Genomic DNA, 72,089 nt, shown 5'->3' on the forward strand with positions numbered 1-72,089 from the left:
TAATAATATAGTATATTTAATATTATATGTTCAGCTAATTTTGCTAAGGTATCTAACATATTGATATATATACATATGGTATATACCGTATATATATAAAGCAAACTGAAAGTTTGGAAATCTTTTATTATGAATATGGGAGATAGGGGTAGTATTGACCCGATTTTGTCTATTTATTACATTACTACATATTATTAAGAGAAACAGATGCTCCCTGAGTTTTATTAACTCACATACCATCACCATGCTTGAACATTCTGATGTAAGTTATATGGGGGCTAGGGTAAGTTTTTACCCGATTTTAGGCAAAAGGCTGCACCATTATTAGCAAAATACGCTCACTTAATTCTATTAAGATAACTCACATTTTGGAAGATATACGCCGGAAGTTTGAAAATATTTCCATTAGGTATATGGGAGCTAAGGAAGTATAGACGCGATTCCACCCATTTTTCACATATTTCAATTATATATCTCACACATTGACCGATATTTACAGCAAAAAGTCAGCCATAGGTTTTGAGGTCCACATTTCCGGTATTTGGAGAATTGAATAGTTTTGTTCCGATTTTGACTATTTTTAGACTCGAGGTGGAATATCTTTGAGGCATTATTTGTGCAATGTTTTACCCTGATATGTTCATTGGAAAGTATAAAAATCAGATGAATTTTGAAATTGTGTTACATGGAAGTATGCGGAGTTGTTGACCTATTTCGCCCATTTTCCCACCGTGACATGTGACCGTCAGGGTAATGTTACCTACGGAGCTTGGTTAGAATTGGTCAAGTAGGTACGGATATATGTGATTTCTCATAAATGTGGGCGGTGTTACGCCAATTTAGACAATTTAAAACGCCGCGGCTTATAAAGCTCTCTCGTGCTATCCGGGATGTAAAATTGAGTAGTGGGGACACGCCCATTTTTTCAAAATATTCAGCCCACATATGCCTCTCACCTCTGCAATCCCTTGTACTAAATTACAATTTTGTTACTTGATTTGCGGCTTAGTTATGGCATTTTATAAGTTTTCGATTAATGACATTTTGTGTTGGTGGAAATGGACCGATTCCATCCATCTCTTGGCTGCCAAGGAACACGTGTACGAAGTTTTTTTAAGATATCATAATTTTTACTCAATTTATCGCTTGGACGGCCGGACAGACAGTCACTCGGATTTTAACTCGTTTTGTCATCCTGCTCATGTATATACCATATAACTCCATTTTTACCTCGATTAGTTTTAGGTTATATATACAACAGTTAGGTGAACAAAACCTTTGTATTCCGTAGCAACATGTTTCAATAATATAAAAATATCGTTCGTTTACAGAATGTGAATGAACCGAATTTATCACTGAGTTTCCATTTAAGAGCACATATAGACGATTGAGCAACTATCTGTCTTTTTGAGCAAACGAAATCACAGCGAATTCGCTCTTTTCTTAGACTTTTAGTTACTGTATTTTTAAAGTTCCCGTAATATTATTTTTAAACTGAATCTGAGAATTTTAAATAGCCGAACCCGTGAAATCCAATCTACAAACAACAACCTTTTAAACAGACATGGTAGAATATCGAAGGTTCCATGTTAGAATAAAGGAACACAGAAATACAGTGGAAGTGAATGAAAAGCCTTCGGGAAACTGATGAGAAGAGCGGCCCCGTAAAAATATATGCTAGTGACAAGATGTTTTCACTTACTTTATATATAATATACACACGCTAGGTATAATCTTTATTATAATGAATCGATTAGTATTCTTTCCTTTTTATTGACTTAATGTTTTAGGGAACATTTCGGTGAAAAAAAATTTTATCATCTAAAAAAAAACTGAATTTGCATAATAAGAATTTGCGCTACTCTGTGAATCCCATCAACTTTAACAAAGCTTTGCTGAATATAACTCTTTGGGTACAATGCGCTCCTCCAAACCACGGTTAAGCTCAAGATGACAACGGTAATGCAATCAGCTGAACAAATAATCCAAGTATCTAGTTCAAAAAGTCAGTTCTTAAATTTGTGTTACCTAATTTTTTTCTCATTTTTAAGCAGCTAATTATCTTCGTCTTTAAATGTACTCAACTCTCTCTTTCTTAAATTTTTAACTTCTACTTTAACCAAATACTGCAGCCCTTTTATTAATCCTCTTGCGAATTCAATTCATGGAAACGAAAGCCAATAACAAAATGTACTAAAAACAACAAAATGCGCCAGCAACAACTCATTCACAAAGCTTTCACCGTTTAACCACCTGTTGCGTTGGCCATTTCGCAGCGACACAGTTGGCGGTTGCTGCGCCACGAGCTCTTAATAATTTAGTTGCCGTTTCAGTTATTCAAAAACTCATCCATCGCTGCAAAGCCACAAGCAACCTGCTGAGTGTCATCGAAATTATTTCGGTATGTACGAGTTGGTATTTTCGAAAATTTCATAAATGTAATTTGGCTCGCTGTCCTCTCTCACTTCAGCTACATCGCACATGATTGCTGGTTTGAAATTTATTTCATTGAAATTTTTCGAGTGTATGCGTATGTATGTAGGTGTATATGTTATTTTTATGTGGGCTTAGAATTTTAAATTTTTCCAGATACATGAGGTGTCAAACATTTCATACATAAATGCGTCGAAAATTTGACGATAATTATTATGTGATTCCACCGTTCCACCGTTAGATCAAACAAAGCGACTATTTGGTGTGAATCGAGTCATTATATTGTAATTACATTACTAAAAATATAAGAATATATTTTTTTTATCAACTGAAGCAGCCAAGAAATTGGCTGTTTCTCTGGGTTTACTATTTCAAAATAAATTTTTCCAGTAAACCCTACCTCTCTTTAGTTTACATAAGTATAGAGCGGTGATTTAATATTAGGTCTTACAACCAAATTTTAGAGATTTGTTCCCTAAACGAAGATTATACTTAGATGAGTATGAAACTGCTTATATCTCCATTGTCATGAGAAGTAAAAAACCAAGTGACTGCATCCGTAGGTTTGCAAAAGCAAGACAGTCAAGAATGAAGTACTGACACGATTCCAACTTTTACCAACCTATTGCAACTTTCACAGTGTGTTAGGTTAGGTTAGACTCTATTAATGATCACCGAAATGAAGATCCCACTAAAGAACGGCTAAAGGCAATTTCTATGTGAAACCAGAAAACTACTCAACTTAATTTCCATCTTACTCCAAACAACTGGAAACCGTAAGAAATTTAATTTTGCTGCGAGGAACTGTAATAATCATTACATCTAGAAAGAGTCGAACTATGCGAGGCGCTAAATGAGCTTCTTGCAATTTACCTCGTGCTGGAATTACCTTGCGACTGCGCCAAAATGTGAAATCCCAGGAATTTCAGTCGTGCTCGCTGGGATTATGTGAAGCCCAACCATAGAATAGTAGATTGCAAGGCACAAGGGAGCTCCCTGTCGCCTTTAAGTCTGGTAATGGATGTACAGAGTTCGCGACAATATACCTTTCTAACCACATTCCATTGAGTTCCCAAACATTAGCGAAGAAATTTACTGCCTCATACTTTTACAGCCGGTTCATTCTACCTCATATTCCTCGTGGTACGACAGCAGAGGACAATCGATCAGGCGCTAATTGGGCGATGTAATGATAATGAATGATGTTGAGACTTAGAGTTATTAGCACTCACTTTTCTTGATTTGATCAGTAAATCAAGCAATTATATTATTCTCATATGTTTTTTCAACTTACTTTTTGGTAACTTTTAAACAGGAAGAATTTTTAAAGAAATTTGCAGGAAAGAAGAAAATGAGGGAAATTCAGGAATCGTTACTATAACGATGTGAACCAAGGTGAACATCTACCCTTACTATTGTTTCTTATATGTAAATCTTAAGCGGTTAAGAATAACAAGTAAGGAAGGGCTAAGTTCGAGTGTAACAGAACATTTTATACTCTCGCAAGGTAAAGTGATATACCGGATTTAGTATATATTTTAATTTATAGCAGGAAGTATTGCATTCATTATTTACAATCACAGGCAAAAAGATACACTATTATTAGAATGAGATACTTTCGGAATTTCATTTAAGATTTCTTGCATATTAACCGAGTTGCGTTATAAAGTTAACCGGAAGTTTGAAAATATTTACGTTAGATATTTGGGGGCTAAGGGAAGTAATGACCCTATTATACCCATTTTTGGCACAAAGGGATGTTGTTATCACAAACTTATTTGCTGAATTTCAATACTAGAACTCATAAACTGATCGATATGTTGGGTAATAAACCAGCCACATGCACTGGGCGATAGATTCAATACCTTGAGGACACAATTTGTGCAAAGTTTTTAAGTGAAATAATCGTGAGAACTTTAAAAGTTTGTAATATGGGAGGAACTTGTTGCAAGGGTAAAAAAATCACTAACATTAATGGAAGAGCTAATAAACAACATTATCAGATGCCCAATGGGAAATCGTAATAGAAATCTTCAGACTTAATTTTTTTTAAATCACACTTCAGCTACCGTAATTAGAAGTCTAGAGACTATTTGCCCCATCCATCATCCAGTGTTCAAAAGTTTTTTCTCCTTACCACCCGCACCTTCCTCGTTGGTAAAATCGTAGAGAAAAAACAACCAGCATTAGACCCGAGACATGGCAGTGCAAGTAATGCAGCCAAAGTGCGCATGGGTATCAGAGTGTTTAGTCTAGTCATCTAGATACGCAGCTTCTCCATGTGTGGTAGCAACTTTCGCAGCCATACCTCAGCGCAGTTCAATTCGTGTCTCTAGTTTTACTTTCATTAGGGAAGCCTTAAAATTATTAAACCAGCATTGCCTGCAACAGATGAAAAATGAGCCAACCAGCATACTATATACATATTAAACATAACAACATACAATAAAAATCAAAAGCAAATAAAGAAAACACAAGCAAATTATAATTGAAGGAAGAGCCTTCCTTACAAACTCGTCATGCCTGTCACCAACACATTATCCTTTTATAATATTTTATTTTCTTCTCAAATTTCGTTTTCCGCTTTTAAGTTAAGCGCTTCCTTCTTGTTTCGCCATTTTTCTTGGCTCCTCTTGCAAGAGCGGTTCTTTTGATGCGTAGCATAATTTTTATGCTTTCCTTTCGCTTTCTTTCGAGTGTGGCACGGTATTTTGTTGTTTTTTTTTATTGTTAATTTATGCTAAGGGTTTCATGTCAAGTTATGTTGTGTTGAGGGTTCTTTGCGATTTTCCACTATTTTTATGCAACAGCACTTAAATAAGTTTATCCTGCTCTCATACGTCCACGCAACATATGTAGACGTTGTTGCTTAAAAGCCTTGCACTTGTTTGTTTATAGTATTTCGAGAACGAAAGTTGTAAATATTAAGCGTGGTCGATGGTTTATCTTTAATGAAAAAATGCTACTATATAAAGTTCTGAGGTATAGCCCTGGCAAATGGCCCCCAAAAATAAGTTCACTTGCATTTTAGCCCCTTTTAGAGCTTAGAGCTCTTCTTTGATGGTTTGTAGACCCACTGCAATTGTTGACTCCGGTCTTATCGACTTAGTGGCAGCCGAATATGTACCCAGTTGGCCAAACGTCTCGGTGCCTTTTACGCCCTTGTATCCGTAGGTCCATATGAGACAAGATTGCTCGTTAAAAAAATACATCGAAAAAAATTAGACGTCAATGAAGCTGTAATCGTGGCGTCTGAGGTTTAATTTGAAGAAAACGATCAACCATTTCAACAGTTGGTCGGAACATCGCTATTAATAGTCAATCTAGTTTTTTCGAAACGGTATGTTTTTTTAAAGCAGATACAAGCATTTTAGTGCCTTGAAATCGGCAGTCTCCTGTAAATCGTCGGTTTTTCTGATTCCATACCCCCCTTATATATTTATAAACACACCATATATTTCGAGCTACCTTTAATATATATATGGATATGTATACTATGTTTACAGATATACTTATGCATACAAAAACACAAAATTTTTTTAATCTCTCCACATTGTTGTGCGCTACGCGGTGCCACCGTTAGTGACACAATTCCTTGCCACAACTAATAATGACGTACTTACAGCTGCATAATCGCAAGCATATGCACACATATATAAATATTTATATACATATGGATGTGTGCATGCATATCCGTTCGTGTACTTATTCGGTTGTTAACGCTTTTTTTGCGCTTTCGCCATTTTGCGCGTTCGTGCGGAAGCTGCCAAGTTTTTGCCGCCTTCACGCGCTGCTGTTGTTCCCCCCACTCACAAGCACACACACACATACACATTAACAAATGTAAACGCGCACACCGCCAACCGCTTGTTGGCACATGCACTCAATCGACATGAGCAGCCGTAAAGCAGCGCGTGAAGAACCGTTGATGTAAATCGACAAGTCTCAACGCTGTGGCAAGATTGTTATGCCGAAGATAGTGCAATGCCAGTCAGCAGTCAAGAAAATTAAAAGTCTTACATTTCTGGCCATAATCGTAAACTATGCCTCACACTCTTCTTCTTCAAGCACTTCTACTTGGCACACGCTGCAGCTCGCTGTTCGGCCATATAAATTGCTGCACTCCATCAACGCTGATAATTTTTCGCTGATTGCTGCTCCACAGTTCTACATCGCCACATTTGTATGTGTGCGATCTAACTGTGTGTTTTAGTGTGTTTAAACGACAAACCGCCATTATGTGAGTGTAGTGCAACAAGCCAGCAAGCAGCTCCATTTATCTGCTTCCCGGTTTCTAAGTTATTCATAATGCTGCCGCTGCCTTTAGCGGCACGTCATTGCCAGCCAAACTTTATGCTGTTAGCAATCTTTGTACTTTCATTTCATCTTGATTTTCTGCCGTTTAACTGTCATTTCGTGATGGCAGTAATTTTCACTGCTGCAATTTCACAAGCGCAATTCTCGCTTATTAGATATTCCAGTGCATTTCGAATGGCTATATTGTAGTTTATAGTGAAATTTTAGGTTTCATAAACATAACGAGTTATGATTCTTTGAGTGAGCGCCATAAAGTGCGGTGCTTGTGAGACGTATTCCGATTTGAGTCGTAAGTGATGTAGCTGTTGTGTTTGTTTTGTTTATGTAGTAAATGTGGCCAAATATCGCTTGGAAAAACGGTCCAGACTTTTAGATTAATGATTCTCGTATGTCAACTTTTGTTGTATGTAAAGAATATTATTGCTAAATGAATTTTGTGCTGCATAAAAACATTTGCCGTTTTTGTAAATGAAATTATTCATCATCAAAGAAAGTGTGATTATTTTATAGGAACAGTTAACATAGGAATGTACAATATATATTCATTTATACCATCAGAAAGTAGAGATTTGAACAAACATAAATCTTGCTGGCTTTTTAAAAAATTCGTATATTTTAACGTGAGAATTTTTTATTGAAAGTTCGTTTTTTTTCAATTTTATATCGAAAAAAGTTTTATTCCATAATATTTTAAGGAAAATACAGTCTTTTTGAGTAAATTTCGTGAGAGAAAGTTTTTTATAAAAGATATAAAAACGTTGGTTTTGAAGTTTTTTTTTCTATAGGACGTAGTTTTGCCGGAAATCGGGCTAAGCCGTTTTAACACCTAAACATTCAATCACGCCCTTTCCTTTCTCTTCCCGACCTTGGAACGCCCGTTAATAATTTTTCATTTAATTTTTGTTATTTTGTTTCGTTTCCAATGCGTTTCAACCTGCTATGAATTTTTTTAATTTTTTATTACCATTTTCAAAGTTTATTGGCTTTTAACTCGAATAACAAAAAAACTAAAATATATTTGGTCTCCTTGTCAGAACAACCTTGTACCATAATTCTTTATAACATTACCATTTCTCCTCAAATCATATATAATTAACAATTATATCTTCGACTTTTGTTGCTTCTTTTATGCTTGGAATCTAGTACTTTGATTTACTAGACCCTCGGTGTTCCTATTCATCAACTGGATGATGGCGTAGCGATTGGACCTCATTGTCGATGACCTAGATACCAAGATAGAGACTACTACAGTACTTAAGAACAAGCAGAGAAATACTTGTATAGCTTTCTCCACATAAGGTAACCAGCAGTGCGATCTTGAAGTATGCAGCGGCAATATGGTCGCCTGGAACTAGTCAATCGCTATTGAAAAAGCTATAAACATGCCAACATACCACACTTTAGTAAGGCCTGTCTGTTTTTAGTTAGGAAGCATATCGACCTCCCGTACCAACAGTGTTCCTTGTAATGTACTAGATTAAACTTATTCAGACTGAACCCAGACAAACCCAATACATACATACATGATACTAATCACTTCTACTGCCCAATAAAACCAAATCACCTAATACAAAAAAATTCCTTTATCTGGCGAATCTGCTGCCAATGAAGTTTATGGTTATGATAATGAAAAAAACGAAGCAACCTAGAACTTATGTGAATTTAAGTTATCATGTGACAGTGTTTATGATAACATTACCTTTTAGACCACAGGCATACGAGTATATTGTGCTAAATTTGAATACAGGAGATTAATCACAACCAAATCACACAACCATGTTCATTTGTTGATCTTAGCTAACAAAGTCAATCCTCTCATTTTTACTTGTTAACCGTACCTACTAAAAATATACACTTGTTGTTTGCTAAGATTTAGATTTTTTTCAGGGATGATATCATATCAGGAAACTTTTTTCGTTTGTGTGCATCGGTATTGTTGACATCGTCCATTTGACCTATTGTCATCGATAATGCCAGGTACGGATCAATAGATTAAGAAACTGTGTAAAACGCTCTGGAGACCAATGTTCTAGATCAGATTTTATTAGCTTTATGTATTCTAAAATTTAGACTTAAGAGAATTCTGATCTCCCCGAGTGATTTGTCAGTTTTTGTCAATATTATCGTGCATGTTTTATGATACATTTCGTATTACTGAAAAAACACAGAGAAAGTCGAATTAGAACCCTGAATTTATTTAAATATGGATCAAGTATGTGTACTCATGACAAAATTTTAATAATACTGTTACAATGTTTCCTGTGTGCTGAAGTCATATGATATCATCTATTTTAGGGATGAATATCTTTTTTCTATTGACCTGAAATAATTGGAGAATTAAATTGCAGCTAGCAAAGACCCGCATCAGGTTGTGGAGCTGTTTGTAAACTTGACTTTTACTTTGGTTCCAATAATGATAGAGCCCAGATTACAACAAGCTATATTATATAGGAATAAAGTTTTTTTCTCGTTCTTGCATGACGTCATATGCTAACTTATTTTCTTGTCAAACACACTCTAACCGGTACCGAAAACGAGTTGTCGTAGCACCTATTTTTTCAATATTGACATGTGTTATAAAATCGGGCGGCAGATAGCAAGACATATTGGTTCCTCTCTTAAGGGTCTAGTCTAGAAATAAAAACTAAAAACTATACTTTTTCAAATTTTAACTACTTAAGAATATGTATACAAGAGCATGTTTCGAAATTCAAATTATTTTTGTGAGATGTAGGTATACGGTGATATAGGTATACGCAAAACTTTAAACGCGTTTTTCTCGTAACTGCCTTTTCAAAACGATACCCTTGGATTTTCAGGTTCTACTGAACCGATTTACCTGAAATTTTTAAAGAGTCTTCTTTGTAGACTTGTCTATGACGAGAATTATCCATATACTCAAATTTTAACTATTTTTAAAAATTCGAAACAGTTAAAAAACTGGTACAAAAATTGTTTCTTTTTCAGTCAGTTTGTGAAATTTTTTTCCAACTTTTCCGTAGAACCAAACATTGCGACATTATTATAGATTAATATTTATTATTTCCTTTTTTTTTTTTTGGTTTCAGATGGCTACTAGAGTTGGAATCGTGAATATGGTAACGTGCAAAATATTTGAGTACTCCCCCCATAATTATCTTATTACAATAATTTTTAACTTTTATTGTTTTTTGATTTTTTCCTGTATTCTAGACTAGAGTACCTCATTAATTAAATGGTTCTGTTAAAGTGAATTCCACCAAATTTGGTTAGTAAGATTATCCTGACATTAATATATCACAGTGCGAAAATGGGCGAAAGCCCATACACCTACTTCCCGCACCAATGAATGTATAGGATTAAAACTTGGCACGAATAGTGCCTTTGAGATGCGCCACTTTATTATATTCAAGCCCCCAGGTACCGGATATGTGGACCCCAGTTCATACAGCGAACATTTTATCGAAAAGGTCGGTCAATCTGTGATGTATTATATTAATTCGAAGAGAATCCTTTTCTAATAATAATATGTCTGTATGTCAGAAATGGGTTGTATCGAGTCAATAATTTCTGTAGCCCCCTTATACCTAATAGAAATATTTTCGAACTACCGGCTGACTTCATATATCTCATATAGGCAAATAACTAAGATACCTTAACAAAAATTGACTGAACGTATAGTATTGGATATACTATAGTTTAATGCCGAAAATATGTGAAATTGGTCTACAAATTACTCACACTTCCACATATTACATATTGTGACTTACGTTGTTCTAATATAATAATGTTTATTATGCACCTGAAGGTATTTCCGTGGCTTTTCATAATGGACACAATGTAAGAAATATACATTGAAACAAGCAAGCGGTTGAAAAGAAATTGGTGGGTACTCCTAAGAACCTGATTCCTTTCTTTTCAACAGAAAAATATCACGAGAGTGCAGCAATCAACATGTATTGTACTGTATGGCTTATTTGTACTGTATATTCGTATTTAAAAAGATACCAAACTACTGAATATAAAAATAAAGCACATTTGTATCTTATCCCAAAAAGATAATTCAATATATGAGTATATTAAACCAGCATACTTACAATATACATATATCGGGTTTTCCAACATTGTTGATATGATTACTAAGTATCGTTTCGGCCATTTTTAATATGTCATTATCTGTAAATTTTTTCAACCACAACCTTGCGGGTTTTGAGAAAGAATTTCAGCTTGCATCCATATAAATTTGTTCTCACTCAAGAACTTGAGTCATTGGATCACAGTAAATGTCGTGAATTTGCTGATTTTGCCTTGGAACAACTTGACAACGATAACGATTTTTGTAAGAATCCGATGAGGCTCACTTTCATCTGAGTGATGCGGTAAATAAACAAAACTGTCGATTCTAGTGCGAAGAAAATCTACAAATTATTCATGAACAACCATTATATTCATCTAAGGTGACTGCTTGGTGTGGTTTTTGGTCTGGTGGAATCATCGTTGCGTATTTCTTTCGAAATGAAGTTGGTGACACCGTTACTGTCAATAGATAACGGCATAGATCAATGATAACCAACTTTTTTCTGTTGATTCTTCGGATAAGTTAACATCAGGGTTGCATATTTAAAAAAAAAAATTTTTATTCTTTAATTAGGTATGTGGATTAATTTTTTTTTAATCTGGTAAGCGGGATTAAAATTTTCTTTTATATTTATTAATTCCGTATTTGGGATTACATAAAAAAAATATATTTGATTCAAATGTTAATTCAATTATTTTTTTAATGCATTATTTGCAACGCTGGCCCGTAAAAGTTTAAAAAAGTGCGAGCGTTGGAGTAGGTAGTATTTTGGTAAGCTCAAAAGTGGAGGCAACACAAACAACCATTGCTTGGTAAAACTAGCCTTGAGTTCAGCATCGTATCGCCGCTTGGTTAACCTTCCACTGGAAGTTGTATCTGTGAAATACATTGAACAATTTTAAATCAGTAAGCTTTGTGTTTAATAAGAGAAAAAACATACTGTTGAACGACGATCATGAAGGTGGAGAATTGGGGTCAATCATGTTGAAATTTACTTCCTCGAAAATTTATCCTCTTTGTATTTCAATATTTTCGACAGTTCTAAACAAAGAGATGAAAAAGCTTTTTTAAAATCTTATTTATATTAAATAAGCTATTAACAGCAAGACTTACTGCTTCGAACCTTTACAGTTATCCATCTTGTTGGATATTGGTGCGACACTGCCGGACGCTAAGTCGTTGGCACGCTTAGTTTTTTGATAGTTATCTCGAACACTCTTTCATCGTCTTCTACAAATGTCTGCTAAAAATGTCTAACAACACAAAATTATTAAAAACTAAAACATTTCGCGAATGCAATTCAACTTACAGCTTTCATTTAAAACTTTCTCAAACTCCTCCCAAATTTTGTCCTTCTTGTATACGTTCCGGTAATCCTTTAGCGACAAATCATAGATGCACTTATATTTCAGCGCTTCTTTTATAATCTTGATTGTATATGATTATAATTGGATAGTTTGAAATCTATTTATTTATAGAGAAATACACTTAAATTTTGCAACAGAAATTCGTAAATACGTATATTTGCTGCTTATTTCTTCTTGTGCGCGTTTTTCGTTTGCCAAATTGGCGCACCTAATCAAAAAAGCAACCCTGAAGTTTTTGAAGCGATGAAAAAAATAGGAATTAACTTAATTATTTTGACGCCGGAAAAATAGCTGCCGGCATATTCATACATGTCTCTAGATAGCCTGCCATCCGTTGCCTTTCGCAATTGTGTGTACGGCATAAGTATAAAATCAAGCAATAGTTCCTCAACCAGTCTTATGCGTAAATTTTTTTGTTATGCCTCACATTTACCAACAAAAGCTTTTTACATTTCCATCAAAATCCCTTGGTGTTCGCCTTCGATAAGTCAATGGCGATTGGCCTTGGTCAATTCTGCGCACATCAGCTGGAAATTAATGGTGCAACATTTTTTAAATATTTTACTTCGGGCCAGAAGTAATATTTCTGTCGTCTTGCTGCGCTTTATCTTATTTTGCTTTGTGGAACACTACGATTTCTTTTACATTTGAGCGCTCACACTGGTAAGCCCCGTAAGTAAGCGCTTCCGTTTCCTTCCTGTCACGTTTCCTGCCCAGGCACTTTATCTCCAGTGAAATATCTAAGACACGCGTCTCCCTCGCTGCCTAGTTTGTTTACGCCCTTTCCGAAGCGCTCACACGCTGATTGATTTATTGCAATCGATTTCACCGACGACTGCCGCATCGATTTTACTACAAACCTGTAGTTAACCGACCGTTAGGCGATTTCCGCTTTTCTTCTCGTGATTTAGGCAATAGAAATATATTTTAGTAGTTGAAGAAAAAAACAATTTTTTATATAAGCCCAAAAATAGCGCGTAAGAGTAATATAATATATATACAGTGAGCGAGACAGTCGTATGTGGTTATTTCTTCCTACCATGAATTATTTTGACTACTGCAACAAAACGAAGTAACAGTAACAGTTACAATATGAGAGTGTATGTATGTGTGGAAAATTAAGCAAAAATACTTACAAATATTGTCTGACTTGTACACAGATAATCTTAAAGTAACCAGACAACCAGCCGAAGCGCTTTGGCAACATGTCACCGAAAGTCCAATACGTCATTCCTCATTTGTTTTGGTCAAGTGGAAATAACAACAAATAGCAATAAGCAAAATAAATATTAAGATAAGCTCACATACATACATACGTACATACTTGTATTGGGAAATATGCCGCAGCTGCTGGTGGGCGCTATCGGCGCACAAGTCTTAAATATAAGTATATTAATATTGACTTCTTGGTGTCGCCATTAAAAGCACCCTTGTCACCGGCATTTTGTCTACAGTTTCCTCCTGTCGTTATTAATAAGCGTCAATTTGTTGTTCAGGATTATGTTGCGTGCGGGTTCGGGTAGCAGGAATTTTGATAATAATTTTGCATACACACTAATTTGATTATACCTATATTATAATTATAGGGTGCTCATTATTTACTTTCCATTTTTGGGGAACATAGAATGTTTTCTAAAACCAAAATAAACCAAACTTGGACCGGAATAGGTCCCGTAAAGTGGGGCGTTAATAAATCTTCGGTTTCTGCAACAAAAATTCCCTGTTCTCATCGCTTGACGTCAAACCCACACTGACTGGGCTTCCAGAAATAATTATTAAACCATTAATGATCTCAAAGCAAATATTTTTGCCGAATATCTCTGTACCCTCCGAGATGGTTAAACAAGAAAAAACAAGAAAAATGTAAATTTCAGATAGCACCGAAGCTATAATACTTTCACAGGGGTATTTCTTATACTTGTAGCATGAAACGGTATAAAAATGAATTTTTCAGGATTTTTATGCGGTCAGTTTCATACTGTAGCTATATACTGTAGAGGTCCAATCTAAACAATTTGTTCAGGGATTATAGGCAGCGCTACGGACAATAATTAAATTAGGTATATACGGACAGGCAGACGGACGAGCAGACAGCAGGCATCCCAAAATCGACTCGAAACGTCATGCTGATCATTTATGTAGAGTCTACAAACGTAGAAAACTTAATATACCCCTTATAAGTATAAGTATAAGTATAAGTATAAATATAAGTATAAGTATAAGTATAAAAATAAGAAAACTTGTGCGTTCATTGATTTCATAAAATTATATGAGACCTTTAGCTATCACCCTACATATGTCCATGTTTTCCAAGAAAAGTTAATTTAAGAGCACTGGCAATATTACATTATATTGACAACTTTACTTAACTTCCTTGAATAAAAGCAATCAAATCTCAAAATCAGCGTTTAAAATATTATGTACATGCCTTTCGAAGAATAGTATATTAAAAGTTCAAAATTAGACCTTAAAATATTATATATAAAATTTCACTGCCAATTTATACACGAAATCCAAACTTGGAAGATTTTACAAAAAATTGCACTCAACTTTTGCTAAGTGTTCAAAGAACAGTAAACACTAAAAGTTGGAAATCAACTCTCGAAATATTTTACAAAAAAAAATTTTACTGAACTTCTTTGAAGAAAATTTAATTGAAAGTTTGAAATGAACTGTGGAAATATTATATAGAAAATGTTACTAAACTTTTTTAATCTTTTCGAAGAAAATTAAATTGAATGCTTTTAATCAACACTTAAAATATTTTGCAGAGTTTCTCTCTCTTCGAAGAATAGCAAATTTAAAACTTTTGATACATTACTATTAATATCTTAGTATGGTAAAGAACCAAGAGAAAAGAGTTTTAGTTAGTAACCATACCTGTTTCAACTCTTTTTCCATTCCGTCGTACAACTTAATCTAGTTTCCTTATAAAAATAATATTTTATGCGAACTTATAACTATTAATGCAATTCGACTTCTCAAATTTGCTTTTACCAGAATTGAACCCTTTTAAGATTTACATTCAATTATTTTTCAAGTATTTGGAGATTAATATCTGCTCACGCACACTTTATGTTTACCAACGCCACCGCTTCTAGTCAAGTAAACTCCAGCAATCATATCGATTTAAATCAAATTATACAACCAATATCCGTGACAACATTTAACCAGATGACCTGGTTTTGCTCAACCAACCCGGTTTAACCAACTAGTTAGCCAGCAAGCAAACGCTACAAACGACCAACTAATCGAATGAGCGAATGGCAGTGAGTGCGTTAAAAAGTGCCGAAAATACCGAAAAAAGGACGAAGAAGTGCGTATTTCACTTGAATGGCACACAAAAATGTCGTAAACGGTCATAAATGATTTAAAGTGTGAAAACTGTGCACTCGCAGCGGACGTCATAAATGCCTCAGGCGGGCGCTGAAGCCAGCAGAGACACGCTAAAAATGGGTAAGATCTCTCTCTCTCCGAGGTGGCAAGTGCAAATCAACGAACGCACAGATTGGCAGTATTTGCCGTTATTGCTGTCACTACTGCGGCGGCCATTGTTACTGTAGCCGCTGCCACAGTGTGGAAGAAGTTTGCGCGGTCGAAAAATTGGCGGAGTGTTGTCATGTTTGTTGCCTGTTGGCTACGCCCGGCTAGTTGGCTGCTTATGAATGCTGGAAATTTCATTTCATTTCATTTCATTGCTAACCATTTCCGGTGGCAACTTTTGTGGCGGCAAAGTTACCAGTTGCCAGCTGCCTCGGCTAAATGTGGGTAGTTGTAATAACTGGCGTTCGCACTTGGCAGCGGGTCAAGTTTAATGAAATTTTTATTATCGCCAACACTAAACGAGCAACATATATAAATACCCACACGCATGTAAACAATGTACCTTTTTATGTGTGTTTACGTATATAGAAGATGCGTGTGAATAGCAGCTGAGTGTGCTACATTGATTACAGCAAGCAGCCGTAAGTGTAATGTAGTTGTGTGTGATTGTAGCATAAAGTCAGGCGCTTACAAGCAATCACTTAAGTGAATGTCGCGGAGGTGTGCAAATAACTTGTAGGTAATAAAAAAATGCCACGAACACATATTGAGACTGCTTGGCAGGCACACAATTAAATACAAACAAACAAGAACCTTAATACTAGAGTGGTAGTTAATAAAATACAAGAAAAACGTTAGCTTCGAAGCTTCAAAAGTACAAAATATTCCTTACAAGAACTTTAATCGGACAGTTTTTAAGGTAGCTATAGTGACTTGATCTAAAAAATTTCTTCGGAGAGCTTCCTCTTTCGTGAAGATATCTCGCAAATAAAAAATTTTCCATACAAGTACTTGATTCCGATCGTTTGTATGGCAGCTATGTATTTGCTATAGTAGTCGGATATCGGCCGTTTCGACGAGTGAGTAATATTTGGTGAAAAAAGGACGAGTGCAAAATTTCAGATAGATATCTCAAAAACTGAGGGACTAGCTCGCTTATACACAGATAGATGGACGGACAGACGGATCATCACATCACGCTGATCATTTATACATATACTTTATAGGTAATCTCCCGTCACCCGCTTGTTACAAATATCATGGCAAACTTAACATACCCTGTTCAGGGTATAATAAATAAAGAAAGTAAACAAAAAACAAAAAGGAAGGAACGAAAATAATATTATTAAAAGCATTCTCAAATAAAATATAGTATGTGACATAAACTTAACCGAATAGACTAAATTTAATATATTGAGTTGAGTTGTAGACCCAGTTTATTCATGTTGGGCGCTAAACCATTAATTTAACAAGGTTTGTTATAAAAACGGAAATTATTACATGAGAAAGTTTATACTCTGGTTTCACATATTTCCCGCACTAAACTAAATGATATTCGATATCAATAAGAAATCTTATATATTGACCGATATAAGGCCAACCGGAAGGTTCAAAATCTTTTATTAAGTATTTGGGAAATAGGTGTAGTAATGACTCGATTTTATCTATTATTGGCATTACTACATATTATTGACCAAAGAAAATTTTCTCTGAGTTTTATTAAGATACCTCCCATACCATCAACAATATGATATACTTGTATAAAGAGTAAAATCAACCGGATGTTTGAAAATCCTGATATTAGCCATGTTTATGGGGGCCTGGGGAGTTTTCACCCGACTTTATCAATTTCAGGCACAGAGATGAGCCACCGTTAGGAGAAAGACACTCTTTATACATTTTATTAACATAACTAATTGTTTCCTAATTTCAATTCTGAGGTATCTGAGGGTGTGAATAGTTGTGGTCCGATTTTGACAGTGTCCGCTTCTAACTTTCACTTTTGAGTCAAAAACCGTCACAATCGGTAATTTTAATATAAATGTAAAGAGTTTAACCAAAAATAATATTTTCTTGTCCAAAAAAAAAATGTTGACTCGAAATTTACTTTTATTGAGTGTAGATGTTGTACTACAGGCGATGTTAAAAAAAATTTTTTGGACAAAAACAAATTTTTTTTTTTATAATCTACAGATTTTACCCCCAGGCTAAGCAAAAAATTAAAATTTTCGCTACACCCTAATATACATACATATAAATCCATATCTATCTCGATTAGTTTTAGGTAATTTTGTACAATACAAACAACCGTTAGGTGAACAAAACTATTATACTCTGTGGCAACATGTTGCAAGAGAATACAAATTTTTATAAATTTTCTCAGCGTTTAACATTGTTAGAAAGTTGCCAACATTGTCAAGTTCTTACTACAAAACTATTAAATATAAATTTACTACATATTAACAGATTAATAATTTCTTTTGAGTACTTGCCGAACTCGAAAGTTAACGTAATATTAATAGTAAATATAATAGTAATATTAATATGTTAGATGGCAACCACCTATTTTAAAATTTTTGTAAAAATAAACAGTGCAAATTGAATTCACAGTAAGCTTACAAGCAAAAATACGTTTTGCAATGTTGCCACCTTTTGAAATAATATGAATGCAATTAAATGTGTCCAGTAATCGAGTAATTTTGATTTGTGCTGTAGAATATAAATACATTGGAAATCTTTCGTTTATTTAATAGATATTAACACCTCTTCGTACTTCTAATTTTCCATTGGAAAAAAATAATAATATAATACAATATAAATGAAAATTGAAAAAAAGCATCACAAACTACTCAGGAAGAAACTCCACCGAAGACACATATGTGTAGAAACGCTGATACCTCTCGATGATCTTAGATGAAAGAAGTGTGCAATATGGATATTAAACTATAAGAAAGCTTAAGAAAGTTTACAAGTAAAATTCTTTTTTCAGTAAAATTGTCATTTTTTACCAACTTTTAATTTAATGAAAGAACGAAAAACGATTGGTAGCAATGTGGGTATCAAAGTAAACTAAAAGAATAATGGTTATCACCTGTTCACATTCAACTTTCTTTCAAATGTTGCCAACTGTAAAAAATTTATAAGATCTAAACACATTGAAATATCTTCATGAAATTATACAGCTTTAAGCTGAAAAGTTTCAATGCAATAACAGGAACGAATTAATTCAATATAACAAGCGTACTAATTGAAATTTAAGAATTGTAACAATTGAAAGTATTTAAAATGAAAGTAACCACTGCTTTAACTTTTCATTTGAAAAGTGTTGCCATTTGTAAAATTTTTCATAATACCGAGGAACAGTACAATTTTAAAATCTGTGTGAATATACGACAGCTCACAGTTAAAAACATATTTAAAAAGCGTTGCCATCTATTTTAAATTTTTAATTTAAAACAAATGTATGAATCAAATGAATTATTAAGATATTGCCGTGAAACTTAACACACAATATTATAATTTTTTTGGAAAAGTTGCCACATTTTTTAATATTAAATTGTGTTCGGAAAATACCGGCGTTATAACCAACTTTTACATCATTGGTTAAGAAATGGTTAAGAAATGGTAAAGTCAGAGATTTAATGTTAATAAGAAATACCACCCACGAAAAATTTATAAATTTAAGGAACGTATAATTTGTTAATGAGAATCTGGGAATTAAGGGTAACATTTATCTAAAATTATTTTCAAATCAAAAAATAAATCAAACAAATTTTTATAATGTCCTTGGTTTCAAAGTAAAAATAAAATTATTTCTTCTGCGATTTAATTTTATTTTAGAGTTGCCATCTAACTTTTTTTTAAGATTGGGAAACTTTATTGACATTGGCTTGAAGAACTGTTTAGTTTCTGAGAGCTTCCTTGAAACTGAATACATGTTTGTAAGTCAATAACTGTACATCTCAATCTATTGGTTTATATATTTAAGTCACACCCTAGTGCACACATATCAAAAAAGTGAGCTCTTGGAATTTTAATCACTCTCGGACTGCTACAAGTATATCGCGGCTGTGATTGATGCTGTTGCTGCTGATTTTTTATGCCAATTATTTTTACCAACGCCGCTGTTGTTGTTGTCCTTGATATTGCGGGCGTTGATGATGACAAAACCTCTGCGAATAATGGAAACATAAAAAAACTTTATTGAAGTTTCGCAATCAAATTGACAAATCCGGCATAAGTACCTACCATACATGCTCGAAATAACTTGTAAGCGGCATAAGCAGGCACTTGCTTGCTGAACGATACGAGTAGGTCCTTACGAATGTGTGAAATTGCGTGGCTGCTTGACAGGCCACTTTATTACGTTTATGCTGCCTCATAAAATGTTGCGAAAATGCGGAACTTTTTTCTAGTACCGGAAACACGCGTTGACACAGTTGAGCTAATAAAAGTGACCATAGACCCCACGAAGTGTTCAGGCTAGCTGGCGTTGGCCAAAAATAAATTCGAGTATGTCAGACTTGTATCGAGGAACATCCGAAATACCGAAATACGGGGTTAAGTAAGCAAGGTGTAATAGCCGTTATTACAAAAAGAGAACAAAATTGTTTTTTAGATGAAGCATTCCGAATGGGATGGTTATTAAATAAGACTGCTGTAACCGAAAACTGATACATAGTCAGCTGAAGTGGCGTTGCCTGGCGCTCTGCGGAGGCTATAAAAATGTTTGACTATGTTGCCATACTATAATACAATATCATAAGGCTTATGAGAAGACCACTTTGAATAGAGGAAAGCTGCGACACATATTTAAGGTGTGAAAATGATTTCGATAGGGTTTCTTGTGGAAATTATACATCAATTTAAAAATTTTCTCATAGAAAATACTTGAAATTGTTTGCTTGATTGGGAAAATATTATTATAATTGCATTAAACACAACCAATCCAATAGAATAATTTAAAATGATCTATAACTCAAACATATTTTATATTAGCCGTCGTCGATTCGTCATATCTTTGCGAGCTCTCTTTGAGCGCTGCTCTCATGTCAAATAATGCACACGTGAAAGCAATGAGTTGTACAACAATTTTTTATTGTCTTTGAAAACTTAAGGCATTTTGAAATAAAATATAATTATTAACTCAAAATGGTTTTTGGCGTAGAAAGCAGCATTTAGCGACCAAAGAAAGAACTGCAAGACAGTTATACGACAGGCGGTATGTTAGCGCAAGGTTGCATCGCAGGTCTTACCAGTCTATTTGAACAGTTGCCAAGTATGTTCGATTCGTTTTCCTCTAAAGCTTGTTGAATCAAAGACACCGTATGTGTTCGAAGCCAATAATTAGCTATCGCCTTAAAAAAATACAACCGTCAAAAGTTAATAAAATCCAACAAAATAGGACCCGATATTGTAAAAACGTCAAGTAATTCAAGTGAGTAATACTTAAAATATCAAAGTTTTCCATTTTGCGTTCAAAAATTTAAGAAATCAGACTATAACTTTTTAAGGACCCAGCCACTAAATATGTGAACCCTAGGTTGTATGTCTGATTTTTTACCGAACATATTGGTAAATCGGAGAGGTCTAGTATTGAAATTCAGGGAAATTATTTTTGCGCTGACAGCATGTACAGCATGCCAAAAATAGGCAAAATCGCCTCAATACTTCCCTTTGACCTAATAAAAATACTTTCGAACTTCCGATTGACTTTATAACGTAACTAAATTAACTTTCTATAATAACAGTGCATCCTCTTGGCTAAAATGGATGAAATCAGGGCAATGCTTGCCCTAGTCCCCATATACAAATAAACGGACTTTTAAGCATCCACTTGACTTTTTACCATATATATTGGTCAATATATTCTTAATAAGATTCAGAGAGTCTCTATTTCTGATAACTATATCTCGAAATACCAAAACTGAATAAAATCGACTCAAAATATTCCAGAGGCCCTTACCTTATAAAAGAAATTGTGTAAAAATTGTATAAGAATAATCGTATATGAGTATATAGGTCAATATGTAAGACATCTTAGTAAAATTAAATTAAAATATAATATGGGATATGCTATAGTTTAATGCAAAAATGTGCGAAAAGCATTCACAAATTACCCCAGCTTCCATATACGACATTTAACGATATGGATTTCTCATCCTTTGGTTTATACTTTCTTCATATTCCTCGTATTTTAAATATTGCTTTGAATGAGTCTAAATCACACATACGTCATTTCAGTTCATTAGGTTGATCTTGACATGAATATTTCGGACATGCAAAGTTTAGTAATGAAACTCAATGAGTCTACGACTTATTATGTACATAAGTTAACAAAATAATTTGATTTTTTGCAATCTATTCACGATTTCGTTGAACAATGATTGTTGAATTTTTTCACAACAGTTTTTAACATAAAGCTTTTGAAATAGCTGAAGGTATTCCTTTGCTTCTATCCTGGCAAGTTGCGAGAGTATAAAATGTTCGGTTACACCTGAGCTTTACCTTCTCTATTTATTTTTATTTCATTTATTTTAAAGGTTAATCTCAAAATCTAAAGATGTATGGATTCTATTTCTGTCCTTGTATGTAAGACAAAATTATGGTAGTTCGATGCGCGAATGAAGCTATTGAAACTTGTCTTTTCGAAAATTTCGCATTGTGCCTCTATTGACCGAGACCTAAAATTTGTATGCTTGTAAAGAGCACTAAAAATTTAACAAACTGAAAAGGATAAAGCAATCCGTAAATTTGGTTAGAATGCGAAGCGTAAATTATCCACATCAAAGAGGTATAAGTATTCAAGGTTGCAACAAACTACGGAGCCAAGTTCGTCCGAAACCAAAGCCGGCTTTACTTAACCTCGATAAAGGTGGACACTATATTTCTCTTCTAGTTGAGTCTCTTATGAACTGAAGTGTGATTTTCTAAGCGTATTTATGGCTAATTCGTTCAATAGGCTAAAGTAAGAGGTCATGTGCAGTAGAAATTTTATAATTTAATAGAAATAAAGTGTTTGTCCGTATGAAAATCCGTTTTCTTTCCGATTATTTAAGCACGACTTGTCGTGGGAATGACATTTTAAAGATTAAAGAGCTTTGTCAGAAAAGTACACTTGAATACTCGTCGCTTTCCAGAAAGATAACGTTGCTCAAAATCAAGAAAAGTTAGTTAAATTAGTCTAATTTCAATTCAATTCAAATCATTCCGTTAAAATTTATAAAAATAATAATGATAAATCTCATAAGCAAATTTATTTGTTGAAATTCACACCCACATACACATAAGTATAATACAAATACATAGCATTTTTGCCATGCAACCATGAAAAAGCTATCAAGTTCAAAAGGTATACTCGAGACTAACAATAGCAACAAAAGAGCCACTCTCAAATCAAGCAGTGTGGGTTGTCATTATGAAACGACAAATAACAATAATATTACCGAAATGTGTGAGTTAGTGAATGCTCATGCACTACTGCGCAGCAAAAACAGCTACAGCCATAACAACAGTAACAACGTGCAACAACCGCTCGTGCAGGAAGCAGATGAACAACACACTCTCACACATAAAACTAAGCTAACAAAACAAGACTAGCTCATCAGCCGTAGAATGTGAAACGGAACAAGCGAAGCATGACTGAATGAAAGCGAAATGGAGTACTTTTAACTGAAAGCAGAGATGGGTGTACTAGATGTTTAGCTGTAGGTACGCGGACTTGTTTGTATTTGAGTTTATAAGCTCAATTGTTGTTGTTATTTTTTGGAGTTTTGTTGTTTTTGTTATTACTGATTTCATGACATAACAATTTGTTGCTAGTCAAGTTGTGTTCCTCCATGCTTACAACTTATATCCATATCAACTGCTCAGTGCTGTCAAAAGCGCAAAAATGTCACTCATACGCCGTGTATCACTCCTGTTAGAAATGGTTGCCGTTTACATATATGTATACACAATTTAATGTCATTTTTTTAACTAAATTGCAGTTGAATAGGACATGGTAAAAGGTGCTCACATATCTTCTGTAGACATCAAGTCTAAGTCTAAGCTTAAAAAGTTAATAGAGCTTTGAGCAATGCTAGTGAAAATTGTGCATGAAAAGTTACTCCGAAAGTGATCCCTTAAATTCCCATGACGAAATGATCAGTTCAGTCCATCCATCATCTGCCCACTACCTGCTTCTAAAGTTACAATATCTAGATGCCTTAGTGAAGTTTGTTCATTCCTTTTTTGATACTACAAGTAATAAGGATTTCAATTCAATCCTCCCAATGTATTAAATTTAAAGGTCGTACTATTGCCTTTAGAATAAATAATTCATCTAGTTTTCAGCTCAGGAAGTATTCAAACTCAGAGAAAATTCGATTTATAAAGAGCTTGCATTTCAAGATCTTAGGAATTCTCGAGTAGTTTTTGAAACCTTGTTTAGGCTCATAAATATCTGGTTTAACTAACAGAATACTTTAACAGTTCTGTAGAGCTAAAGTTGGAATGATAAAAGTTTATAACATACCATTCTTACATATAGTGCCATTTCCATTATTTCAAGTCTGTGTCGTGCTTTAGAAACTATTATGACTTCAAGCCTATATGAAATTAACTCGTCTTTTTTTATACATACATAAATGACATTTTTAAATCTCTCATTCCAAAATATGTCTCTAAACGAAAAGAGGTGTCTCACCTATTCACTATTATGATGGATAGGATTTGAATAAAATTAAATCTTAGATAAAAAAAAAATTTGATGGTATCCTAATAGTCATTGTATTCCAGAGAAGAAAAATATTGCTCCTTCTCATTTTAATTTATACAATAGATTAACAACATTTTGCAATATTTTTCGATTTTGTTTTATTCCACTGCGCCTTTTATTATCTTTGACATACATTTTATTGCGCTATCGCCTTTCTTTTCTTGTTTCCTTGTTATTATTTTTGCAGTCATTTTTTACATGCTTCAGTTCACATTTGTTGTTACAATTACATCGCATGTTCTTTGGTTGGCTACACTGTGTCGTATTGCGTCGCTTCGGCAGATTAAACCTCTAACGAGCTTTCTCATTCACTTGGAAATAACAATAATAATAGTATGGGCATAACAAACATACAGATATTTACCATATGTAGAGTATAAACAATATATTCACATTAGTATCCATATTTAGCAAACGCCTCTAGGAAATCGGTCAGATAAATATTTTTAGAAAAAATTGAATACTACATTATAGTATATTTCATTAGATAACAGGTCTCTAAAAAAAATGTGAAAACAATCCGGGATAAATAAATTATGTAGTGTACAAACATAAAATTCTGGGACCTCTTACACCACATCACATTGATTTTCGTAATATTTTTCAACAGGTCAGCTGTTACTACAAAAGCTTTATGAATGTATAAGCTCTTCTTAGTTGAATCAAATAAACGTGAACTGTGTGGCTATATTTGTTACACACATTCTTTTCGCATCATGATTTTGTTATCTCGAAGCCGCAACACATAATTGAAGTGTCAAATCGTTTAGTTAATTTATTGTGATTTTTAATTTAGTGTAATGAAACACTTCGACTTTCTTTTATGTGTGTCTATATAATTAGTAAATAAATAAAAAAAGGTTTTGGTACAATGGGAAATAACAAGTTATTCAAAATTTGTAAGATGAGCTGCGCTGGCAATCATTAGATAAAGAAATATACTTTCAAAGTGAATTTCGAATGTTTGGAAGTTTTTCTCCGACCGCCTAAAGATAATATCGTTTAATAAATAAAATCCGCAAGACTTTTAGAGTCCTTCTTATCGTCTTTATAGTAAATGTGTATGATTAATAATTAAAATTCGCACAGAATCCTTTTCTGAAAATAGTGTGTCTGCAATTAAAAATGAGTCGAATCGGGTCAATATTTCCCTTAACCCCAAAATACATAATAGGACATTATGATAATAATTTCCGTTATTATAATAAAGCTTATTAAATTAATAATATAGCTCATTTGTTTGTAGTTTATTCACGATTTCGTCGAAAACAGAGTTTACAAATACCTGAAGGAAGTTCCTCGACTTTGATCTTTGCTAGTTGCAAGAGTATGAAATATGAGGTTGGAAGGTATCTCCCTTCCGCTTTTTTGCTCTTCATTCAATGCTTTATAAAAAGTGTTACAGTGATCGGATTTAGTTAAAATATGCGCCATTTTGTTCGATGATCTGTTTCCATCTAGACGGCAACTTCAAATACCTTCCTCGTAGAAGCCCCCCTCCTTATTTGCGAAGAATTCGGACAGCCACTTTTCACAAGCCTCTTTTGAGTTCAACTTCACACCACCAAGGGCATTCGCCATGGACAGGAACAGGTGGTAAGCACTTGGCGCTACGTCCGGGCTATATGGTGGATGCGATAAAACCTCCCATCCGCGCACCCGTAGCTTCTGACGAGTCATCAACGAAGTGTGTGGTCTGGCGTTGTCCTGGTGGAACACTACACCCTTCCTGTTGGCCAATTCTGGACGCTTCTGGTCGATCGCCTGCTTCAAGCGGTCCAGTTGTTCGCAGTAGATGGTAGAATTAAGCGTCTGGCCATATGGGAGCAGCTCATAGTGGATGATTCCCTTCCAATCCCACCAAACACACAGCAAAACCTTTCTGGCCGTCAATCCCGGCTTGGCCACTGTTTGGGACGATTCACCGGCCTTCGACCACGACCGTTTTCGCTTGATATTGTCGTATGTGATTCATTTTTCGTCGCCAGTCACCATCCGCTTCAAGAATGGGACGAGTTCGTTCCGTTTCAGCAGCATATCGCAGGCGTTGATTCGGTCCAGAAGGTTTTTTTGCGTCAAATTATGCGGCACCCAAACATCAAACTTTTTTTTGTATCCAGCCTTCTGCAGATGGTTCAAAATGGTTTGGTGACTAACTCCCATCTCTTGGGCGATGTCACGAGATGCCATATGCCGGTCTAACTCGATGTATTCCACGATTTGATCGGTATTTGTCGTCACAGGTCTTCCGCCGGCTGGCTTATCCATGGTGTCGTTTTTAGCGGCTCTGAATCGTCGAAACCATTCCTCCGCGGTTCGAAGTGATAGAGTACCATCCCCCAAAACACCATTAATCTCACGGAACGTTTCTCTAGCGGATTTGCCTTTAACGAAGGAAAACTTTAAAATAGCGCGAATTTCGGCGTTAGCGAACTCCATGTTTACACGTCTATAACTGTTGAACGCAATATCCAAACTAATCATGCATAGCGTTGTTTTGTAGGTTATATCAAGACCTTTCAAATTATGTATAGTGTTGCCAGATACGAGCTCTGTAGCGCTTTGTACATAGCCGCGAAATTCAAAAGACAAAAAAGCGGAAGGGAGATACCTTCCAACCTTATATTCTTTTACAGCCGAACCTAGCTCTTCCTTACTTGCTTTTCTTATAATATTAGTTCAGTTTTCATAATCCCGAATAATGAGAGAAAAGTTATAAATCCTAGCCCTAGATACAAAATATATCCAAATACAAGAGCTGTCTCAAAACCAACGAAATTAAATGGTTAAGCTGAATGAGGGCTAAGTTAGTTCCGATTTCCAAAAAAAAAAAATGCACACAATTGTTACTTTTGGCTGGTAGTGATCCGAACTAATCTATTTCAAATTTCGTGAAGATATATTGTCAACTAAACTCGTTTTCCATACAAGGTTTTGAGTTTGATCGATCAGTTTCATGGCAGCTGTATGCTATAGTTGACTGATCTGAACAATTTCTTCCGAGATTGTAAGATAGCTACAAGTATATTATAGTAGTCGATACCGGACAAATGACCGGCTTCTTCATTAAACTAATGATATCTTTGAAATCCGTAATTCATTTACATTCAGAAAAATTATAAGCTGTACTAGTACTAAAGTTGTCACAAATTTATTTTTCGTCTGTTTTTAAAAAAACATAGATAACCATCAAGTTTTTTTATTTATATTAAGACCAAAAAGTTTTCGAAAATTGTAAATAAAACGAAATATTTTTAATCTTAATCAATATTTATTTTGTCGACATCAAAATATGCTCCTTCTGAAGCGATACAAATATGCCACCTCGATTTCCATTCCATCGAAATATGTCCTGGTGTTGCTGTTCGCGATCGCCTTCAGTTCCCTCTGCCAATTTTCTTTTACGGCCTCAATCGAGTCGAAACGGGTTCCACGGAGTGGTAACTTGAGTTTTGGAAACAAAAAAATTTATCGATGGTATTGGCAGGAGATAGATAGTTTTTGGTCTTAAAATCGTTCACAACTACTGCTTGGTGCGATGGCGAATTATCGTCATGAAAAATCCATGAATTCTTGGCCTACAAATCGGCCGTTTACGACGGATGTTTTCACGCAAACGCCTCAAAATGGTCAAATAATACTATTTATTGACTGTCTGTTACGTTGGAACGAATTTATGATGGACGAAGCCGCAAATATCGTTTTGTAAGTATTCTTTCTGTCTAATAAATTATTTCCAATGATCATGATCATGTCATCTTTTATCCAACAACCAGTGCCATTAAATTTCAAAACCGATATTTGAAGAACTAAGCAATTAATAATTTAAAAGCTTTTATATACTTCGATATTTTCTATTTTTCTCAGTTGAAGATTAAGACTATGTAATATGTCAAATTTTAATACTCTATAAACCTGAATATGGCTGAGAAGTATTAGAAATTATTGAGAGATTTTCTAAAGAAGTATAATTTTAACTTTTTAGCTGTGATTATCGATGTAATAATCGAAATGTCAATTAATTTTGGAAAAGTGGCAGCTATATGAGACTCATAGAGCGATGACTACTGTAAATGCAATTTCGACCAAAAGAGATTATTAAAAATACCAGAGGCTGAAGGTATATATTTTAAAAAATTTTTAATAGCTTAATTTGTGCTCTTAGTCCCAGTCCGTGTCACGAACTGTCGATTTTAACTTCAGTAGTCGTGCTGTCAGAAGTATCAGCCTATCGACCAGCTCCGAGCATCACTTTGTATGTGAAGTTTTTACTTGTCTTCCGCGAATGATATACGAGTACATTTTCCTCTGATCGCTATATTTCAGATTCTGTTAAAAAACTTAAATGCAAAAGCAATAACAAACATAAGGGACCAAATGGTGCAGACTTAACGCATTCGACTGTGACTAAATGTTAGTATTGGACAACAGTTGGAAAGAAATAGTGGAGAATCTATTTATCCAAGTAGAAGAAGAACCCAATAAGGTTTTGGCATAAATGTATTTACTTTGGTTTAAAGTTAAATTATCAAAAAACAAAACTTAATATTTGTTGCACTTTTGACCCACTTGCAACAATAATAAATTCTACTTATCACCACCTACAATCTACTAAATATAGCTCCAACCTTTCGTCATGTTAGGGTTATTATTTGTGCCAACCCTTTACCCTCTTGCAGCAAATCTCAATATGCAATAAAATATGGAACTACGGGGCTATGAGCGCGCGCAGAAAAGTTTTTAAAAATTAAAAAACTCTACGAATCGGAAGGTGGTACAACTACAACGAATTACTAGGCGTCATACAATAACAAATTACCTACCTGCTGCACCGGAATGCACACATACATATGTACATAGGTGTAGATTGCTTGGGCCGAGCACCCAGGCGGCAGCGTAGCCCTTTACATCCGCTGACCTCAGATATATTTCACAATGTGAACTAGAATTGCGGCGGGTGCTAGAAAACATAAAGTTTTGCACCGATTGCACCAAATGGGGGAGAATACCGCTGAGCACGAGCGCAACTACAAATCTATAAATATATATTATATACATATATCTGTATGCAGGTCTGTTCATAGAAGTATAACCATAACCATGCTGCGGGCTCTGCATTGGTTGAAATCTCTAACCCGCAATCATAACATACATTGCTGGAATACACCGGCCACGCGAGTCACTGGGCTGGACAGCGGTGAACGTCCGTACCTTGTGTGGTGACCTATGTACGATATGCCAGCTACGCACGTAGTGCTGCACAATGCTCGGCTACGTCACGAGCGCAAATAATTTGTGCCAAACAGCGCGTAGCAGGAGGTCAAATGTGAAGGGGTCTAAAAATATGCATAGTAAAAAATATATATATAATATATGAGTGCGCGGAACGAAAAAAGGCGAAAGGTGGAAAATATTTTGCTTTGTAGAATGATAGCTTAAAGGCTAGAAGTTGCGCAGACAAAACCTGCACCGCAACGGTCAAACAAACACATACAAGTATGTATGTTACATATGTACATATGGTATAGGCATGAGTGTATACACTGGTATACCAACAGTGAAACTATTAATTGAACTCACTGTCAGAGCAAGTGGCCAGGTGGTTGATTGAGAAATTTATTAAAGCTTTTAGCAAAAATTTCTAAAACATCAGCTTGAAACTGCGAACATCGAAGTGTAAAGATTTCGTTTTAAGATAATATCATGTTATATTTTAGTGTCTAGAGGGGTATATCATCCTTGAAATATCTGGTTTCCGACTAACAACAAAAAGGTGGTTGTGTCAAGCCAGTCAGATTCAAATTATATATATTTATAGATGAGTTTTTTAATGAAAAAAATATCATCAAAGCTAAGTAATGAAGTTGCACAAAAGGCAATGATTTTTTACTGCGTCTGACTAAAGAAAGTGGTTTGTCAGAAGGCTACGCTTCGAGATATTTTAAACACATAAATGACTCAACTGTTTGAAATGATCTTACAATTCCGGTTATGTCATTTCGTTCTAATGAGAGAGAGAGAGAGAGAGAGAGAACGAGCTAGAAGGAAAAAAAAGAGATAGAGAGAGAACGAACTAGAGAAAAAGAGAGTTGTTATAGATGCTTCCACGAATGTCATGAAGACTCTCCAGTATGTGCTGTAGTAGAAATTTTCCACAGTCCTCTACTTATAAACAAGGCGAACAGTGACTTTTGTGTTCCATAAAAGCTCTTTATTTATTTTTTGCTCCATTTCATCGGCTATCGAATTGGGCATGTTATGATGCGATTGTAATTATACTGATATCGAAGTGACACACTATGGAGAGGATCAACTCAACAATAGTGAGAAAGTTTGAGATTAAAATTTGTTTTTTAGGACTTTTTCAAGCGATAATATTAACAGGGGAGCTTGGACGACTTATGTGAGCAAGTTTTACGATCATAGCGCGAAACTCACCGAATTCTGTCCGCTATAGTTACAAGCTTCATAGACTCGTATATTTTTGCCCAATAATTGTAATAGTATTTTATTGGAACGCTCCATCAGCTAAATATCATGAAGTCACATATCAAAAAATATATCAAGAAGCTGGAACTAATTTTTAAAAAAAGTTTACGCACCGAGTACAGTGTGCACAACTTAATGTTTCGGTAGCATAACTTTAAATAACTTTAAAAAATTTGTTTCGACAAGTTTTTGACTATAACATTATATATTATCATCCAGTTACCTTTCTTTCCTGGTCGCATCATACACAAGGACTATTTTTGTTGCATTTTCCATTAATTTTACAAGCATTTCGGGTGGTAAAGCGATGATTATGGAATGACCTGAGCTCATCTATAGCAGGAAAATTGCTGAGCTTTAATTTCAAAAAAACTATTTTTTGTTAATTCCATCATAAAACTATTTTTGTTAGAAAACTCAACATAAAGAGTTACTTAGAGTTCTTCGCCATTTTTCAGCCCCTACATTGTCTCATTCTCTGCCAATTCTTACTAAACAACTTCCTTAAAGAACTTTTCATAACACTTTCCATTCGAAATATTCGCACCACTTGTACTTCAAGCTCTCTAAAGCTACGCCGTCAACTCCTTAGACATCAATATACCAATACACTTACCCACACTTTGCTGTGTAATTTTCTCGTACTGCCTTTTTGCTGCTATGAAAAAACTGTTGCTTTATTATTTTGTTGTTGTTGTAATTATTATTTTCTATTGCTTTCATCGTTGACACGTTGATTGTGTCTTTGTATGTGTTTATTTTTTGCCGTTAGTCTGTTCTTTCTTTTGTCATTTGTACGAAAATTCCAGTTTAGCACTCGCTTCCTCATCAAGAAAATCAGCGTGATTTTATTTCGCCTTACGTTTCAATGCGCCGTAACGCAATCATCTACACATAAATTCACACCTATACATGCTTACAATCTTGTTTTCAATAAGCTCGTCCAATCGTAGAGCAAACTCTTATGGTAGCTGCTTGGTAAATAAACGCATTTATGGGCTTACCTGTCGGCGCGCCTTGAAATAGGCAACAAAATGGAAAAACTTAATGAACCAGGCAAATCTATTAGAAGCAAAAGCAACAAGGCACCTCAGCTGTGCGGGGTGTGGGTGATGCTAAACGTGGTCGGTACTGGCAAAGCACTTCCACCGCCCGCGTAATAGTAATCGTGACTGGGCCGAGGCCTAGGACACTATTTACAATCGTTCGCACATGGCTTTGGATAAGTAAGTTCGTGTGTGTGTATGTGTTTAGGGTGTGTGCGCTTTCATAATTATGCGTTATGCCATGCGGCAATATGAAAAAATTACGCTTAATTTGCAAAAATTAAATATTTCCGTAGTGCTTGCCGAGCGAAAATGTATTAAAGGAAGAGCAGCAACAAAACACAAACCGAAAAACAAAGCACAGCGCAAAGGAAAAGACAGCAAATTTAATAAAAATGGTAATAGAAAGAGCGCAATTGTTGGTTGGGAAACTTTTGAATTGCTTTTAATTTCGTTTTATTTCGCATTTCATTCCGGTGAATCTACGCCTTCAGATTTTGTGAAACAGCCGGTCGAGAGGTGAGCGACAGTAACTTCTGCAGTTGACAACAATTAAATTCGTTTGACGTGAAGGTATAGGCAATAGAAACAAAAGACATTCGCCACAGTGATTTTAAAATATTCAGGACTGTGGAGTTAATACATCAGAATTGCTGAAAATTAATTTTTTTAAAGATTTTGAGGTTTGCTTTGAAGGAAAGATGAAAGATTAAGGTGTATTTTATGTACATACCATAGAGTGGTCTGAAAAAAACTTGGTAATCATCACGCTCACAAAGTGTCATGGATCGAAAACCAATAAAATGCAGCAGCTAAGCCGCAAATTAAGATACAAAATTATTCAAGCTATATAACCCAAATTTGCACAATACATACTATTTCCACACCTCTTGCGACAGCATGAAAATAGGTGAAATCGAATGGTAACCACGCCCAATTTCCAACTACAATGGTTTTGTTAAAAATTACAAAAAGGGCGATAGATCAACATCGGAATGCGTCAGGGACATTCAATTTTACATCTATAATGGCACAAGAGGGTTTTATAAGAGCAGGTGTCAAAATTAAACAATGGGCGTGACACCGCCCACATTTAGGTGAAATCCCTTATCTACTGCGAACGTACTGCACCAATTTCAACTAAATTTGGTGCATAACATTATTTTAACATTCCCACGTAACAGTGTGAAAATGGGCGAAATAGGACAATAACCATAACTATAATATTTTTTTAAGGTATGTCATGTCAGGCCTAAAAATTGTCAAAATCGGGCCATAAATATTCAACCCGCCAGATACTGGAAATTTGGAGCACAGAGCCTATGGCTGAAGTTTTACCAAAAATATCGGTCATTCTGTCAGATATATAATTGAAACTCGGTGAAAATGGTTTTTTTTTGATAATGATATATCCTTGTGCCCGAAATGGGTTGAATCATATTAATACTTCCCTTAGCAGTTGTTATAGTTGTTTTAATAATGTTAATGAACTTTTTTATTATGAAGTTACCTTCTCCCATCTTCCCGACAAATTTGGTAGGTTCCTGTTAGGTTCTTGTTTTAGATTTGCTTACAGAATTCCACAATTTTTAGTTTTTACTTCAAAAAGCAAATAAAGCTTCTTAAGCATCCGCTTCGCATCGGATTATGCAGGAGCAGCTTTCCGGTCTTAGATGCCGCTGTTACTTTGGTCTCCCCTTTTGTAAATCAATATAAAATTTTTTTGTTTCCAGCCGATTTCTTCATCTATCGATACAGTCCAGTTGTCGGATAACTGCAATGCTGGTTAACTCTTTCGATAGAAAACGCCGTCTTAAGTAAAGAGGATATTGCGTCATTTGAACAAATATGCGGGAAATGAAAGTAGTTACTGAACAACGGCTGGAGGACGTCTAAAAATGTTTAACCCGATGAATCCAGAACTTAATAAATAATGAGTAATTAACAGGTAATATATCAACTGATCAAATTTGAACCGGACCGACAGAAAACTTTTATTTCCATGTATTTGAATACAAATATTTATTAACGCCTTCGAAATTGTCTCCAAAGCCAAACATGGCAACGTTTAATCCCATTTTCCAATCACTTGTTGTAAGTCTCGACTGGGATGGCCTTCAGTGAATTTTGTTTGTTTTTCAGTTTCAGCTCATTTTTGGAGCGTCATTCGCTGGGTTCCTACAAACTTTTCTCGTCGTAAAAAATAGCTGCCAAGCGCTTAGTAATTCTTATATTTAATTTAATTTAAAAAAAGTTGTTGGAAACTATGAAAAAAAGGTATCGATGCGACTGTTGAAATGAACCAATTTGTGTCAAACTTAATCAGTTAAACAAGTTGCCTTTTCACATAAGTCTGAACGTCAACTGCAACACCATGTATGGAACCAGGCTTTGCAGCCATCAGGTGTATGTATTTATTTCTGATATAAATATATGCGAAGTAAAGGTTTTTATTTTGACCCCCGAGGTTTTCATTAATACTCATTTATACTGTCATAGTAAATTTCACAATTTAGAAGCATATGTTAATCTCTTGGCAGCATTGAAATATAACTCTTTGACTTTCTTCGAAGAGTCAAAATTTAATCGAAAAATGTTATACACCACTGAAATAAAAAGAAAGGAAAAATTATGTCCACATTTTTAATTTTTTAATAATTTACATATAATAAATATTAATGATGTTTGAAATAAGCTAAATTTTGAATTTCGAGAGAAAATATTTCGATTTTAAGAACTAACTTCGATAAATTTATTTTTTACTACGGGTTCAATACCCAGAATTTAGTGCAATGGCTGAAAGATTTTGGTTACGATATTATTAGCGAAACCTTCAAATCTCAAATGTGAGCGTACCGTTATTGCAACTAAAAGTTCTTCATTGATCAAATAATATCAAGTCAATAGGATGAGAAGTTCAAACTGACAACTAAAATGTGGTAGCTAGTGTTTTGTCTGTCTCTTATATTGCTTGACTTTGAAGCATTCAAGAAGCCTATTATACTTATTTGAATTATTTGCAAATAATCCAAATAATATTCTACATACAAATGGGTGTGTTTTGTAGAATTTTTTTTGACCAGCTTACCTCCCAAACGATGAATTCGGCACGAATCATGAGCTCGTTAATAGCATGAGAATTGATGGCAAACAAATTGCCTTTCAAAAAAAGAAACAGTCCAGAGGATTTGAATCAGGAGATCAGGCCTGTTAATGCCATCAATTTTCGACAGCAGACGTTTAGTGAATCTTTTTTTTTCATAATAAAATAACTTGACTTATACTGTGATGGAATGCACCTGCGTCATACATTTTCGAACAAACATAATGAGACAACGTCCGGCGTTATTGACATCGCTTGACTGTTTCGTTTTAGCTTGTGCTTGAAAATATATGGTTCACTTATCGTTTCGACCTTAACAGTCAGGTTTTGGTCATTTACATAATGACATGAATCTCGAGTGAGTTTAAATTACTATGTTTCTGATCTTACATGTCATTCATGCAAATATCAGTCAAATAAAATACGTTTTTGGTCTGCTGGGTAACTTTATAAATCGTATGGCTGAATTTGAAAAGTTTTAAGTTTGAAAATTATTTGATTACTTCCCGGCCACTCAAACGACTGCTGGAGAAAAGAAGGGAAATTAAAATTTGCAAAGCAATTTCTTGGAAATTAATTGAGTTAGAATTGAATGCCCGCACCGAAAAAGGTTTAAATACCAGTATACCGGCTGTAGCCATGAATAAATATATATACGACTATATGTATACATACATATACCTTATGTACATAAGTAAAGTTATTTATTGTATTTACAAAACGGCAAATGTTGGTGTATATTTGCAAATATTCAAAAGGTCAAAGTGTTAATTGTTCTTGATGATATGTGAATGAGAAAATAATGATGAATAATAACAATAAAAAAAATTTTTAAATAAAAGGTTTGCAAATTACTTTTGATTTGTCGGGAAAAAGTTTGAAGTTGGAGGACGACTGAGAGATTGCTTCTCATTTTGCTAGCATACTGTTAATGAGTTCATGTTATTGCCGCACAGTTTTACAACTTAATTTTATTGAGGACTGTGATTTTTTATTTCTTATTTGAATAGACCAACTTAATACCTTAGTAAGAGAATATAATATTTATATCCGTTACTATGAAATAAGAAGTTATTGGAGGTAACTGTCAATGTCATTGAAAGAAAGGGTTGGACTATCCAAAAAGATTAGTAAGCAGAGTGAGCTTCAAAGCGCGTGCAAAGTAATGAATAGTCTTATGGAGAAGCATATTTTGTAGCAAGTAGTTGTAGATTTCTCCGGTTTCGACATGCAACTCCCATGTACACTTGAAACTTTCGATCCAAGCTTGTAAGTGCTTTTCCGAAGAACTTCTTATTAAAAATAAGTGAAATTTATTTACAAAGCAGATTTGTTAATTAAATGATATTACCAAATTTTTTAGGCTTATGTGTATATTTAATCGACGAAGAGCCTTTCTTTTCTAGACCCTTTAAAAAAATGCGCATCGAACAGCCCTAGTATCACGCATACGACAAGAAATCACGTTTCAGCCTAAAAATATCAACTATGTTTGTTGTTAAATATCGTTTGGCCACAACACTACACAATGTCAGTTTTCGTTAACGAGCCATGTTTTGGTTTTGCTACGTTCTCCGCCAACTAACTAACTAGACGGTCGTTCACAAATTTCCGAGGGTTCTGCCTTCTTATATGTGTATAAGAGTATATGGGTACATATGCACATATATATACTTGTATTTATAAAGCAGAAACAATTTTACAGTCGAGGCACTTAAGCTCCATTCTCATTCTTTTCTTGCTTTCTGGCACCATCTGCTATTTTTGCGAACACTCAGTGCATCAAGTGTTTTCTTTGCCACAGAGTGGTTGCCATTGCTTGCGGTGTTGTTACTCGAATTTCTGTTGTACTATTTGCAGTTTTTAATGGTGAAAGATATTTCCTTCAACTTTGGACTTCGCTTTTATGTTGATGATTTTTCGAAATAGCTATCAGCATATATGTATTATAGTAAAAGTCACAAAAAGGCGATGCTTATTTTTGAAATATTTTTATGCAAACTGTCGAAATTTTTCATCTTGCCTTATTATAATATATATTGTCGAGAAGAAAACATTATTAAATAATTTTTCTAATTTTGGCACTAAAATTCTGGCACGATAGTACATGAAACTCATCTTTTAAAGTAATCCGGTACTTAATTGCTTTACATAGTATTTGTATTGGTCATCTTCCTGTCTCGAAGGTGAAAATTCTTTAACGAAATGTCATTCACACTACAAACTGTACAAACTTTTCACTAAGAACGACGAAATAAATTATTTATGAGACATACGAGAGTATACACAAATCAAATAGAAGATTTTTCTCAGTTTAGGTCAATCAAACTTGTACATGTAATGGACATCTAGCATCTACCATAAAAAATCACCAACTTTCGTATTCACTACAATTTATTTATCACCATCACTTGAAAACAGTTAAAAATAATAAAAAACTGTGGAAAGGTGTGGAGGTATGGAATAAATCAATAAGAGTCTTGAGAGTCAAGAACACTTGGGTCTGATTAGTTTTATCTTTAGATTTCAATGTGAAAAAAGTGTTGAGGAAAAGCACTAAAAGAGTTTTGGCTTAAATGGAAATGGGCAGTTGTAGAGACTTTAGCATTGACCTTAAAACTACAAGAAAAAAGACTTTTAGCGTTACTTTAACAGGAAGAACATCGCTAAGGATATTATACTATCTAGGTGCTAGTCATCATCAGGCAATTTATTGCTTTATTCATCTATCGAAGATACATAGATAACACTCGTGCACAGTGGTTTTGTTGCCCGAGATAGATTTTTAAATCTTTGTGTTCATTTTACTTTTTAAATCAGAAAATATGAAACAAAATAACAATATATTTATATTATATTATAAATAAGGATACATCAAAGTAAGCAGAGAGACAAATGTCAAACTCATATATTATATCTCCATTAAATCAATAAAATATCTTTCATGAGCTATTTCTTTGTGATTGTCCATTTCAAAATTCATTTTTCGAGAACCAGCAATAGTAATAAGCTCATCAACCTTAATACCTTTGTTCCATCACTTTTAGATCCTAGTGGAACCGTTCTCTCTGTTTCTCATTATAATTATCTAACCAATCCGAAAATTAATCGAGATAATTTCGAATATAGTCTAACTCAACACGTGTATTTTCTCTGAGAATTTAAGAGTTTGTCAGCATATTTAGCACAATTCCTTCTTAATTTGGTGCTAAACTTTTCGAAGCTTTACTTCCTGGAATAGTCAGAACTTTGATAAAACTATATTTTTCATGAATCTTCGTATATAAGAATAGTACACCTTTAAACTTTTCTATACTAAGCTTTGGAAACTTTTTACATATGTGATTAAAAAAATATCCTTCCACGACCAATGCTTTGACAAATTGCTTTATAATTCCTAACTTGATCCCGTATTAAATCAATGAGTTCATTTTGAGAATATAACTTTAGCGTAGATGTTTCATCCTCCTTTTCACTTCGACTGATCGATTCTAATGATTTCTGGGAATTCATTTTTTTGGAGGGCATGTGAACTACTTTTGTGGTTTTTTAGTAGACTGCAGATTTAGACATATCCACGTTTGTGATTTATTAAATCTTTAAACCTTTCGCATAACTTTTCGTATGTTTTCGGTAAATGACCTGATCGTGATATTTATATGAGTGATAAAATCGTGATTGGTAAAATAAATGTTTTTACTAATACGGCGATAATTGATCAAAATATAAGAACAGCAAGTATCATAAAAATAAGAGCGCATTCAATACTTTCATGAATAAATTCGTAATTTAGATCAAAATTTACTAACATAGCCAGGGCAACAAAAAACATATTTTTTCTGTAGAGTTGTGATGTAAATTCAACGTCCATTCTATCTCGAGTAGTTTCAAAAAATTCAGTTTTATAAAACAATAAAAAATTATTGTATGAAAATATATCACCACGCTAAGGTTAGACCCACCAAAAACCTTTGTGTATAAAAGTAAGAAGAAGAGTATATAATATACTAGTATTTTCCACAAAACATCTGGATTTAAGAAAAACCGATATTGTGTAAGCAGTCGACATTTGTTAGGCTCTTTAAGCTTTTCTAAAAAGCTTTCAAAAGCTTCTTTTAACAATTTCTAATTTTTTCACCGAAGCTTTCTCTATCCAATCAATAAAATATATGAAAATTTCATAAAGAAGAGATGTTATGGAGATAATTTGCTAACGATAAAAGTACTTAGATTTTTAAGTTTTCTGAAATTTTTCTAACCACTTTTCATTTTCCTTTTCATAAGCTTTTTCTGACCAGCACGTGAAATATAGACGATCAATATCTTTGCTTGCAGTTTTCAGTATCTAACTTACAGCAATTGCTTATAGAATAATGTTTACTCGTAGATATCATATATTATATAGACATCTGGATAACCTGGATTAGCCCAAGCAGGTAATAAACAATTTACGACTTGGTCAACGAGAAAAAAATTTCAAGCACGTTATGTTAGCTTCGGGATTCTCAAATAAATGGTTTGACACAGTGGCTACACACACTTTTCAAACTGATGGCTAAATGCTAAGGCCTCATCTATCTTCCAAGTCATTTCAAAGATCCTCAAATGAATTTTGTTCAAAGACCAAAAAACAGTTCCTATAACTATTCCACACACTGTTGGATTAGTTCAAAATAATTTTCGTTTAAGAATCTTACAATATTGAATGCGTTCAAATTTAGTTTCACCTTTGCGTGCAGTTATTTTCTAACATACTCGTCGTCTGAGTTGAACTAACGAGCATTCGACTAACACATGTATATCGGTAGTCGGGCATGTTATGTATATATACGCCTGTATATTTTTATACACTCGTATTTATGCCTGCTTGAGTTCCTCAGTGCGTGCATAAAATTTTCCAAACAACAGAGCATTCTGCTTCTTGGTTAACGACCCGAAAATTGTGTGCTTTGCGTTTTATAGGCTCGCCATAAAAATCGACTTCCGTGCCATTTAATTAGCTTTCAGTTAAAAGTCATGTTTTCTTCAGTTTTTTCCAGCACTCCCCTAAATTGCGACTGGAAGGAAAATTTTAAAACTAGTGAAAGCTGCATACCCGCCACCGGAATATAACGTCAAATAAACCGCTTGAGGCAGAAATAAATAAACTACAAAATTTAGTGCAGGAAATTGCGAAATGTGTTGTAAGAAACTTGACGCAAAGCCGTAGTGCATGGCAAATTGCATGTGCTTTGTGGAAGGTAGCATGACCAGTCGAGAAATGCTTAGGGAACCTAATAGTGTCTAGACGAAGAGATTTATTTAAAAAATTTAAATATTTTCAATGCAAAATCTCTGTGTTAAGAAAAAATACATATTACTCACTTTCACTCAACATTTTAAGCTTTCATGGGCTTGATGGATATTAAAGAGCTCCACAAGCACTCTAAAATGTTTTATCAACTTTCTTTTCAAAATACCATTTGAATACTTCTTGACATCTTTAACGGAAGGCGTATCATGGTTTCCGGGCCTCTCGCTGAAATGCTATATCTTTTTTGAAGAGGACGTCGGATAATCGATTCGAGGAATATAAAATGAATGAAATGTGTGAATGAAACTGATGTAGAAAATGTATTATAAACCAGTAAGGAAGCGCTCAGTTTGAGTGTAACCGAATGTGTTATACTTTCGCCACTTGCAAGGTTCAAAGCCGGGGAAATACCTTCAGGTGCTGGCAGAACTTTATACTCGTATTAAGCTAGGGGAAGTAATTCTTCCATTTTAGGCAAGATGATACAATGTTGTTAAAAATATATTCTTTCTAAACTTTATTAAGATTTCTTATAACGGTATAAAGTGTCGGTAGAATTGAAACTGCAATTCCCTGTAAAAAATTACAGTTTTTTATCTTATTTTAGTGCTTAGTTATGACAATTTATAAGTGATCGTTTAATGACAGTCAACTGAATTTCAACTCGTCCAGTCATCCTGATCATTTAAGTATACATATATGACTCTTTATCTATCTCGATTAGTTTTAAATGCCACAAACAACCGTTAGCAACATGTTGTGAGAGTAAAAGCTAGATAAGTATTATCCGGCTCCTTACCAGACCGGTTGCTTGCCAAAATCCATACATATCACATGTGCACTAAACACAATGAACCCAACGAACATCCGAAAAATGCTGTTATGAAATAAAGCTCCAGAAGAATGCAAACAATCTTTTTGTTTCATTGTAACCTGAAGTTGATGAAGATAGCAGACATTCAAAGGAACGTGTATGAATATTATATATTTGAAGCGAAAACTCTCAACCAGCTTACCATATTACAAATCAATGAAAATGCCGAAAAAGATGCATGAATTGATTCCGCACCTACCGTATTCTCGGAATCTGGCCTTCAGCAAGCATTCTTGTTCACTTAATTGAATATATCTCTGTATTAAATAAAGCTCAGCGAGATTCTGAAAATTTAAGCTTACCGTTGGTTTTATCTCTAGGGGGAAAAGGGAGTACCCGCGCACAAATTGAATTCCTTGCATTTCAAAGCTGATTACACAAAATAAACTTGTCACGCCAGTGAATAGTGAATATATATCTTTCTTCTCGACGACTTCAGCTGTCAGTGGTTTGAATAACCATTGCCATCAATTCAACATTTGTATTAGCAGACAAGCGCGGTAATCTCTTCGTCACTTCAATGTCACGTGTATACAACGGCATATACATACACTTATGCTTATATACTTACATATACACACATACACATACAAACACATAAATCGAAACATTTACAGACTTCGCAAATGAATACAACTCGATCTCTATGTTGCATATTTTATAAATTTATTGCGTTTGTAGCATTGTATGTTTGTATTTGTATGTGTGTGCGCATGTTTGCCTGTACATTTATCGAGTTTGTCGCATTTGTTTGTATAGGGTTTAGCATGTCTTTCGGTTTTGTAATAATGCACTCTAGCCTGACACTACTATCAATCATCGTCGAGGCAAATGTGACGCCCCAGCAGTCATGGCAGCACACCCACACATACATACTTATAGGTAGGTGTATTCTTTGGGTACGCTATGCATTTAGTGCACTTATACACAGGCAGTAAAACTTCGCCCAGCTGTCATTCACATGCATTCCAGTCACGTCATTCGCTCGTGTGTGCGTGTTTGTGTGTGTGCCTCCCTGCCTCTTCCTTCCTCGTATTTTGTGTTGCACTCTGCGCCGAGCATAAATCACAGTCTTGGCATTTTGCATTTGTATGCACATTTGATTTAAATTGTCCTTCAACTCCCTTAACAAATGTAGAGGCGAACACACACACACACCGACAGACACTCACACATGCAAAGCTACCTTGCCAACTGACAGTTTAACCAACCGTATAACATTTATTCACTTGCTCACAATACTTGGTTTATTGCACAACAATACAAGAACTGTCGCTCCTGCATACATATAACATTGTCTGCATTCGTAGGTGTATGTGTGCATTTGTGTCTATGTGTTTACTTATGTGAGTTATTGTAAGTTTTGTGCTAACTAACCACTATCTGTGCACTTGACGTCTCGATTGAGATACTGTTGGTTTTGACTTGATCTTTCCAATGGTATCGATATCTTTTGCATTTTCACAATAACGGTTAATTCAATAAATTCTATTTAATTCCAAAGTGAAATTCTATAATTTTTTATACCGTTGCAACATATTGCACAGAGCAAAACGGTTTTATTTGCCTAACTGTATATACCCATTGATAGTTATATCTGACAAATTGATCAAGATAACGAGACAAATTGAAATCCCAATGTCAATCTGGTTGCGGTCCGTCCATCACTTTCCATTAAATATAACGGTAAAGAGATAACGGGTACATGCGATTTGGTTATAAACTGGACTATGATCGTTTTATTGTCCACTCCTAGCTGCAATTTCATATCTCAGCAGCTATTAAACCAATTTGCACCGAAACTCTCCATGCCTATATGGTACAGTTTAAGAATAGCAATTAGACGACAACCACGCCTACTTACTACATAAAAGATATATTTTTCTGCTAGTATTGTGCCCTAGTTGTGAAATGGATTAAGCTATTCACGAATATTCCCAAAGTATTTCGTAGTGCCCCTTTAACCTTTACCTATGCCTAATATTGTACAATGATTTTCGAACTTATTAAATTTCATCCTTTGGGTTTTTTTGTGTGGCATAGCTATTGTGTATTCCGGTAGGTCTAATTTCAATTATGTTATTGTCAACTTCGGCAAGCTGTCACATATGATTTTGTTGTGATTTAGTGGCATTGAAAAAAAATTTATAAACTTATAAAGCCATTTAGCAACTTTTTTAGCTTAAACGCGTGTTTTTTTAATTATATATTGTACACATTTTTTTTGATCTAATCGGTATTCATTTTTCCTTTTTTTCAACTCTTTCCAATATCCGGATTTTCGGCCTTAACATACTGTTTACCAAAAACGTCAACTGTATTTGGTTAATAGGCCTTAGTTCATATAAAAAAGTTTTGTAAATTAAGTAAATATTAATAATAAAATGTTCCCCAATGTCAATTTTGTGTACACATTTATGGATTAACCTGAAAAAAATTACATCTACGATTAGGGAAAGGTTTCGAATATGGGAGACCTTTGCCATGTATATTTCATGATAAGAAAAACACAAATTTTTGAATGTTTCAATGAGAACTGTCATTGACACGAGGTTTACAATGAGACTGATTGATTAATGAAGACATTTATTTCAGCCTTATTTTAAAGCTAGTTGTGTTGTAGAATGGAATGAGATTTAGTAATCGTGAGCACTAATCGTTTAACTAAAAGCCTTTCAGTGTTGTTGCTATGATAACGATTAAATTCTAGTCAAACTTTCAGCTTTTAATGATATGGAGAAGGTCGTTTTTTGAACAACTAAATATTGTACTTTTATTTTCATATATCTCACCTTATCAGAAGTTGAAAAATTAAAGAACCTGTGAAACATTGTTATCTGTCAAAAGTCAATGGCTCCTTCAAAGTGTTTTCAGGAAGAGTTTGGTAAACCTTTTCATGGAACAACGTGAAAAACCTTTAGCCTGGGTCTCTAACTAAAGCAACATAAAGTGCAACGATAAAGCGGATGAACTAGTTCGAAATGTTTAAGGTAGCAATTGGAAGGGAGACGTATGAGGCAATCAAGTAAAACTGTGAAAAAAATTACTTTCTCTACGAATGTAAAATTCGACAATTGTGAAGAGCTGCTGACCAGTATTGGGTTGTTATTTGATGCTCGAACCTGACGACTCAAACACTAACGCAGATATTGCAAACGGAGTTAGAAATACTTTCCATATCAAAGCGAAACTAAATTGATCTTGTAATACTTGGACTCTCAAGTGAACTGTTTCATAATTCGATAGTTTAGATATTCACAAATATTTTCTTAAAAAAATTTTTCAAGATTGAGAGTATTTTCAAAGTTAATGAGTTATAACCGTTTTATTAAATATTAGTTATATGGGGGATATGGTAAGCTTTCACCCGATTTCATCTATTTTATGCGCAAAGATGCACCGTTATTAGAAAAACACAAATGAGCATGAGAATTTTATTAAGCTAACTCACATATTGGCCGATATAAGCGGTATAAAGTCAAAAGGAATAAAGTTAAAATCTTTCTGTTAGGTAAATGTGAGTAAAAGGAAGTACTGACCCGATTTAAAGCATTTCTCACATGCAGAAATACTATTATCATTTATATGTCTCACGCATTGACCGATATTTTTGATAACAAGTCAGCCATAGGCACTGGCTTGAACTGTTATATTTTGATTTTGACAATTTTAGGACTTTAGATGACATACCTTACAGGCACTATTTGTAAAAAGTTGTATCTCGATATGTTCATTGCTGCTTGATTTGTATACTGGAAAGGGGAACCATCAGGTTAAATTTAATGTTGTGTAATATGTGAAGTAGGTGTGATTGTAATCCGATTTTCCCCATTTTTGCGCAGTAACATAGAAATGTCAATATGAAGTCACCTACAAAATTTTGTAGTAATTGATATTTGTAGGTCCGCAGATATGTGATTTCACTTTAAGGTGGGCGGTGCCACGCCTATCGCCCAATTTTGAAACCGGCTCCCATTAAGACCGCTTGTACCCTCCCGGCTGTAAAGTTTAATGTATCTGAGTAATTTTTTTAGAGTAGGGGGATTTGAAGCGATAGTTCTTGTCATCTTCTTCGAAAAAACAAAATATCGGCATATGTAACATAAACTTTTTGTGAGTGTGACTTTTGCAGCACGAAATATTTCCGTTCCTAACATTTTTTGGTGTTTTAAAATTAATCAAATCAAATGAAATAATCGCCGCTAATGCCGCCTTTGTTGCAGCCACAGTGATAACCATTATGATCACTCACGTACTCACAACCGCATAGCGCCGAAGATTGATTGCCGCAAGTCATGGAGCCGAATTTTAGCCAAAACGGGTGTCGGAGTGTGCAAAAGGAACAGCGCACAACAACAACAATTTGTGGGCAAAATGAAATGTGATTACCAAATTTATAGTTGTACTTTTTGCCCGGGGACTATCATGCGATTATTATTGCTCTCTTGTAGCAAGTGCTGTTTGACTGCGTTGTGATAGTGTTTTTGTTACTTTGGTTGTTTGTTTGCGTAGTTGTGTATGTGTGTGTGTTTGGTTGCAAACAAAGAATGCCAAAGTGATTTGAATTTGCTGCAATACCATCCATCAAATACAAAACGAGCCGAAACATGAGTACATACAATTGAAATGTGTGTGTGTGATTGAATGTGTGGCATTACTACCAAAACAACTATGCAACTGTGTGTTCAAAACAATATTTGCTGCAGTTGAAACAAGCCATTACAATCTATACAATATTTTTTAACTTACGAATCCATCAATTATTGGCTTTCGAGGCGAGCAAGACTGCCGCAGAGTACCCAATTCAACTGCCAGTGATTTAATTTCAAAATTGTTGTTTTTCCACTTTTTTCTCTTCTGTGTGCTCTTTATTCAAATTCCTCAATTTTCAAATTTCCATTTTTCCACATTTTCCGCATTCTTTGCTTGCTTTCTTTGCTTCCTTCTATTTGTTTCAAATTACTGGTTTCATTTCGGGTTATAATTAAATTTCTTTAGACTGGTTTTAGGCGGCTGAGGCTGCATAGTGACTGATTGTTGGTTAATGGGCTGTGGCAAATGTGCGATGTACACACACATTCGCAGAAAATCATATACATCCCCACACACATGCATAGAAACACACACGCGCATAGTTAAAATTAGAAAAGTGTAGTTTACCAAAAATTTTGTAGTTTCTCACATGCTTGCAAGAGCAAATTTCTATTTCCATATAATTTATGCCTCAATACTAACATTTGTATGTTTGTTTGTATATACGCTCCTTTTTGTGTTATTCAGCATGTTCAACACGTTTTTCCATGCTGTTGACCTTTTCTGTGAACAGCAACAACAAAAAAAAATTCCCCTTTTTTATATACTCTTGCACCGCAAGCATATGTTGTTGCCGCCTACACCATCTTTTGCTGCCGCTAGTGGCTGTATTATACCGCAACAGACCTGTCCTTTGCTGCGCAGCACCCACTAGCGCCTTCCAGCGCAGCCAGCTTGTGAGGTCAGCCGGCAGCTGTGGTGGACGTCAACACAGTTTGCTTTTACCGCAATGCGTAGTGCCGTTAAATAACCTTTTAGTTGTTGCTGCCTTTTCTAACTCCTAAGGCTGTGTTGTTTTTGTACAACAACAATAACGTTGCAAGAGCAGCTGCAATAAAATTTCATTTTAATTTGTTGGCTCGGTTGACTTGTACTTGGAATTTTCTTACCGTTATTTTTTTGTCTATGCACCTTAATTGCTTTCGCCATTTTTGTTATTTTCTCCGTTTTAAATTTTTGCCTTCACATTTTTGTGCGTTTGTTTTTTTGTTGCTTTTTGTCAAGTTTTCTGCAGTTCAATTTGAATTTGCTTTCTGGCATTTTAACCCATTTTAACTATATATTTTCGAGTAATTTTTTATCCCCACCCTCCAGTCCGCAAAGTCAACGATAGCTTTTGCAAGTGTTGCTTCGGTCACCTCCTATTCCTCTCCATAAGTTGTAACTTCATGTACTCATTTATCAAAACTTCATTTTGTTCTTCGTGCTGCAAGAACCTTAAGCCGACAATTAAAAGTGCTAAAGTGGCAAGATTTTTTTCTACTTCTGCTTCCATTTCGGCCATTTTCGCCGGCGGTGCGCCAAGCGCGTCGGCAGGTGGACCCTGCTCAGCCGAGAGTTGTCTAAATCTGATAATTAAGGTATATTTATAGTCGAGTTTTAAGTTTACACATTCATTTCCATTTTGTACTCGTTTAACAAATAAAATGAATTTGTAGCATCTGTGCTGCAGTTAATCGATTCTATCAGCTGAACGAATTTAGCCAGTGGACCTTTTTAGGCTGCCATCTGTTACGAAGTTCAACTTCACGGTTTGATAAAAGCAGCGTTCGGGGTATGCAAAAAGACAATATACCTATATCTGTAAATACATACCTATGGAGTTGATGATTGAAACTACCGATTACAAAATTTATTTGTGTCTGAGTGAAGACTTTTAGTGGTATTAATGGGAGCATTGTATTCACGAGGTGAGTTCAAGATGGTTAGATGAGTTTTAACCCCCATAAGTATTCATGTCATGAAATGAGATAAGTTCAAAACAAGCAGAAACAAAAACACAAAAGATTCCTTAAAGCACTTGATTTTGATCGGTCAGTTTGTACAGCAGCTGTATGGTATAGTGATGCGATCTGAACATTGTTCTATAACTCTTGCCAAATTTCTTAAGGATATCTCGTCAAATGAAAAAGTTTTGCATGCAAGCAGTTGATTTCGATCGTTCAGTTTGTATGACGGCTATATGCAATAGTGATTCGATAATAGCGGTTCCGACAAATGAGCAGCTTCTTCGTGAGAATGGGATGTGGGCAAAAGTTTAGAGCGATATTTTAAAATTTTATCGAGGGACTAGTTCGCGTATATGCAGCCAGACGGACACACATACATTGCTAAATCGACTCAGTACACCATGCTGAGGGTTTATGTAAATATTTTATAGAGTGTTTAACTTTTCCTTCTGGGTGTTACAAACTTTGTGGCAAACTTAGTATACCTTTTTCAGCACTCCAGTGACTATAAAATGTTAATGATTCGGACATGGTGCTCTTGAAGAATTCTGTCAACATGCATAATGAAGTATTGCTTGTAGTGAGAAAATTTCAGGAGGAAATACTATAAAATTGTACCATAAAACATTTCATTATAGGAATACAATTAATGACTCTTGAAAAGGCGGGAAATTCTGAACTAAAAACCTAAAAAACATTCCAATTGAAATACTATTGTACATTTTAAAAAAAAAGTTTCAGTCTTACTTTTTCGGTAAGTGAAAACAATTTAAACCAGTAAGTAAGTGCTTAGTTCGAGTGTAACCGAAAATTTTATAATTTGGAACTTGTAAGGATTAAGGACGGCGAAAATTCTTTCCGAATTGCAATAATATATCTCACAGAGTAACCACTATTTTCGATAAGAAGTTAGCTTTAGGCACTGGAGTCCTGATATTCGTCTCTGGGGGCTTGAAAAAATGTGTTGGCTCGATTGCGACAGTTTCTAGAAGCAAGACGGTAAACCTTAAATGCATTATTTGTGCAAAATTTTATCCGAATATATTAATTGGTGCTTGATTCGTATATTGAAAAGAGAAAGAAGCAGATGTGGTTTGTGTACGAAGTTTTATGAAGATATCTTAATTTTTTCTCGAGTTCTTTTCAAGCACAAATATGGGAATCAGTTGCTAAGTGAAGCTTTGCTTTTACATATGAACTCAATTGAGCCTTTCAATATATTTGAGAGTTAATTATAAAATATCACGTCAAAGCCTTGAGCGCCAATAACTACCCTAGTAGAATCATCACTTTTATTACAAATTAATTATGCTTACAAATAAGAGAGTTTAGGAAGTCATCTTGAACAAATCAAAAATATAGCTTAACATCATTACTTTTCGCAAGACCTTTGTCACTAAGAGTCTGTGGCCTTTCAATAAATCGGATTCGATATTGGTACTGAAGGAGCAATGATACTCAAAATGGTAAGTTAATGTTTTGGTAGTGTAATGACTTAGTAAAAGGAAATGGGTTGTTATATGTTGTCAAAAATTATTTTAATGAACACCTCATTGCTATTCATAGTATACGTGATTGGTGTTTTTCAACCCTACCGTGATATAAATACTTAATTTTCTAACAGAAACAAAGCACAAATTCATTCCTAAACAAATAGCGGTAATTCGAGCGAGTAACCAAACTGACCCACCAACCATCTGACTACTTCATTTGCGGTAATTGATTTCCGACCAACAGAATAAACATTAACCCAGCTGTTTTGAAAAATCTTACCAATAAATTACGTTTGCTGAAAAATCTACCTGAATTATTTAAATGGGTGATGAGTACACGGTGCGTGTGGACCGAAGTTGTGCTCATCAAATCGCTCGCTTAATACTCGCTTTGTTTGCACAGCTATTGGCCTTGCTGAACCATTAGACAGCTGGGCTGTTGGACCTGCGGCAATTTTGTTATTTTGCCAAAGCAAATAACCGCAAAATGAATTGAAAACAAACAAAATTAATGACCCGCTCCCGCCGAAAACGAGACACAAACACACAACATCAAGTTGCTAGCATTGTGTACTTAACACGAACTAATTCGAGACTATATTACCTGTCTACTTACACTATATATTCTCTCACTTTTGCTTATCAGCCGGACACATGCAACAGCTAACGGTCGTAACCTTCATTTGTTTAGGTGAAATTATGGCCAATTCCAAAGGTATTTACACTCTTGGCCTTCGTTGTAGCGGCACTACCCAGGCCTAGGTCGATCACATGCACCCAATGTAGGCGGCAATTAAGGTAGATGGAGAAAAAAGTAAGTTTGCAACATTTTGTGTCGCCCCTCACGACCCAAACGCGATGTGGAAGATGAATGGTCTTACATGGACTTACAGCTATGCAAACAGCTGTTTCCTGGCAAATATTAAAATTAACGAGTCTGTTTACCAAATATAAATCTTTCAATGGAAAATAGAAAGGTATTACCATTGGATGGTGTGCTGGAAAGGTGAAAAGTAATAGCTTTCGGTATATGTATACGAGCTATAGGGCAAGGGAAGGTTAAAAAAAAGTACGTGTTGTAGGAATGCTTAAACGTAGTAATGACAACTAAGTACTGAACAAGAAAAAACGTTAATTTTTTGCCTTAAGCAATAACTCGTGCCTAATTTCGTGAAGATACCTCGTCAAATAAAAAAATTTTCCATGCAAGCACTTTACTCCTATCGTTCAGTTAATATGGCAGCTATATGCTATAGTCATCCGATCTACACAATTTCTTCGGAGATTGGATAAATGCTTTAAATAATAATACATGCCAAATTTCGTGAAGATACCTCGTCAAATGAAAGAGTTTTCCATACAGGCACTTGATTCCGATTGTTCAGTTTGTATGGCAGCTATATGCTATAGTTATCCGATCTAAATAATTTCTTCGGAGATTGGATTGTTCAGTTTGTATGGCAGCTATATGCTATAGTGGTCCGATATCGGCCGTTCCGAAAAATGAGCAGCTTCTTTGTTAGAAAAGGACAGATGCAAAATTTCAGATCGATAGCATAAAAACTGAGGGACTAGTTTGTATATATACAGACAGACGGACAGACAGATAGACGGACATGGCTAAATCAACTCAGCTCATCATGCTGATCATTTATGTATATATTTTATAGGGTCTCGGACGTTTCCTTCTGGGTGTTACAAACTTCGTGGCAAACTTAATATACCCTGTTCAGTGTATAAAAATGGAAATTAATCAGTTTTTATTGCTTTATAGTACCAAAAACTATTGACGACTTTGTGGACTTACAAATATATATGTATTATAATTCTAACGAATAACCCACATTTTGGATGGAACATTTTGTAATAGTTTGTGCAGTTTCGCTTTTTCGTTAGGTGGCAGCACTATGCAAAATTGTATAGAAACTAAATATTTCCAAATACTTTTCGACGGACTTGGAGACTTTAGAACACATCTTTTAATAATTCTCTAAATTTTAGTTTACTATTTAGGAGACAACACTATGAAAAATTATAAAGGATTCCAAATTACAGATTTTTTAACACTTACAGATTTTTTAACACTTACCAATTAACTGTTTCTATTAGGTGGTAACTCTATTTACAAGTTTGTCAAAATTAATGATATTCCAAATAATATTGAACGGTTTTCCCCAAAATTCCATAAAATTTCCTTTTTTATAGAGAATATACAACAACTGGACTTTGTCCAAACAATTTTCTCAAGATTTTCGTAAATTTCATCTACTTAATTTTATTTCTGTAATAGATGGAAACTCTGTTCGAAGCACTTACAAACTAAAATTTCTCAATATCTTTTCGGCTAGTTTTTTTAAACAGATTAACAGTTTGCACACTTTCCCTCAGCTGTTTTTTTTTTTGATAAATGATAAATTCTTTAAATACTTTTCTACAGACTTTCTTAAACGCCTAACAACTGTCATGCAATGTCATTTTTTCATAGCTGACTACTCTTATTCGAAGTGTGTGAGTTTAATACTTCCTCAATATTTTGCTCATCACTGTTCTCAAGTTGAGTGAATATTTCTGTAAATTAAAAGGTTTAAACTTACTTATCCTTGCCTTATATCACGGGAACCATATCAAACGGTTTACATTAAAAGACCATATTCTTTTCTCATTCAGATTCTTTATAAAGTAATTATTGTTTTGGAATTTTAATTTCATATTATTGGCTACACTATGCTACATTAAAAAATTGTGACTGTCTTAGTCAACGCTGGACATACACTAGGTACTCTTGGTGTCTGCGCACATGGTGTCATATTCTGGGGGGCGGAAAAATTTAAAACATAAAATATTGTTTTTGCTTACGTCACAGTGTTTTTTTCGAAATATACTAATATTTTGCAAAATTCTGGTCATCTAAGTTTATCTTAAGCTTGCTACCTCAGTTATCGTAATGTTTTGCGTGTTAATGGACTTCCATTCCAAGGAAGTGTAGAAGGTAGAATAGAGGATTCAACGCCTGATACAATATATTACAGCTTGATCAACTTTCATACGTTCTGAGATATTTGCAAAATTATGGAACGCCTATAGCAAGGTTTATATTGTTCATTGAAAATACTGGAGAGCCAAAGATTGCAAAAAATTGATATCAACATAGGTGACGGAGTTTAAAGTTTCTGAAAATAAAGCGATGGTAACCTCAGAGAATCAAGAATACCAAACATCTTTTTCAGAAGAAGAATATTACGGGCGGACGAATCACGAGATAAATAAGTTCAATTATTTGGAAGAAATAATTTTCGAGTTAATACTTTAAACCCCGTTCTACACAACCTCGATTCTGAATTGCGGAAAAGATGCAAACATAGGAAATGATTAACGAAAAGTTGTTCAGTATCACTGAATTCGACCATTCGTAATACGTAAAAGTTTAAAACGTTAAGGAAAATTTACCACGATGACGAGTTGATGCACTTTCACGCGTATTGTTCTGAGAAAATTTGGAACGTAATTCAACATCCCATCTTTTGAAATACTTACGGGTGAACGTGCTATACACTGAGTATCCAAACATGTAGACAGCCTATCGAATATTCGTCACATTAGCTTTGACGAATTGCAGTACATAACGTTCATTTTGTTGTTTGAAAAGGGTCAAAAATTATTTACGTTCAAGTATGAGAGGAAATCGGCTGAGTAGTCTAGCTGTTTTGTGTATTCAATCAGATTTACTTGAACGCTTCTTTTGTGTAAATATCATTAATCAGTTTGCAGAAAAATAGTAAGCAAAGTCAAAAGTTACCATAGTTCTGGAAAAATGTTGGGTTTCAAATATTTGTCACGAAGATTTATGGGGAAAAGTTCGGATCAACATAATCCGAGCTCGTTAAAGTCTTTAGAAAATTGCAATAGAGTCTAGACTCAAACGAAATATTACCGCTATATGCTTGGCGCGAATTTAATTGTAAAATATTGCAGTATTAGTTGGTTTACTAAATAATTTACACCGTTAAGCCACCGATACGAATGCGCGTGTAAGCAGAAAGCTCGTGCTAATGCAACGCATCAGCCATTCTTACTAAATCGTAACGGATTTATGTATTTGTTTGCTGTATTTCTATGCTTTTTTGCAATAATTACAACTGCTTTTCGCATTGCTGCTTAACGGTGGCCTTCGCTTCACTTCGTAATAGCTTTCAAGAGAAGATTTATGATGTATTCAAGTTAAAATGCGTAAAGATAGGTGAACGCTGGTGAACGCCAGTGCAAACAGATGCAAAACAGGTGCGGCCGAACGAACGCTGGAAGCAAACAGAGCGACAAAAGCAACGATACAGATAGTAATGCTGATAAAGCGGCAGCGAACAATTGTAGCTATACAACACACACACACACACAACTACATGCATAAAAAAGGCAATCTATATGTGCGTTCTAGCGCCGGGTCTCCATGGGTCAGCTGAAACAAGCGAGCGAACTTTAAAACTTGCATATTCGTCGACGCAATGGCGGGGGTGGGAGGAGAGACAGCATGTGTTGATGCAGCGTCGTAATAAACTATGAGAAATGGTAAATTAAGATAAATTAATGGTTAAAATGTGAAAATTTATTTGTGCTGATAACGCCCGCCAAAAAGTATATTAACTCACTTGTGTAGCAGCATAAAAGGTGATAAAGGTCGGCTGGCAGCCGACAGCAACGCAAGCACAAGTTTACAAACGCGCGTATGCGACTGAGCTTAGCTATTTTGTCGTGTGTGTTGTTAGAAGCGTGAGCTATGAAGAATTTCACTCACACAGTGAAGGCAAGAAAAAGATTTACTGCCGCTGGCGATGCAATATGGCAGCTAAGTTTTAGCGGGAAAGGAAGCGCGCGAAAACTTACTGAACCATTACATGTTTATGCTGACATTGTTTTTGTTGTTGTTATTGCTTTAGGTAAGAATTCTGCATTTTTAATTTATTCGCATACGCATTTATTTCTGAAGATAACAGCGCAAATAGCCGTAAATATATACCTATTAGGAGTAAGGCGAGGCGTATGAGTAACCTGAATATTGGTAGGCGAGCTCAAGCTCTCATTAGAACAGGTAAATTTATTATAAAGAGCTTTTGATTTCAGTAAAAAAACTAAGGCTTGAAGTAATATTGCGTGTATATTAAAAAATTTTTTATATGGAATAGTGAGCTTATTTTGCAGTCAAACCGTATAGTATCAAGGTACCAACAACGTTTACATATTAATGTCAACTTAGTGATACAAACGTGTAAAAATTAAAATTTGTCAACGAAAATTATATTAAAATCATCTTCAAATGTGATATACATATATATGACATAACCGAAGAGGTTATATTTATATTTTCATTAGATGTGGAAAACGTCAACTAGAGGATCGATATAAGGTTTAGACGAAAGTCTAGAGCAATTCCATACATGTGGTAAACCACATAATTTTCGAGTAAAATTGTTCATTTGAGTTCGTTAAAATATCATACATTTTGACCAAACTGCACGGTATAAAGTTAGATGCAAAGTAGAAAATCATTATATATACAATGGGGACAGAGTAAGCATTCACCCCGTCCGATTGCGTTAATTTGAACATTGCTAACATGAGAACATATTTTCAAGAAGTTTTATAAACATATAACTCACACACTGAATGACATATTCATCATAAGGTTTGTTAAAAAAAACGAAGATGATTATATTTAGCATATAAGAGTGCGAATAATTCGTATATGGTATAAGTCTAATCGAAAGTTTGAAAATTGTATATTAGATATATGGGGTATAAAGGTGTATTGACCCGCTTTCATCAATTTTTGGCATAACACATACTATTAACATGTTACATACTAATAATATGCTCCCTGAGTTTCATTAAGGGACATTTACTATTACCAATATATATGGAGTAAAGTCAGCCGGATGTCCGAAAATCGTGAAATGAGTTATAATTTACAATGTTCGTAGGGGTGCTTAAGATATTTGTCCTGAGCGTATTTGGTTGTTATATCGTAAGTGGTTTAGGAGATATGTATACTAAACCTATTAGAGGGCTGGGCCAAGCCCATTTTGTTAATCCACAGATGTTCCTTGTTTATATACAGTTTTATATCTTAGTTTATCCTATTGCGTACATCTACGAACGCAGTTTCGTCCAAATAATCAAAAGTAACTCACTTGCATACGACCGCTATTAACTACGAATGCATATCTGCTTAATCTAAACTAGAAAATAGTTCGTATTTTCTATAGTAGTGTAGAGGCTCAAATTTAGGGCGTTTTTGGCAATTGATATTTTTACCAACCTTTCAGCAAAATAAATTTTCTTAAAGTTATGCGTCCTTAAAGTGGAGTCAAGCAAAAAGAACTCATCCTCGTCGTCAAGATTTCTACACTTTTAGTTATTTCACTAATAAAAACATTAACAAGAAAACATATTAACTTCGGTTGCACTCAAGCTTAAATACACTTCACAAATATAAAAGATTCCTTACAAGAAATTAATTTTGATCGGTCAGTTTTTATTAGTATATCCTATTCAAAGTATACCAAATTATTTCATAAATAGCGGCTATTTAAATATAATAGTAGATTTTTTCACTCAAATATTGCAAATTAGAAATTTTTTAGTTCTTTTTGGTTTATACGATACAGAGATATTTAAATATGTTCTAACAAAATTTGTTGTAATCGACTAATTTTAATTTCAAAAATACTTTTTGAATACTTACATAAATTATCTAAATAGGAATGACACTTTTTTTTCAAATTTATAGAGTTGAAAACCCACAAACGCGGTTTAAAATTTTCAGGACCCTTGATAAGGAGATAACTTCAGTTTTATATAAATCTCTCCTAAGTTTATTTAGCTAAAAAAATTCTTATCTATTCACAATATTTCAACCTCAAAAACTCTATTAGATGTCGCGAGCCATATTAAATCGGGTTATTAGGCAACTCGAAGAATTAGTACCAGGTATGCAAAGCTTTTTCCCTATTATAATAGGTATCATTTATGAAGTTGACACATTTTTTCCGAAGAGGTGCACTGAAAGCTAAAAAGTTTGTTTTTTGTGTCCAAATTCTGTTACAATTTATACTGATATTTAATTACTTTACAATCTAAATGAAAGCTCATCTGTCTAGCACTTTTTATTCGTAAAACAAGAAAAACGTTAACTATAATTCCCTTCACAAATACAAAAGATTCGTTACAATAACTTGATTCCGATCGTTCAATTTGTATGGCAGCTGTATGATATAGTGATCTGATCTAACCAATTTCTTCGGAAAATATATTCTTGCCTTAGGAAATAACTCATGCCAAATTTCGTATGGATACTTGGTCGAATGAAACAGCTTCCCATACAAGTACTTGATTCCGATTGTTCAGATTGTATGGCAGATATATGCTATAGTAGTTCGATATCGGCCATTCCGACAACTGAGCAGCTCCTTAGTGAGAAAAGTACCTGTAATTATACTTCAAATTCGATAGCTTAAAAACTGACGGAGTAGGTTGTATATATACAGACAGACGGACAGATGGAGAGACGGACATGGCTAAATCAACTCAGCTCATCATGCTGATCATGTATATATTATATAGATATGTATATATTTTATAGGCTCTCCGACGATTCCTTTTGGGGTTGCAAACTTCGTGGCAAACTTAACATACCCTGTTCAGGGTGTAAAGATGCACATGCCTTTACGAGGATAAGAGCTAATAGAGCAAAATCACTTTACAAATCAATGGAAATTGCATATTTCTTAAAAACCAAATTTTAAAAAAATCTTTTATGTGGAAAGAAATTTTCTTTGTTGTAACATTGTTGATATTACGTTGCTCTTTATAAGGCTGCCAGATCTCTTCTTTTCAAGTAGGTTTGGTTACAGGATTGTACCAAGATACTAGCTAATGGATTTGGATGTTCTTGGAGTTTAAGTTCGTATTTCCTTCTGCTGTCTTCTACTCCTTTCTTTACTTTGTGAATTTTATTTTTATTTTTTTTTTTTGAAGGCAAAGGTCTGAACCGATAACGTGACTTTCTGCAATTCGGCGTCGATATAATTCGGCTCAGGGCCTTGTTACCGCTGTGCCCTTTTCCAATATGTCATAATTGGATCATAGCTTGTACATTCCAGAAAAGCTTTTTGTTAGTATGGAGTTAACTTCGAAATCAGCATTTACTGGCAGAATCAATAGCATAAACAATTGAGTGCTTATTACTGTAAATCAAAATTGCCAGCTGTTCTGCTGAGCTTTTCCCACCAACGTATTCGTGAATATGGTATCATTTCTTCACTGTAATCACAAACATATCAGCTTCAATGAATCCCCAATTTTTCACAGCATATTTGACTATTAATCGAACTTCAACTGCAATTACTGCTCTCGCCTGAGGTTTTAGTTTTCATTTCCTTTCATACTTGTGCTCCATTCATTTCCGTAAACAACTCAATTTCCAAGAACTAACTACATATGCACATATGTATGAAGGTGAGCATGTGTGTGTGTGTGATTGCCCTAAGCAAAAACCACAACAAATGAAGTGAAGTGCTGGGAAAGAGAGAAAATATGCTGCGCCAAGGTAGGAGCTGCAGGACAAGCAACTAAGTCAATTGCAACAGCTTTACTCTCATCGTTGGCCAACTTGGTGACTTGGCAGCAATATGTATAATCCATATCGACATGTAGTCAGTCAGCCTTTGTATGCTGTCACTCTGTCGCTCGACATTCATTCATTGATATGATCTAACGTTGCTATTGCTGGGGCCAGCTTCTGCTTCTGTTGTTGTTGTTGCTGCCAATTCATTCGCTTGTTATCGAAGTTGTTGCTTGTTTATTGTTGTTATTTTGTAGTAAGATAACATTTTTAATGTGTCCTTCTGCGTTTGTATGCGTGTATATGGATGTGAAAGTCTGTATTTATAGCTGCATGTGTATATATAATATATTAGGGTGTAGCGAAAAAAAAATTTTTTTTAAAGTTAAAGTTTGGGTTTAAGTTATTCACACAAATACACCGCGGTGGGTACCCGGGTACCCGGTTATTAACATAAGGGTTAAACCTCTTCACATTTATATAAAAATTAGCCAATTTGACGGTTTTTGACTCAAAATTTATTTTAACGCTTAAGGAAAGCATGTTGTTGTTTAAGACTTTTTTTAAAACTCCAATAATGACCACAAACAATTTTTTTAAGATGATATCTTTTAATTGGCCAGAAAGAGAACTCTCCACAGCTTCTAGAACATTAATCGAACATTTTTTACGAAATAAAAATTTCAACTCGAAAATTTACTTTAAAAGTTATAATTATATTATTGTTTTTATTTCCAAAAAAAAATTTTTTTTTATAATATAAAAATTTTACCCTCAGTCTAACCAAAAAAAAAAATTTTTCGTTCCACCCTAATACATATGTATACATGTATTTTTTGTAACTCTGCCTTGGCGATTGTGATGTTTATCAGTGTGCCACTGGATTGACAAGCAATTTTGCCGTTAATATTTGTATTTTTCTCTTTGTATTTTTTTAATATTTTTTTTGGTATTTAATTTGGTTTTTTTATTCTTTTTTTATATTCATAATGTATACGATGCTGCTGTTGCTGTATTTTCATGCTCTATTTGTTGCTGTTATGCAAGCAATTTTTCCAATTTGTATATTTTTGTTTTCCTTCCGCGTCTTTTTAATATACTTCATCCGTGTTGCTACTTATCACCTGCAAATGCACAGCGTTGCAAACATACTTACTTACAACTGTATGCTGGCTAACTAACCCAACTGGTGGTAATGAAAAATGTTATAAACGTGCTGGTGTTAGTGAGCATTGGAAATAAAATGATACCGATAATAAATTCGAAAATCCCGAAATTCCTGCCTGTCCAGGTCAAAGGTTTAAAATCCGCGCTTATTAAGGGTCAACTTTTAGCATTAATGAAAGCTGGAATATTCTGACGTAACCTTTATTTAGTGGAAGATGCAACATTTTCCATTATTGAAAGCTGTTTTCAAATCTTCCATTATGCTTTCCGAAACATTTTTACGCCTTTTTGTAGATGAGAAATGTTTTGGGAATCCCCAATTTATTACAATTTTACCAAAGACTATTTTTACCACTCTACGAATTCTCAAGCATCGAAATAGTGACAAAAATTTCAGTTGAGACCCATAAGAGGACATTGCTTGAAAAAGTAATTGTGTGGGCCAGCGTTTGGGCCAAAAATCGAAGTGCAACTGAAAATGTCATCGTAATAAAAAAAACCACACGATGGAAATCGATACGATCCATGGAAAAGTACCAACAATTACTGGTTCCAACAGGAAAATGCTTGAAGTCACATTGCAAAACAAAAAAACCTATCCTAGTAAATTTTGGGCAAAGACAAGGCCGAACATAGCTATACCGCGCGCCATGCTGAATGTACCATTAAAGGAAACACGCCGAAAAAACACAAATACAATTACTGATCAAGATAAAGAACAACTAGCTTCAGTGATTAATTGGGATGTTCTTCTACCTTCAAACTCCATAAAAACGACCCAAAATCCATTGCTATAATTGATATTATAAACCTTGTAATACAAAATATGTATTCGTTTTGGATTTCACATAATTTGAAATATAACCAAAACGACACGAATCTCGAGAATTTGTGTAGGGAACGACTGAAAAGCAATCGTTATAAAGTTAAAAAAATCTGTTCAGCCCCGTCACGTTCTCCAGTTTTTCGGTTCAGTTCCGGTTATGTGATTAAAACAGTATTAGATCATTAGAATAAAAAATACAAAACATCTTTATGCAGGCTAAAAATATTTGCAGTGATTAGGAGAAAGGAAAAGACTTAGGCGTGCCGATAAGTATCAAATTAGAATTCGACACCTCTCTTCACATATTTAATTTATGTTACGTCAACAAAAACAAAGAAGCTCAGTCTAACGGACAATCAGAGCGCAGATTAACGAAGAAAAGATATTCCCTGTTGATGGCAACTGAGCAAACCCCGTCTTAACTGCGACGAAAACGACGAATGACTTGGGTAGAATTAAGAAGTACTTATGTAGGTAACAGTGAATAAATGAACATTATCAAAAAGGCATGTATAAGCTTTAAACTTGACCAAATTCTCCATGAAGTATTTCGGTTAAAGCCTCACACTGACGGATACGGGTTTTCGTCATTTTCTTAGAAAAATTCCGACAAGAAAAATATAAAAATTTGAACTGACAATAAAATAGAATAGATCATCGTATCTCTTATATTATATTAGGCACAAGCTCCATGGTTCAACGGCTTTGAGTTATCACCAACGGATTGAAAGAAGAGTTACGAATGAAAAAGTGTATTGCGGATTACTCTTAAAACAACCAAAGTTTCTCATTGCCAGGATAGAAATATATGGTATATCAGTGTTCTATTTAAGTACTATATTACATGATCCGCATCTGGATGGCAGAATATTCGTTTCGGAGACTAAATCTTGGAACATATCAATTAGAGAAATAAGAGAAAAACTTCTGGGAACACATATGAGGTTATTTGTATATTATTGGACCCAATATTGAATTTCAAGAAGAAGATAGTTATTTGTATTTGAACACTCATGGATGTCTGGAAAACTATGGAGAATTATTGGGTCGAATGCGTCGAAAAGACGCCCCAAAGTCTAATTTTCGCAACTCGTAAACTATACAAGGAACACTCTACCAAGTTATAATTTATAGTAACCAAGTCCCATTTCCACATCCCGATAACAAAGGAACTCATTTTATTTTCATTACAACAAGTATCACCAACTTTCAACTTACAAAGCTGCAACACCGCTCATTTATAACGTTCATTGGCCATGACCGAAACCTCATAAACAATTCAAATTTTAATCAACTTTGGCGAGTTTGAGCCAGACAAAAAGCACTCCACAATCGGTGCTACGCTTTCGAAAGCGCACTGCTCCTTCAAACCATATTGAAAATACAATTACTTGTACTAAAGGAAGCAGCAGTAAAGTTGTAGTTGTTAGCATTTACCTACAATATGTTCATTTTGTTCGAATTTTTTTATTTGTGGCGTTGTTCGTAAGTGCTCGAGTGGGTCTGAGTGTCGTTTGATTGCAGAAAAATATGGAATTGACTCTTTCAGTTTGCATAAATTTTTTGCCATTCAAGGGAATCCTGTGTGTATGTGTATGCTTAGACATGGGAACACAACTACAGTTACAATCATAACGCCAGACATAGCCACAATCGTAAGCATACACTTATCGGCTAATCAACTACGTGAATGCTAACTGTATATTTTCAGAGTGGAGCAAGAGTTATAGCCTTTTGCTCGGCGGCATAAAATTGTTTATTGTGTTATGAATTCCGAGCAAATATAATTTTAAAGCAATTATTATATTCTCCTTTGTGCAGTGTTGTGGTGCAATATATGCAGAGGTAGAGAGGAAAAAAAACTCATTGCAATATAACTTCAGTCGGTGCTGCGGCGTTTCGTTTCGCAAGAGAAAAAAATCTATTGCTCTTCGCAATTATTTTTTTATTTTAACTTAATAACGCAGAAAGTTTATTATTTCCTTTTAAGTTCATAATTGGCACTTTTATTTGCATGAAATATAAGAAACCAAAAGAAAGCCTGGAGCAAGAAATGGAGTAAGCGCATTTTATTTTGGAGAAAAAAGTATTGCTAGTGAAACTACTTTCTGTACACATATGGCACATGGCTTCGGCCATTCGGATGATATAACGAGCGGATAAAACTCCTCGACTTGACATTCAATTGTAATTAAGCTTACTGACCATGCTGTTCTGCTGCTGTTATTTTGGGGTATATAGCTTGAGCTTTGGGAATGTTGGTCTACTCCGAGATCTTCCACAAAAATAAAATTCTTCTGACCCCAGATAAATTACCAGGGGTTTAGAGAGCTTCGCCTCTCTCTACGCAAGACCGTTGGTTCTTTAGTTCTAGATCTTTTTAAGTTTCCATTATAATTAAGGAAAATGTGGACGAGATATCTCAGCACTTCTTTTCTGAAGGTCCCGCATATGCTAGATCAGCTATAAAACACCGGGGATCTTACAGCACCTTTCAACCAGCTACAAAAACTAGTAGGAAATAAATTATAAGTATGTTTTTGACTAAACGCTCTGTCGATATATGATATTCAAGTTTATGATTTAATAAAAGAGTTGATCTTGCACTTGATGTCCAAGTGTAAACTTCATTATGAGGATTTGTTATTAAACATAACAATAAGAAAAACAATCGACAAAACGTTTCCTCGACATCGTTTTCACTTCTAGACTATTTTTTGAGACATTTTGTTATTATTGATTAGAACTAGTTCAGTTGAGTTGCGTCTAACCGGATAATGAGCTGAATAGTGTACTCTCCTAGAATATCAGAACCTGTCGAAATCTCAAAGGCACTCAATTGCATGGTTATAAATAAGGTAAAATGCGGTAAAACACATTTCTGAATTATTCATTTAATATTACCATGCATTTGCACTAAACTCCTTGAAGAGCTCACTGTTTTATTTATCGTAACAGAAGTGTGTAAAAATTAAATTTTTTAACTTCGCCCATTAAACCCACTCGACCCCAAAGTTGGAGTTTTTAATTTCATTCGCCTAATGGTTTACATGCCAGGAATCTGTCCGCCTTTTCGTGCATGGCTGCAATAAATGCGTGAAAGCCGACCACTCCGGCGGTAACCGTGATTTAAGGCGCGGCCGCTTTCAAACAAACGCTGCAGTAAATGCCAATGGATTATTATACCTTGGAGCACGCCTAGGAGATGGCCCAGTTAATTTTCATTTATTTTTTTGGTTTACTTCTCTTTTGTGGAAGTCCAAATACGTAACGCACCTACCGAACGACAGCAAGCCCATAGCACACATAGCACAGCACAACGCAGGCATATCTCTGAATTCCGCTGGTATCGCGAGCGCACTCAAGCATTTTGCATGTCGGTCGGTAGGCGAAGATGAATTCATTTCGACTGCCAAAATGTGCAAAGCCAATAAATTTCAACCGATGGACTGCCTCAATACAACCACGCGCTTTCAACGAGCAATATGCCGCACATCAATATGTGGCTTAGTATGTACGAGGGTGGTCCGGAAAGTACTTAGCCTAACCGCGTGTCGGCAGCTTTTGTCGAATTGTCATAGAAATCGAACTATTTGTTTGATTTTGACAGCATGTGGTTGCAGGAGTGTCTGGGGATGAAATTTCTGAAAAATGGAAAAAGCGACCGACAGACATCGGGTGATTAATATTATTGTTTTTGGAAAGAAAGTTACGTACTGAAATCAAAAAGTGTCTGCTTGTTCTATACGGTGATTTTGTTTCATCGATGGCAACTGTCAAAAATTTATAAAACGGCCTCCCCGGAAGGAAATGTGACAAAAGTCCACGATCTCGTAATTACAGATCGCCGATTGATGGTCCGGATGTAACCAGTCGTATTCTGCGGGAAATATTGAGCATAAGAGAAGTGTCGGCGCAATGTGTGCAGCTCACCATGAACAACAAGTGCAACCCTGAGGCCACTGCGCAGCACAGCAATCCGGATGAGTTTCTGTGCAACAAAACCAAGCAACAGTTACCATGCGAGCCTGCCCCGCAGAAGACGAAGAGTGACCTATTTGGGATGAACGGGAAAGATGATGGTCATCTTCTGAAATTCACAAGCCGTTACCAATAGCTATTACTTAGGGAAAGGTAAAACTGCCCAAGGACTTTGCCGAACTATTGTGCATTTATCGGAGAATAAATTGGTCTTTGGCTAAGATAATGCATGGCTTATACCTCCACCGTCGCCAAAGGCAAATTGGTCGAACTAGATACGATCTGCTACTTCATCCAGCACCAGACGGAGATATACTAAGGAAACGTGTTTCTCGAATGGGTTAGAGAAGTTTAAAGATCGCTGGGTCGAGTGAGACTATATTCAGAATAGATCAGTCGCCATTCTTACTAAATTTTGTTTGTTCTTTATGCGTTAAGTACTTATCGGATCGCCGTTGTCAGAATGCATATGGATGTACAGTTATGTTAGCTTCAGCCCACTTTCGCCTCGTGGGTGTATTGAAAAGCGGCTGTGTCCGGTTATTCTACTTTAAATTACTGCTAAGATATATATGTGGATATCTGCGACTTCATGAGTATGTATTAAAGTATGTGTGTGCTTGAGTGTATGTAAAGGACTAAAGTTGCCATGTATCCTATTGCGTTACTTTTCGTGCTTTGGCAAGCGATTCATCTACAGACAGCCAGCGCTAGATTTTGGAACACACATACTCTTATCTACTTCTTCCGCCTATGTATGTCGTCTTCTTTGTCAGGCTTGAGCTAAATCACTACTGTTTAAATTGTTGCCACACTGCAACTGTTTGCCAACAACTCACAGTTTTCAGTTTCAATTCGGTAGTTTTTTGTTTTTCTCCGCTTTCTTCTCTTCAGTTCTTCGAAATTCTTTGGCGGCCAATTTTTCTTCGTTGGTGTTTTCATTGCCTTGTTGTTGCCTATAATTCAAATTGAACATTTCGCACATCTGCTGCATGCCACAGGCCAATTTTGCGGCCAAAATCGGTATTTGGACAAACTGTAAGTTGAGTGTTTGTTAAACTCATCCTTTATACTGCGCGCAGTAAACTAATAACTGTATAGTTATTGTCTGCAGATAATCGCACAAATTTAACCCAGCCCCTTTCGTGTGACCTCTTATTTTTTAACGACCTCTATGATTGCTATTCTGAATATATTCAGCAAAGTAATAGTGATCCAAGGGCTCAACTCATACAACCGGTTGGTATTAAAGTCAGCAAATGCCTCCCTGCTTTTCATATAGAGTTTGCTCTAAGTATATCGGCAACTTATCCCAAATAATTTCATTTTCCATCGGATCTAATCAATAATGTAGTTCACAGTACCTTGCTTGGTAATACACACAGTTTAGAATATTCTCTTTTTGTGCGCGGCTCTACCGGCCCATCCGCAATACCGAACCAGTTGTTTCTTTATCGTTGGAGTTTTTATACTTTTGCAACATGTTGCTACAAAGTATAATAGATTTGTTCGAGATAGATATAAATTTATATATACTTGTATAAATGACCAGGATGACAAGACAAGTTGAAATTCGGGTGACTGTCGGGCGTCTGTCCGTCTTTGGAAGCTGTAACTTGAGTAAAAATTGATATATCTTTATAAAACTTAGTAAACATATTTCCTGGCAACATAAAAAATTCTAAGCTACAAATTAAAATACCAAACTCTTACTTATGACTTAAAGTGGGGCATCTGTAGCTTAAAAATCTTTAAAAAGTGAGAGTATTCCCGCACCTAATAGGTTTAATTTATATATCTCACAAACCATTCAACGGTATCACCCAGATTAGCACAAAACAATTTTTTTCGGCAGCTCTTACGACAGTGTGAAAATGGATGAAATCGGATTATAACCCAGCACACTCCGCATATAACGGTTTTGTTAAGAACTACTAAAAGTGCGATAAATCTGTCACTAACAGCGTCAGGGACATTAAATTTTACATTCAAGATGGAGAGAGGGTTTTATAGGAGCCGGTCCCAAAATTGAACGAATCACTTTTAGGTGAAATCCTATATCTCAGAAACTACTTCACCAATTTCAACCAAATTTTGTATGTGAGGTTATCTTATTATTATTAATACACTATATTTCTCATATAACAAATTTTTAAATTGCATCTGATTATTAGTATTAGTACAGTATACAAATCAAACATCAATGAAGTAATTAGGCTAAAAATAGCATTTAATCTAACGCCTAAAAATTGTCGAATTCGGACTTTAACTTTTCAGGGGCCCAGACACCAAATATGTGAACGCTAATGCGGTCACTCTATGAGTTCTAGTATTCGGCGAGAACATGTTTGTGATAATGTCTTTGTGTTAAGAATTAGTAAAATCGGGTAAAAATTTCCCTTAGCCCCCAAATACCTAATGTAAATATTTTCGAACTTTCGGTTGACTTTAAAACACATCTATCGGTCAACAATGGATGCAATACCTCCAACTTTTAATTAAATTTATAAAATGTTCGGTTAACACAAGCAGTAACTACGTTGAAAATATTTCGAACTGGTAAGTCTAGATACTTTCAAACGACCGGAATTTAGTCCTTTGTACAATTGATATATTCAAAAAGTCGTAACTGTTATGATTACACCTTATAGTATATAAATTAATGAATATTAATCGCAGCTCACAATTCAACTATTTACAGAATCTTTCTCTGTGACACGACAAGAGTTACAGCCTGAAGCCCAGTCACACTGAATGGTTTATTAAGGACTGAAAAGATAAATAAATTTTCTACAAATTCTTTTCCCGTTTATACTAGCATCGCTGTAGTAGTGGTACTTTGTTCAATATCAGAATTAAAGGAGAAGACGTTCTCAGATGTATTAAGTTTAACTCAATATCAATTACTTATGATCGGTTAAGTTTTGGAGATATGCAGTGGTGTAAAATAGCTTCTAACACCACGATAATAATGTCAGTGAGCCATGTTTGTAAGACAAAAACTTTGCTCATGACGGCTAATCAATTTGGAGACAAACGATATTAAACGAATCTGGAAAATATGATTATTCTGAAAACATCACAATGTCCCAGATGAACAAAGGGTTCCTAGTATCGGTTCTTAGAAATTCAACTTTGATCATAGGTATATAAGAAAATTGAAATTTAATTAAACCGATGGTAAATGGAAAATGGGGACTTTCTCCTTTTCTAATGCACTAGTGCACAGCTAGCCAATGGAAAGCATTCAGAGGGTCGCTGCGCTGTGCATGACGGGAGCTCTAAGATCCACTCCTGCGGCGGCTCTTGAACTAGTGCTAAACCTGCCATTTATAGACCTGTGGGATGTCCACAATAATGGTCGATTTATTTACTTTCCAAAAAATTATATAATGTGATTACATACAAAAATAGTGATGACGTGATTACAGCTGGACGATGCGTGGTGAAAAGGGAAGATGGAGATACGTCAGCATGACAGATAGTGTAGGTTGAATGTTGCCATATCTGCTTTATAAATAACTCATCAGAGTTGCATTTGTGATTGCCACAGACTTCTTTCTGAAAAGTACGCTAGATGCTTCAGTGGGTAATGGCAGTTTTCAATTGGGAAAGAAGGTGCAGAGTAAACATAGAAAAAAATGGTTAGCGTAAATTTATGTTAGCTGCGAAAAAAGGTTTCGATAATGAGGCTGCAGAATCTACTTAAATTCGCGTTAAGCGCTGGCATCCTGAAGGATGACTCTTTCTGATGAACTACGTAACGGCACCCCATCTGGCATCGCTAAAGACCAAAACTGGTCTATGCTCACAAGCCTACCAGACTAACCTAACCTTACCTAGTCCTATTTTTAGGTCGATTAATTTCACTTGAACCAAATCTAAGTTTTTTGCTAACACACAAAAAAAAGATTGTTGAAAATAAACTGTACTAAATAACATACGCATCCGGTGTAAGGGAGTCGAGCGTACATATATGTATGGGCAAGTGTAAAGTTGAAAAATCAGACGTGCTAATCGTCTATGCGCTGAAAACCACTTACTCACACCCGAGCGCGCTGTGTGTAAAACTCTGCCATTCCATCGAGGCTTTTGACGCAACTTTCGTGGTGAGCTGTAAATTAGTTTTTGGCATGTTTCCCTGTAATACTTAGTTAGTCCAATTTCGATGAATTTTTATGTGTCGGTACTGCTGTGCTTGTGTGCTTCTGGTCAATGTTGTATGCCGCAAGCAGTTGTTACGATGTCAGCAGTGAATCCTTTAAGTAACAAGGAAAATAATGAAAGCACAGCACTCATTGCCGACAGTTGAGGAAGGCATATAACTAAACAAGGAAGCATATACAAAAAGTATTGGCAGGCTAGAAAACTATAGATATTACGATTATTCGTAAACAAATGATTTTCACTAATAATGATTTCATAAAATTTAATTCATCCACAACTAAATAAAATTTTCGTAAAAGACCTTCACTTGGCGCCACGTCAGCATCTCAGTCATATTTCAGTCTAATCTCCCATTAATACGATTTCTGAACTATATATCATTCCGATGACCTGTCTTTTAACTTAACTTGTTCCACAAAACTCCTTTTCTAGGGCCGCCCCGACTTACATTAACCAGAAAGCAACCGACTAACTAACGAACCAACAATATAATGACTCAATGCAGCAACAAAGAAGTATCGTACAGCTGAACGGACTTAAATAAATGTTTATGTGTGAAAGAGCTCAAATGCAGCTACATGCTCAAGAACGCTTGTTGCAACAAATTCTTGGCATTTACTGGCAACCAAATAGCATATTATTTCACATCCAAAAACAAAGGGTTTTCCAACAAGGATGGATAAAACTTGAAGTGAAAAAGCAAAATTACAACTACTTCCAATTTGACCAAATTAGAAAAGGAAAGCGAATCGAACAGACAACTGGTGTAAATCATTTATACTAGTAAAACTTTATATAATGGCAAAATCTAATAAAGATATTCAAGCGGTTACGCCTCTTTACTAATGCTTTAAATTTTTTTGCAACTTGTTTTGTTGCTTTCAAAATTAACACTTAAAAAACGAATAAAGCTCAAGCGAGCAAGGAAGTGGCGATTCGAAAATGAGCAGTTTGAATTTTTTTACAGCAGGACTCTTATGTGTGCGGCGTGAGATTGTTTAAGATCCTGTTATATTTCCATTTTCAGGCAAAAGTCTGAAGTTTTTGAACCTACGGCATTGTTTGTCAACTAGACGAGATTTAAATGTAACGAAAAACGATCAGGCATTATATGCTGTAATCTTGTTATAGAGAGAACATAGTGAGTGTTCCACTGAATTGAATTGAGAAAAGAAGGAAAACTGCTCGAGACTAGGGAAATGTATAAGTACAATGGCTCATTATTATACGTCAAATTGGACTATATCAAAAGAAAAGCAGATAAAATTAAATATCTTTCTCAATTATTAAGGATTGCCTAGCTCAGTGGCTATCGCAAGGGACCTCTACAAATTGTTTCATACTAATTGAGATTTCAGAAAGGTCTTTCATTGTCCTATAGTTTCCTTCACCTTATCTTTGAAAAATGGTTGAATTAAAAAGCCATCCGTTAGAAGAGCAGGCAGTTCTCTGTTCCCTCGGTACAAAGATAAATACCTTATATCATGAGATACATAGCGGGTAGCAAACGTTTAGGCTCACGACACTGTGAGCTTTCGTAGCATTGAAATTGCAGGCAATTTTGCTTGGATTCAATCTCAAGATCCGTCTTTGGGCTGACTAAATTAAATTTTCTACTCTATATAAAAGGCATAAACGTAGACGATAATATGAACCGATGTCTTCAGGTTTGTGATACTCAGAAGTGAGATTTGTGATCATAACGAGCTTCACGAACTTTTAAATACAGCACATCTAATCTAATAACTGGGGTTGAAACGGCAAAATGGGCAAGCACTTCGCTCCAATACAGTGTTAGTACCTCGGAACCCTTTTCGTTGCTTTTTTACATGATTGTTTATCAAACTGTTAATTTTACACTGTCGAAACAACAAGATCGTCAACGCCCTCCAATTGAAATCCCCTATATAACTAAACACTATTAAATATACACTATGTGTATATGAACGTCTCCGTACATATAAATACCAACCTAATACCATATAATCCAGCGCGTACAAAGCGCTCAGAGCCTCTAGCAACTAACTACAAGCCACTACAGCTGGCTAGCTATTAGTTAGGAAGTAGCAAACTGCAATTCGTACATACAATACATATATCTCTTCGAATACGTTAGTTAGTGAGTGCGTGTGTATGGAATGTATGAGGTTCGGTATATATGTGTGAGTGTGTGGAGAAACCTTTGTAAGTGGCTAAGCCACCAACGGTATTAACTACACTGTTGGCAATTTTTCTGCACTTTCGGTTGCTAACGGCTACAAAGTTTGGCAGTTTTGATAACCACAGGTTGATCTATTAGTCAAAGTGCATGTACAGCTACGGTCAACTAATTAAAAACGATATACATCAAAGAAATCGTTTTGCCCTAATACCAATACTTCTTTAATATATTAACAATTTTTGCTTAATTTCAATTTTACCATGGTTACCTTGCGTTATTTGTCAAAATTTATTTAAAAGGTCCCGCTAGTTTACAAACCTCATGTGTTTTTCTTAAGTAAGCTTTAGTTGCCGTCGGTCACGCAATTAGAAACACAGTGTTTTTATATTTTTTATCCACATTTACAAATATAATAATTTAGGTAAGTTTCTTCAATTTTTAAAGATTAGTGAGTATTTAGTGTTAAATGAGCGAAACCAAAGCCTGTACGTCAATCAAAAAAAATATCCCTAAAAAACTGCGTGTTTTTGGGGAGAATAATAGTAAACCATCGGTTGAAACTATCAAAAGACGTTTAAAATAAAAATCCTAGAGTTAAAGAAGCCAATATTGTCAGACCGAAATCGTACAAAACGACTTGAATTCGCCAAAAAATATCGTCATTGGACTCTAAAGGAGTGGAAAAGAGTCTTATTTTCGGATGAAACGAAAATATATAGACCGTCACTAGATACAAAAACTTACGTTCAGCGTCCGCGATGTAAAGAGTTTGACCCCGAATAAACTCGTCCCACGATGAAGCAAAGCGGCGGTAATATAATGATATGGGGTGCTATGTTATGAAGGCGCGTTGGGCTTATAACGAAAATTGAGGGTCATTCGGACCAGCACCAGTCTATTTCTATAATGAGAGATGATTCTATATTCCGAAGACAATATATCTGTTACTTGGCTTTTTCAACATAATAACGACCCCAAACATATTGCGCGGTCAGCTAAACGATGGATGGACGAAAATATGATTTCTTTATTAGACTAGCCTGCATGCAGTACAGACCTGAACCCTATTGAGCATATCTGGAAGCAATCGAAAACGAAGGTTCGGAAGTCGGAAATTTCACCAAAATATGATAGCAATTTCTAAAAACATATGTGAGAAGTTAATTGAGTCAATACCTCACAGGTGTGAAGAAGTTATTCACAGTAATATCTTTTCCACAAAATATTAGTTTTTTAATTTAAAAAAATATATATATTTATAAAAAAAATAATTAACTAAAAAAAATTTAACAAAGTATCAAGCGTTTTTAATTTTATGACCGAAAGGTTTTGGTAGGCCCTTTGTCACATTGTGAAAAATGTTTTTCAGAATAAAATTAATTTAACCAACTACATATTATTAAAAAAACAGTGAAATGTCGGTTTGTTGTACTTCAAAAGTAAATATTATTTTAGTCAACTTTCCGAACTGCGAATAGTAACGTGATTCAAACAGTAGTGTTGCTAATTAGGTGCCCGTAGCTGTATGTATGTGTATGTGTGTGTGTGGGTGCAGGAAGAGTGCGAAATAGCTATTTGCATATATTGAATTTTCTACAGGCGGTTTGCTAAAATGCAGTTGGGTATATTTTAGTGAGCCCACACTTTTGAAATTAAAAGTTTATTAAGCGTTAACCTACTTTTAGGCGTTTAACATATTATAATTACAATTTTCGTATTTTTCTGAAAAGAGTTTTCAATTTAAGATCAACACATATCAGGGTAACATAAATTTTGGTATAAATTTGAACGAGGCCAAACATAAACGACTGAGGGGTGAAATATGTTAATTTTATTTACAATTACGATTGGTAATATTGAGTTCTGACCATTCTCGCTCAATATTACCTTCAATTCCTCCAATAGAGATATAAAAATCTGACGGGACTGTCAAGAGAGCATCCAGAGGAACTTGGTTTTCATCATTACTATGTGGAAGAATACATCACCGAAACCACCAAATATTTAAATCGGAAAATCTCTGCATGAACCTTCAAAAACTAAGTGAATTTTAAGAGAAGGGGTATTTTTTTTAGGA

At 34.9% G+C, this 72,089-nt stretch overlaps 1 long non-coding RNA gene across 1 annotated transcript; it reads right to left on the reverse strand.

The window, feature by feature from the left end:
• Nucleotides 1-33,747: 33,747 nt before the first annotated feature.
• LOC106616401 (uncharacterized) lies at nucleotides 33,748-51,517 on the reverse strand. Its single transcript, XR_011397078.1, has 2 exons — nucleotides 51,413-51,517; nucleotides 33,748-34,397 (listed from the first exon to the last, which is right to left on the reverse strand). It is a non-coding gene; the product is annotated as an uncharacterized lncRNA (long non-coding RNA).
• Between the last annotated feature and the right edge of the window lie 20,572 nt (nucleotides 51,518-72,089).

The sequence above is a fragment of the Bactrocera oleae genome, chromosome 6 (assembly GCF_042242935.1).
Source record: "Bactrocera oleae isolate idBacOlea1 chromosome 6, idBacOlea1, whole genome shotgun sequence".
NCBI classification, from domain to species: domain Eukaryota; kingdom Metazoa; phylum Arthropoda; class Insecta; order Diptera; family Tephritidae; genus Bactrocera; species Bactrocera oleae.